The 60,948-nt window shown below is 47.3% G+C and overlaps 1 protein-coding gene and 1 long non-coding RNA gene across 5 annotated transcripts; one reads left to right on the top strand and one right to left on the bottom strand.

Annotated features, from left to right (window-relative positions):
* Positions 1–5,025: 5,025 nt before the first annotated feature.
* Positions 5,026–20,331, bottom strand: LOC148118988 (uncharacterized). Its single transcript, XR_015735568.1, has 3 exons — positions 19,946–20,331; positions 8,959–9,162; positions 5,026–6,260 (listed from the first exon to the last, which is right to left on the bottom strand). It is a non-coding gene; the product is annotated as an uncharacterized LOC148118988 (long non-coding RNA).
* A 2,549-nt stretch (positions 20,332–22,880) lies between these two features.
* A4galt (alpha 1,4-galactosyltransferase (P1PK blood group)) lies at positions 22,881–59,834 on the top strand. Of its 4 annotated transcripts, none has more exons than XM_085678497.2 (4): positions 23,240–23,291; positions 47,514–47,613; positions 56,157–56,295; positions 57,999–59,834. In XM_085678497.2, the coding sequence occupies exon 4, from the start codon at positions 58,044–58,046 to the stop codon at positions 59,091–59,093; it is 1,050 nt and encodes a 349-aa protein (XP_085534623.1). In that variant the 5' UTR covers positions 23,240–23,291; positions 47,514–47,613; positions 56,157–56,295; positions 57,999–58,043; the 3' UTR covers positions 59,094–59,834. The 4 variants fall into 4 exon arrangements, with proteins under 4 accessions (XP_048300961.1, XP_085534623.1, XP_085534625.1 ...); XM_085678498.2 differs by lacking the exon at positions 23,240–23,291 and adding an exon at positions 44,918–45,031; XM_048445004.3 differs by lacking the exon at positions 47,514–47,613 and having other exon boundaries at positions 22,881–23,291.
* Positions 59,835–60,948: the final 1,114 nt, after the last annotated feature.

Raw genomic sequence — 60,948 nt, 5'->3', positions numbered from 1 at the left:
CCAGGGGAGGGGCTTTGACACCCAGCCAAACATTCCAGACTCCTTGTATATATGGATGCCAGGGAGCTGGGGTGATGCTTCCAACCAAACAGTCCTACCTGTGACCTTAACTACAAATGGTTCTGTTCTGCCTATCCCAGGAATGACTACCTTGTTATAAGGAATACCCTGACCACTTTGCGACCATGTCTTTGTTTCAAGAGGTCATTAGGACTAACTTGTTGGTCCTGTTCCTGTAACCCTGCCTATTTTGTCTGCAAACCCCCCATTAGGAAACCCCCCAACCCCTGAACTATAAAAGCCGCCTCTTCTTCATATCCAATGCTGACCTCAAACCCCACCTTAGTGGGGGGCAGCCGGTGTTCACGGATAAAACAGCTTGCCTTACTTAATTGCTTGCTTTAATTTGACTGTGATGATTTGAGTCGGTGGTCTTTCTCCCATCTTTGGGAATAGCACTAGGACCACCTGAGCTGGACATATCCTCGCTTCCCATACCCATCTCACTTCCAGCAGAAGCTCATTTGAAGTTAGACAAGCACCTTTTCTCTTGGAAACCAGAGAGAGGTGGAAACTGCCTACAAGCGCGCGGGGGGTGGGGGTGGAGTACCGGCAAGCTGTTTCTGAAAACTCATTCATTCACTCAGCCATTCATTCATGGGTTTTTTTTTTCTTTTTGAGAAAGGGATTCATTATGATTGTGTGGTCTTGGCTAGCCTGGAACTTGCTTTTCTGTTTTGAAACAGTCCAAACTTGTTTTCAATAATGAAGAGTCTTTTCAGGTTCAATAGCGAAACACTGAGATCAAATTTCAGGTGAAATACCCTTTAGTTACCCAGGCCACCTGCAGAGGAGAACTGAACTATAGTTCTGGGTGGCAAAACTCACCTTGAAGGAATTTCCTCCCTTGTAGTCAGAGGGGAATGGCAGAGATAAGGCTTAGCAGTAATTGAGGAACATGCCCAAGGGCTTCCTTCTGCCAGCTACTTTCTAGCTCTCAAAGGTACTACATAGGCTGTAGGGCAGTAAATCAGGTAGTTTGGAACCCGGCAGGGCAGCCACAGCAGCAGATCTGGTTTTCCTGACCTCCCTGTGATAAGGTCTCAGCAGGAAACCTGATTGCTGCAAGGGTGAGGGGAGGGGCACGAAGCAGCCAGGGGGCGTGACTAAACCTAAGGTCTAGCCAGTGCTTCTGAACTCACAGCTCCCTAGTTCAGGTTGGTCTCCAGCTAAAGGCAATCCTCCTGGCTCAGCTTCCTGAGTGCTGGGATTACAAGCATGAACCACCACACTCAGATTCAGCCTCCAGAACTTTGGTTTTGTTTTCAAGACTCGGTTTCTCTGTGTATCCCTGGTTGTCCTGGAATTCCCTCTGTAGATCAGGCTGGCAGGGATTTCTGATTCTCTGGAAACAGAATACACCTTTCTTTCCCTAACCACAGTGGAGCCAGGTTTTCTATTTCCCTAAGACTTCCATCTTTGAATCATTTTTTCTTTTTAAAAAATATTTTTGATTATTTATTTATTAAAGAGAGTCTATGTAACTCTGCCTGGCCTGGAATTCACAATGTGGACCAGCCTGACCTCAAATTCACAGCAATTATTATTCCTTAAAAAATGCTGGCGTGCCCCCGAGCGGCCTGCCCAAGATCCCCGGGCTGCGGGCTCGCAGAGCAGCATCAAGCCAGGCAGAGACGGCTGCCAGAGCGGTGCAGATTCCCTGCAGTGAGCGGCAGAGCGGTGCTCATTCCGGACAGGCTGGTGCTGCCATGCGGCCGGGAGAGTCACCCAAGCGGGCGGGTGAGCAGGCGGCGGATAAAAAGCTTACAAGACATAGTAAATAGACATAAAGCTGAACATAAAGCTAAACATTTATTACTTAAAGGAGAGAGAGACAGAGACAGAGAGAAAGGGAGAGAGAAAAAAGAAACACGTGTGCACACGCCAAGAGAGAGAACAGAAAGAGGCCAAGATGATGACGAGAGGTCAGAAGTCACTGGGAGTGGGCGTGACTTGTCCCTTAAAGGGTCCAGAGACCAAAAGGAATAACATTCCCGAATCCTTTTTATAATAAAAAGCAGGAGATTAGACACCACAGTTTGAAGGAATTGGGGCGGCGAATTCTCAAGACTGCTTCCGGCTGATTTGTGGGCGTCGTCTTTGGGAGGGGAACCCGAGAGAAGGCTGGGTGCTGGTCACATCCTGGCATAGTTGGTCTCTGCTCCCGACAGGTGTCTGTGGCATGGAAATGTCTGGTGTTTCTTGTACCTGGTTAGGGTATTGGCAGAACAGAGGACAAAGTTAAATTAAGGAAAAACATTTTTTAGGACTAGGGAATTGAGGGGGATGTATCTGACCTGTTAAAGGTGGGTTCTTTAATTTGGCTCCTTGGAACTCACAAGAACCCCTTGGGTTTGTAAAAACAGAAGTTTTAGATATATACATTGTATAATGACTGTGACATTTTTGTCACAATATTTTTGTACAATGAAAGGTATTTTTTATTTGGTGGGGCAACCTGGCAAAACCTCTCAGCTATCAAACTTTCAGAGATCTTTGAGAAGGATAAGATTTTACTTGAGTTACTGATTAAAAAATGACAGAGAACTTACTTGGTTGGCACCCAGAGCTACTCTTTTGGGTCCTCCATGGCCGCTGAAGGTTGCACTTGACCTTTGCTGTTTAGTGCAGGGCCTGTCAAGCTCCAGAAGACCCTGTGGGCTAAGAAATCTGTAGGAAGACAGGCCTACCTTGACCTAGGCAGCTAGGCTGTCGATTCCAGTGATTCTCTCCACGTCTGGAGGTCTTCAGTTTAGCTGAAAGGCAGTTTTGCCCAATGGTCAGCGTTTGGCAGTCGAAGCGAACTGCAGATGGACGCTGGTCTGTGACCGTTTGTCTTCTGTCCTCTTGGAGGAAACAGTGCTGCTGCTAAGAGCCAACCTGTCTCCTTTCGTTATGAAAAGTTTTTTAAATAATTAAATACTTAAATATCACATTCTCCAGATCTCTGAGCAGTTGAGGCTGTTTCTTAGGTATAGCTGCAGTATGGAATCTATCTGGAAGGTTGGGTCTAAGCTTGACTATACTGGCTCTTAACAGGTAAGATTCATATTCGTAAAAAGATAGAAAGAAAGAAAGAAAGAAAGAAAGAAAGAAAGAAAGAAAGAAAGAAAACTGTTTGTAATATAAGATTAGTGGCAGAACTGACAATGGTAGAGAACAGCTTAATATTAAATATAAGAGAGTTAAAAGTACATACCAGTTTAAAATATAAGACTTATGATTTTGTAGTCTGAAATGAGATGTAGTGAACAATTATTATACATAGAAAGAATGAACAAGAATTGGGCAACGTGCATGCTTTTGATGGGCCCTATCAAAAGCATATCACTGTGCAAAACACCTGTAACAGAGTTAGTGTTAACAAGAGGATTTCAGTGAACACCGGGGAGGGGAGAAAGGCAGGGCATACATAAGAATGGGAGAGCTTGGTCATGTGACCTAGCTCTCAGCCACGATGGCGAAAAAGTCACCTGACCCCAGTGAACATGGCAGCGACCACGTGTTGTGGGGGAAAAGTTACAATTTTTGAGCTGTAAGGATTTTAAGCTTAAGGAAGAGTGATCTGAAGGCGTGATCTGCCCTGTTGCTGAGCCGCCATGCCGTACCACAAGCCACAGAGGGGAGCACAAGGCTGGAACCGAAAAAACTGCACCATGCCACGGCTGGAATGGAAAAGTCGGCAAGAATTCTAAAAGCCGGGGGCCGCCAGAGCCTGAATTGTGAAAACCTGCGCAAACAGACAACTTCCCCCTAAGTTATATTGAGGCCATTTTTTGAAGAAAGATGGATAAGTGTGGAGGATTTTAAGTAAGGCATCAAAGCATGAGGCTGTATTTAGGTTGGAATGGCTTGCTTCCCATGGTCAAGGCTGTGAAAAACCCACAAAAACCGTGGCACCTCAAGCCTACAGAGAGAACGGCTCCCCGTGTAGGTGAGATGTAGATGAAATGAATACCCAGGGCAAGGTGGCCGGGCATCCACAATCCACATGGGTGCTATGGCCCTACCTGGTTCTGGGCAGATTGCTCAGAAAACAGCAGCTGGGATGCACCATAGCAGCCAACCGTGAGAACGACAAGAAGGAAGGAAAGGAATGAAAAAAGAGAAAGAGAAAGAACTGGGGACCCTGGGCCCCCAGGTGCGGGTATGCTGGGGGCTGGCCATGGTCAAGCCATCCCAGGCACGGGCTTAACAGAGGATGCAAGCTGTAATTGAATGTCAGCGAAGGGAGCAACCACAGCCTCAAAGACCCGCGTTTGGGGGTAGTCCCCCCAACCCTACCTCAGCGGTCAATTCCCAGGTCAAAAGGGGCAGTTAAGCTGGCCAAAATGGGGACACTCACGATTAGAGGCTGGTGTTGTTTGTAGGAGCCTGCCCAGGCAGATGGAACACGTGGGTTATTGTAGAGGAGGTCCTTGGTTCTGATTGTGCCCCAGGAGGGAGGTCGGAGCCCCGGGCGGCGCCTGAAGCCAGAGCTCCACCCCCGGGTGGAAATCTGGGGTGGGCAAATATCTGAGTCGCAGCACCAAATAATATCCCTTAAAAAATGCTGGCGTGCCCCCGAGCGGCCTGCCCAAGATCCCCGGGAAGTGGGCTGCAGAGCAGCCGCGAATCAGGTAGAGATGGCTGCCAGAGCGGTGCAGATTCCCTGCAGTGAACGGGAGAGCAGTGGCTCATCCCAGACAGGCTGGTGCTGCCATGCGGACGGGAGAGTCACCCAAGCGGGTGGGTGAGCAGACAGCGGATAAAAAGCTTACAAGACATAGTAAATAGACATAAAGCTGAACATAAAGCTAAACATTTATTACTTAAAGGAGAGAGAGACAGAAAGACAGAGACATGTAACACCGATTCTGTGTTACCCTCTCTGTACGGTTCACGCACAACTGTACCTCACGCGAGTTTGGGCAAAGGCCTGGAGATTGAAAGAAACACACACACACAAGAGACCTAGGTCATTCGAAAGAGAACAGCCGAATGCCACTTTATTCAGCTTTTTCCCAAACTAATATACTCCGGCCCCAGTAAAGGAATTCCCTCCCAGCCAGGCGGGAACCTGGCGCCGTGTGGGGATTCCTTCCCAGGCAGGGGGTTGGGGGCGGAGAGCAACGGCAGCAGTGGAGAAAGAACCTGGCGCCATAAGAACTTCTCCCGGGCAGGTGGAAATTACCATACCAAAGATGAAGCAAAGCCCTACAGCTAAATCACCAGGCTATGGCAGAGTGAGCACAGGGACAGCAGGAAGCTTTAGCTGGCAGACTAAACTGTCCTCGAGACACACCCCAGGGAGTAAGGGGAGACCGGGGCCCTACAGGTCCCCCTTTTATATAAATTATATGACTATGCCTCTCTTGGGTAGCAATGGATGTCAGGCAAAGCCCCTTACCTGCATTCAGGTCAAAACACATTTCCTGTCTTAGGTTGGGGCAGCCCCCCAAAAACCTTACCCGTCATTGGCTCACTAGTCACCCATCACCAAGTTCAGCCAGATTTATGCCGAAAAATACTCCGGGGCAATAGCTAAAAGGTCTTGCCACATGGCAACATTGACCTGAGCTTGCCTTCGGCTCTGGCACCATGAAATCATGAGGATGATGCCCTAGCACATATAAGCACTCCAAAAGGAGACAGTGCCTGCTCAATCCTTAATTAATCTGCCCAAAATGGAGCCCTTTAAGTAAGGTCTCAGCACTGGTGGAAGGAACCCTGGTATAGCTAACTAGAATAATAAATAATAGCCAATTAGTAAATCTTGTACTCCAGGGTCCATGAAAAACAGCAAAAAGCCTTTTCTGTGACCTAGCAGAGGTAAAAAACCACAACCAACAGCAAAATTAACTGCAATATTCAATTGTAAATTTAGCTCAATTTGAACGGCCACGGCATTTGCAACCTACCCTGAGAGGGTATCCATAGCGCTAGCAGAAGCAACTAACTGAATAAGGGAAAAATCCAGCAGCATTAGCCGCCCTGGCAGCCACAGCAATAGCTGTCAATATCATGGGAAGGGTAGATGGGTAAAGGAAGTCCTTGGCACTCGGACCACCACAGCCAGCTTCTCAGGAACCCAGCAGCTCTTCAGTTGGCAGGTTGGTGTCTGCTGGATCTCTTGGTTTTGTCCTGTCTTCAGGATTCTGGACAGGAAAATCCACAGCACGCACCAGACGCTCAGGTACCCAAATTGGATTGGCAGCATCCTGCAGGAAGACACAGACAGCTCCCCTGCCCCAGATTAGTACAGGATCTGAACCATACCAGGTGCCATCTGCTAGATTCTTCCATTTAACATGAGGCATCCCAGAAGAATTTGGCTGCCAATGTCGCTCAGCAGCGGTCTGGGAATGAGCATCAACAGTCAAAAAATTTAAAATGTATAAAATAAAAAACAAATGGTTCCTGGGGGTGGAACTATAATCCCCCTTTTTTGTTTTATGCAAGTAAGCTTTGAGTGTGCGATGCACTTGTTCTACTATAGTTTGTCCTTGGGGATTATAGGGTATACCCGATTTATGAGAAATAGAAAACTCAGAGCAAAATTTAGCAAAGCCAGCGCTGGTGTAGGCTGGTCCATATGAGCCCGCAAATGCCCTACATACATGGGAACAGATTGGGCCCAAAGCAAAGTTTGAATAGCCAATAACTGCATCTGGACTTGAGATACAGAAGCAATATAAGCTGCAGTTTTCAAAGGCGCAAGAATTTTGCTTATATACTGACTGTTAGTAAAAAGGTTAAATGGAATGTTAGCATATTTCTCTAAGGCCATTTGTACAGTGATCAATTTAGTCACCTGAGCAGATTTAGTATCAATGGGCTGAATGTCAAAATCAGGAGGGGAGACCACCACAGCTCTCCTGGTGGAGGAACTGTCAGTAAATACATTTTTTGTCTCTGCCAGAGGCTGCAAAGAAATAACTTTAGGGAAACACACCGGATGATTTTTGAAAAAGGTGACCAATTTATCAGAAGGATAATGATTATCAAACTTGTAGGGATTAGTGCATAAAAACAAAAACCAATCTATAGCAAAATTTTGCAGCCAAGTTATTTTTGCCTGGGTATATGGTGTAATGACCTTATCAGGTACCCATAGGATGGTTCCTTTTTGCCAAAATACTCCAGTAGGACTATGCTGAGAGGGAAAAATTATCAACTCACAAAAGGAAGTTGGATCTGGCCATCGTTAGCTGTGCGCTTTGCCAGTGTGCGCCTATTTTGTCCCTTAGGTAGCGATGTGGGCGTGACCCTGCTTGGTGCTCATGGCCCCCGGTGAGGAGCGTACCATCGTCCCCCGAAACGCGGGGGGGGGGGGGGGGGGGGCGGGGGAGGAGCCGACCGCCCTGTTGCCCGTTCCTTGGCAGCCCCGCAGGGCTGAGGCGATGCTGCACCCGGCAGCCTGAGTGCACAGCCGGCCTTGACCCAGAGCCCCGAACCGCCGGCGGCCCCACACATCCGGGCCTTTTCTTAATAATAAAGATAGGAGTATTCCAGAGAGAAGTGGATGTCACTATGCATCCTGCCTCTAACTGTTTCAGGAACTTAATCTGTAGGCCAGGCTGGCCTTGAACTCACAGAGATCTGTAGGTCTCTGCCTCCAAAGAGCTGGGATTGAAGGCACGTGCCACTATAATTGGCTTTTTCCCTGGGCTGATTAACTGCCCCTTTACCTGTAGGGCAGTTCCTTTAGAAGTGTCCTGACCTTCCACAATGAAAACAATTCCTAGATCTAGCTCCGCCTTGACCTTCCCTAAGGGCAGAAACAATAACCTGACCCTGAGTGCCAGCAAGGTTCCTGCACACCGGATAAAATCATTTAAATTGACATTTTCATGGGGGCATATAGCCTCCCAACAAAATCTGTTAGCGTTTTTATAGGCTAATTGCTGTTATGACCGGCATAGCTGAGTCCACATCCCCAAGGAGCAACACGGCGGGCATGGCTCGCTGGCCAGCCGCTTGGTACAGCAGCACCGCCAGGGTCGCCTGGGCCAAGCTGGCCAGCAGCAGCAGCGCGCCCAGGGTGCAGCCGGCCCAGCGCTGTGGCTGTGCGGGTTCCAGACACCGCGCCGCCACGCGCTCCGCCTCCGAGCCTCTCTCGCGCAGCACCTGCACCTCAGCCGGTGCCAGCACCAGCACGCTAAGCTGCAGGCCGTGTGCCACGGCCACTATCTGAGCACAAATGCTAAGCCAGCATACTGTCCTTTACCAGTTAACATGTCAAGGTTATGCTGGGGGAAACCCGCGATGGCATTATTTCATGTGGTCTTTTTGCAATTTTTCTACATATTACCTCTCCATAACAAATAATCCTCCCATGAAAGACAGACGCTGCAAAGCTGCCTTTCTTTTTTTTTACTAACTTCTTTTTTATTAGTAGTAATCTCCTTTTTTAGAATTTTTTCTTCCTCTTTTATATCCCCAACTCTCTTAACGTTTTGCTCCTCAAAACTCTTAATAGAATTCACAGATTCTGCTTTTTGAATCTCCTCAAGGGTTTTGTTTAAAATCTCTAGTTGCTCTTTTACTTTTACATCATCACTGAGAAGAGCATCTCTGACTAAGTGCCATAGCAAAAATATTGCTATGGGGAAAAACTTATGGCCCTTGCTCTTTCAGTGAATTTTGAAGGTCAGCCTTTACCTGCTCCCAAACAGTAATATTAAAGCCCCCTGTGTGTAGAAACCAGGGACTAAACTCTCTCAAAAAAAATTAGGCAATTAACTACCTTACACAAAAGAAAACTGTCTTAAGGAACTCTTGTGTTGTCTTATTTTAATACCGGTGCCTTACTTGCCTTGCTTCTCTAAAAGCACTATCAATTGGCCCTTTAACCGGCCCCTTAACATTGGAACAGAATTACTTACACCCATAAGCCAATACACGCTCCCCACTTACCGGCTGGCCAGCCTCCCGAGGGCGATCTCTCAGGGATCCCTATTTCCCAAATCTCGCAGATGCGTCTCCGCAGACGAGTAGCTGTAGCTCCAACTGTAGCTGCTGCTGATCCCAGCGGTGCCTCCAATTGTAACACCCGATTCTGTGTTACCCTCTCAGTACGGTTTGCGCGCAACCGTACCTCACGCGAGTTTGGGCAAAGGCCTGGAGATTGAAAGAAACACACACACAAGAGACCTAGGTCATTTGAAAGAGAACAGCCGAATGCCACTTTATTCAGCTTTTTTCCAAACTAATATACTCTGGCCCCAGTAAAGGAATTCCCTCCCAGCCAGGCGGGAACCTGGCGCCGTGTGGGGATTCCTTCCCAGGCAGGGGGTTGGGGGAGATCAACAGCAGCAGTGGAGAAAGAACCTGGTGCAGTAGGAACTTCTCCCGGGCAGGTGGGAATTACCATACCAAAGATGAAGCAAAGCCCTACAGCTAAATCACCAGGCTATGGCAGAGTGAGCACAGGGACAGCAGGAAGCTTTAGCTGGCAGACCAAACTGTCCTCGAGATGCACCCCAGGGAGTAAGGGGAGACCGGGGCCCTACAGAGACAGAGAGAAAGGGAGAGAGAAAAATGAAACGTGTGCACACGCCAAGAGAGAGAACAGAAAGAGACCAAGATGGCAACACGAGGTCAGAAGTCACTGGGAGTGGGCGTGGCTTGTCTCTTAAAGGAACCAGAAACCAAAAGGAATAACATTAATCCTCCTGGCTCTGCCTCCTAAGTACTGGGATATCCCAACATGCCTGGTCTGATTACTCCAATTGTTATTTTTTTTTATTTACGTGTATGCACGCACACATGTGTGCTCATGGAGGTCTATGTAAGAATAAGTGTGTTAAAATCTGGTAATATGACTATCACGTGGGACGACTTAGAAGCAAGCACTTTCACCCCGAAACCATCTTGCCACCCCTTGATTCGTCTTGATTTATTTTTATTTATGTGTGCTTGTGTATCTGTGTGAGAATATACCGAGTGTGTGGTATCCACGGGAGTCAATAGAGGGAATGGGATTCCCTGGAGCTAGAGTTACAGGTGGTGTGAGTAGCCTAACTTAGGCACTGGGGACAGAACTTGGGGCCTCTGGAGGCAGCTCGTAAGGGCCCGACGAAGGTCTCTCTACCAGTAACTGCCAGTAAGGTTAAGGCTATCCCTAGATATTTAACCAACAATACTCATGTGGTTATGGCATCTCTTCACAGCAATAGAAACCCTAAGACACAGCCCAACACCACGGATGCTGCCGCTACTCCCTAGCATGAGGAAAATTTTAATTAATGACAGAGAATGACTGATATCAACTCTGGCCAATTGCCAAACCACTGGGGAAGCCATTGACTACTTCCCTTAGCCTGGAGAACTAGAGACAGAGAAGATGTCTCTAGTCTAACGTACAGAATCAAACCAAACCAGCATCATGGAAAGTCTCACCTGAAAGGTGGCCTTTATTTAAGCAGAGGCCAGGCAAGGCTGCCACCCAGAGCCAACCCTCCATTCTGTCAGAAAATCAGGGATATAAGACCATTTGGAAGAGGAGATCAGATATTAATAAGACAGCCCCAAGGACGATTCAGAAACAGATAGCTAGGCAGACCAAAGAGTGGATGCAATCAACAACTCTGGAATCAAAAAAGAACCCCAGACACTTCCTATAGATCCCAGCAGAGATCACGGGAATGGTTCAAGAATGAAGTGGCTGACTGACAGACACAAGGAGTTGGGTGAGAACTTGCAGCCTCTGCCCACCCCTGCCAAACCACTACACTGAGGTTAGGATTGAGGGAGTAGCAAGAAAACCATTCAAAGCAATAACAGAATCTATCGAATTATTAGTCTATAACTTACCTCTAAATATTGTCACAACATTTATACCAGCATCTAATCGTGTACTGAGGATGGATGTCTCCTCAAATTATTTCCCCAATGGCATCACATTAAAAATCTTAAACCAGGCCAGGCAATGGTGGTGCACGCCTTTAATCCCAACACTCATGAGGCAGAGACAGATGGATCTCTGTGAGTTCGAGGCTAGCCTGGTCTACAGAGCAAGTTCCAAGAGAGCCAGGGCTGCAAAGAAACCCTGTCTCAAAAATACCAAAAGAATAATAAACAAATAAATAAATAAATAATAAATAAGGACTGTACTGCTTTTCCAGAGATCCTGAGTTCAATTCCCAGCACCCATATCAGGTGAACCACAACCACCTGTAACTCCAACTCCAGGGAATATGACACTTCTTGCTTCCTTAAGCACCTGTACCCATGTGCATAGCGTCCAGCACATACATACACATATACACAAAATTGAAAAGTCAATACATAAATATTTTTAAATAAATAAATAAACCCTTGGACTATATATCACCCAAGTCTAAATCCCCTCTTATAAAACTCTCCAAAATTAAGGGATCATTTACCAAGCAAAAGCCCCTCCATGGAGGTGATAAAACCATCAAAGACATTGCAATTCAATTATCGAGGGAAGATATTATTGAACCCACATTATCTTTTGACTTCAGTAGTTCTGTCTGACCAGCAAAGAAGCCAAAATAGTCAGTGAAGTAATTAACTTTCTCTACAAATACCAGAAAGTTTACCTGATGTGGAAGACACATTATTTTGCTGTGTTTTGTTTTTGTTTTTCAAGATAGGATTTCTCTGTGTAGCCCTGGCTGTCCTGGAACTTACTGAGTAGACCAGGCTGGCCTTGAACTCACAGAGATCCACCCATCTCTGCCTCCCTCCCGAGTGCTGGGAATGCACCACCACTGCTTGGCAGATGATATTTGCTTAAAGATTAGGAATTACAACCCAAAATCCTTTGGCACCATAGGCTATCAGACATGTTCTTTAGCATACCAGTCCATGTGGACTCCAGAGACAGTACTACCTTCACCTGGAGTGGTAAACAACACAGATTCAAGAGCTCTCAAGGCTATGTGAAGAACCCGATCATTGCCCATGTGACACTAAGACAGTCTCTGGAGAAGCTACCTATATTGGACTATCTATTCTTTTTTTGTTTGTTTGTTTGTTTTCAAGACAAGGTTTCACTGTGTCATAGCCCTGGCTGTCCTGGAACTTGGTTTGTAGACCAGGCTGGCCTTGAACTCACAGAGATCTGCCTGCCTCTGCCTCCTGAGTGCTGGGATCAAAGGCGTGAGCCACCACCATCAGGCTGGACTGCCTACTCTTAAACTATATAGATAATATTTTGATTGCATGATACAATAAGGATAATGTTCAAAACCAAATGGAGACAGTGCTTGATACTCCAGTACATGATAGCTGGACCATTAATAAAGGCAGGGAGAAAGGGACAGATGAGAAATTTCTAGGTGTGTTATGGACATCTGAAGGACCGCAGGTCCTAGATACCATATTGCACAAGATTTTAAATATCTCTGCACCCAGGGACAAAACTCAGGTGCAACACCTGATTGGTACGTTTGCAAACTGGAGGGACCACATACCATATTTACAGATTATCATAAAACCCCTCTACAGGGCTATTAGAAAGGCAACTGGTTTCCAACGGAGAGAGGAATAAAGAGAAGCGTTTGAGACAGCCTGTAAGCTCCTCTCTGAGCACTCTGAGCATGCAGCCTGACCAATATTGAACCAGAAGATACTCTAATTATGGATATCATGTTTATTAGGGACTATGAAAACATGACTCTTCATAAAGCAAAATGGAGTTCATCAGCATCTGCCTGTTGGCTTCTGTTGCAAGTGTTTCCCATATGTGCAGAATAGATACTCGTTCTTTGAGAAACAAATCTGGACGTTTTATGAGGCATGCAGAATCCTACACCCAGTCATTGCCAACCACCCTATCTATGGCCATAAGGGAGTCTATTCTAATGAAGGATTGGATCCGTTTAAAGGCAGAGCATCCTTCAAAGGCTCAGCCATAGAAGGAAAGGTATTACAGTGGAACTGGTACCTGTCTGAATTCCTTTGGGACCAGGATGTGTAGCAAAGGCATCTGTGACTTCCTGCACTGAAGAAATAGCTCAATTGCCTATAATTCCCAGACCCCAAACCACTCATCCCTCTCTGAAAAGAGATACCTATTGGACTGCGGGGACCAATGAAATGGTCACAACATTTGGCTAACACGTGGTTCACTGATGGCTCATCAACAGCCAATGGGACCAAAACTAACCGGAAAGCGGCAGCCTGCAGACTGGGAGATGGAATGGCTATTAATGAGGAAGGAACCACTAAATCAGCTCAGCACACTGAAGTAGTAACAGCATTACTGGCTATTAGACAGCTAAGGAAGGCAAAAGGAAAATCTCTATCTTCTCCAGTTCATAGTGTGTGTGCAATGGTACAGCTATGTGCTGGCAAAACTTAGCAAAGCCATCAAAATTTATGTAGCCTATGTAGATGCCCACACAGGCAAGACAGGCAAGACGTCCAAACATAACGGACTGGCAGACAAATTGGCATCGTGTTCACGTAAGACTGGAATATTACAACTTGTTAGGGAACACACTCAGTACGAACCAGAAAGGACGGTAGATCACTTAGTTGGTAAACTTGAAAGTTTACCCTAACACTAAAAACTAGGGAAATGGAGAACCAAACTGAATCAGGACAACCCTATGAGAATAATTATTAAAAGGTACCCTGACTGGGAAATTCAGAAACCTGGGAGCAGTAGTATAACCAGTAAGGAAGAAATCCTAGGGTTAAGACATTGGGACATGTAGGGACACACACTCTGTGCCAACGGTTTCATAAAAAGAGCCCCAATGTACCTGGAAACAGGTCATTAGAGACTGCCACCATTGCCCAGCACTTAAAACCAGATCCATACATCAAGTCCCAGCTGTAACATGGTCTCCTAGACAATTTAATTATAAACTACAAATAGATTTAATTGGATTCTTGAATACTCACAGGGGCCCTATATGCCTGCACCCTTGTAGATGTAAGCACAGAGCTTAAACTAGCCCAAGAAAGTCATAAACCAGACCAGTCGGCAACATTATATACCCTCTGGTGTTGGACAGCCAGATACAGCTGCCCAATAATTATTGAGTCAGCTCAAGGAACAAATGTTACCAGATCTGAAGTTTAGAAGTAGCCCTAGACTCTGGACATACAATGAGACTCCCATCTAGCACGTAACACCTACAGCTGGTAATATAGCATGATGGAATGGATTGCTCAAAATCAAGTTATTCAAACTCAACGACACCAGTTAAGGAAGGCTATTGAAATTGCTTGCTACGAGTTAAATCCTAGACCAAGATTGAATAGAGCTTCTCCCTTAGAAGAGGCTATTAAATTAGACTTAGAGCAACCACCGGATATTTCCAGACCACACAGAATAACTCCCCATAAATGTGTTTACAGGGACAGAAATAATCAAGACTTAAAGGAGACAGAAGCCCTGGAGCCTGGAACAGACAATGCAATCTGGACCACAGACAAGAAAGAAGATCTGAATCTTAGAGAGTTAGATGATCTACAAGCATAATGTGCCTAGGACCACACCGAATACACTGGGCTTGCCCTTTCATAAGGGAAGTAGTGGTCTTAGGAAGGATTTAATCAGCACTGGCACTAACACTGGTGCCTGGACAGAGAGGGAAGGAGCACTTGGCAAGGCAGGGCCATAGAAACTTGAACAGGAAATAAACCAGAACGCATGATGGAGCAACACCATGGCATCGATATGCTGCGCCATGGCACCCAGGACACTGTTCCTGGGACTCATCCTGTTGAATTCTATAAGCTTTACCATTACCCAACGAGTCAAGCTCAAGCTCCTATTGTCCAGTTCGCCATCACCAACGCCAACACCACTGAGCTCATCAGAATCAGGGACATTATCAACAACCACGTCTACAGCAACAGGGACAATAAAAGAAGCTATAGTGGAGGCGACCATATCAACAGTTATAAAACAAGTAGACCAAGACTCAAGCATGATATTGGTGACTTACCCTACTATACCTTGACGGAGTCCAACTGGAAAACTGGGATCATGAACAGTTCTTTCTAACTGTCACATACACCAAGAAAGCATTCGATGCTCAATATGCTCATTGTGAAGCTATTGGGATACAGTTTGGTATAGCCATTGTGACGAACAGAGGAAGGTTAACGCCTGCTTCGATTTTGAGAGCCACAGTCACCAGTGACCAAGAGGAAGCAGAAAACACCAATTTTGAGGAAAGAAATTCATTGAAGCTGAAACACAGAGTTGGAGAAATAGCCATCTACAACTCCCACTGGAGAGAAATAGCTCTTAAATCATCCTGCCACCTTACAGTGAAGAACAAGGAGAGAAAAAGACAAGATACTAGACATGGCAGACTCCATGTTTGACTGTGAAATAGCCAACACCAAATTTCTCTAAGCATTTTGTGCCCCATATACATGGGAAATGAACCCCATTTGGCTACCAATACAATGAAACTACAGGGATCAAACATGAAAATGTATATGATTACATCAACATGAGTGGGTATGATACAATTTGCATCCCGAGGATGCCCTAGGTCCTATCATTCCTTTGTGCCATGGTATCACATTAAAAAACAAAAAAGGCAGACAACAGAACCTTACAATGGTGGAAAACTGCAGGCAAGGATCTTTCCAAACTGGAACCCTGGAAACAGACACACCTAGGACGTCCCTATTATTTCTACATGATGCTCCCAGTACCACAACTCAAGGAATGTGGCATTGGAGACGTTTTGTGGTCCATAAGCCCATACTCAATAATATCACATGCAGGAACACTGCACAGGGTCTCAATTCAATGAGGTATATGTCTTCCCCATAATGCAGAAATCCAATGGAACCAAAGAAGGCAGCCTAACATCCTGCATCATTGATCGAGGAGAACTGGATGAGAGCAGCAAATTCTTCACAGCCCACTACAAGCCAGCATTTGTCAACCCTCCTACCTCCCCACCAATGGTTACTGGCAAGCCCATGATAATGACTGACCTCAGCCTGCCTGCAAGATTTAAATTACACCTAGGACCCAGAAGATCTCATTTACCTTCAATCTCAAAGCATGGCTCCCACCCAAGGAACTCTGCTCTGAGCCTGATTTTAGGAGCATAGCAGTCTTCCCTACTCCTCAGGAACAGGTTTGCGGGAAGAACACCCTGACAAGTGATGCTGCTGGACTGTGTCAGTTGGCTTTTCACACAGAGCTGGCTAACACCTTCTGTCCTTTCGGACATCAATGTAGATATAGCAGAAATCATACCAACCCATAAACATTGACTAATAATGCCTTGTCCGATGGACTAGCTACTACTCACAAACCGATTTATAGGCCTTCATCTGGAACTAAATTTATTAAACCAACTTTGGCAGATACTCATAAATATACAGCTGGATATTTGAAGAGACTAGCTGTAGTCAACCAGATCTCTCAAAATTATCTGCTACAACTTACTCAGAGGAACAGACAAGAAGAAGAAGATCTCCACGCAAGACTCACTTTTCAAGGAGTAAAGACAGACTTGTCTCAGCTCTTTCCTACAGGATCTGGAACAGAAACGGCAGTCTACAAGACTCTACCAGAACCAAGGCAAACCTCTTGGTATGAGCATGCATTCTACAGAATACATTTACTCTTAGTCTATCCAGACAATGCGGCCCCAGGTTATTACACATACCCATTGCCTAAGAAACTTGGGGACAGATTGCTATACCCACTGATTCTTTCCTATGGACTAGTTGGACTAATACAGAGGATTCTGCTACCTGGAGGAATATACCATCTGACTCAAGATCAGTACCTTTCTGGCCACCCACCCTCTGTCTAAATAGTGCAAATATCAGAACTGATCCCTTCTGACCAACTCACAGACTGTGGCAATGGAGTCCTCAAGATATCTGTAACATCACCATGGACATCTTGGCCTCCCCTTCTTGTTCTGTAGAACCTGACTGTGGGGCTATATATAATGCTATAGAATCATAGCACATCTCCCAGGACAGGCAAACATGTCCAGGATATTTACCCTAATCTGTGAACAGGACATGCTTTTGACTTAGGTATGTTATACAACTATAACTATAACTATATATATATATGTCACTATATATGCATATCAATGAGCACAAAGATGACTCACTAGGAAAGGCCAGGAAAGCCATTAATGACATTTCCATTGTTCTCGCCTTTAACATGTGATAATTACAGTCAATGGAGATTACTAGGGATAGACCCTGGGAGGACAGATAAAGTCCGACATTTATCAGCTGCACTCAAAACAGAGTGCTTATTGCTTATGTTCATAAAGTTAGCAAGCTCAGGAAATGCTCTTTATCTGATGTCATGCGGTTGGTAGGCTGCCTCGATTTGACTATTCTTGCTTTCCAATGTGGAACTTATTCTACTGGATAAACAAGAGCTTTTGGCTTTTCATATACATTATATTGAACCATTGAGCATGTAAATTCTTTTTTTAAAATAATTTTTATGGTTTATTTAACTTTATTTTATGTGCATTGGTGTGAAGGTGTCAGATCCCCTGCAACTGGATCTTCAGACAGTTGTGAGCTGCCACGTGGGTGCTGGGAATTGAACCTGGGTCCTCTGCAAGAGCAGTCAGTGCTCTTAACCACTGAGCCATCTCTCCAGCCCCTGAGCATGTGAATTCTTTATGATTATTTTGGGCTTGTTTAATAAACTTCACTTTGGAAGGGCTATGACAGCGGGCTCCAGAGACTGTCTGGAGGAGCAAACCAGCCATGCACGATTCCAGCAGACACATCTGTGCAGACTGTGATTGAAGAAACTTCTTCAGAAGATGTTTCGTCTCCTTGGCGACACCAGGAGAGTTGTAGTCTAGATTCTTGCTTCTACCCCACCAAATAAATGCCATTTTTTTCCAGAAGAGGTGATCTGTATAGCCTGGTCTCAGACCCAAGACGGGCACCTCTGGAGACTCGCCAGACTTGCTGGTACTCTATACCCACCTCTTGATTTTCCATAAGATTAGCAAACACAAAGCTGAAAACAGCACTGGAAGCGAATTACAAACTCACTGGACTCGTAGGTGCTCTTTTCATTAATAAAAAGGAGAAATACCTGGCCCACGGCCCTGACCCACGTGCTTGATTCTGATTAGGTCAGGATGATGCTCGGCTCAGTGGCTCATCTCGGAGCCCTACAGCTCCCACACCTGCTGGGTACCCAGCCCCTGAATTTCCTGTAAACAACCTGTTACACTTGTAGCTGCTCTTAGCAAAACAACTTGTTTTTTCCTGTTTGTAGCTACTCTGAGCATGAGACCCTCAGGAGTTCCTGATGGTGGGGGAGTGGTTTCTGGTGGGTTTGGCTGGGGCGTGGCTATCAGTTAAGGATCCATAAATAAGTGGCTCTGGTACACAATAAAGGAGCATTCTTGTTTCAAGGATGACCCATCCCTCTGTGTGTTTTGTGCGTTTAAATCTCCAGGCCCTTGCCCGGCTCACGAATGGTCCTGTAGTGCAGGCTCCGCACTACAGGCGTAGTACCGTAGTACACGTAGTAGTACGGATGGTACAGGTACCATTTACTCCACAACATTTTTGTTTGAAAGTGATTGCATTACCTTTTATTTCTGAATGGGGTTTTCCGCCTGGCACATACCACACCCCGAGGAAGTACATACAAATTTGGGAAAATACGCGTGTGCTGTAGAGATCACTGCAGTGTCCTGTGATGTGACATCAGACACTTGTGTCACCGTGTTTTGCTCAACCCTGTGTGTTCCATTGGCTGAGAGTTCTCTCCTTCCATTTGTCTCGCTGTATGCTTTCTCCTTTGCCTGCTTTGGCCTAAATTTGCAGTTTGCCGTGGAACTATGATGTTAAGCATTCTTATGTGTGGTCCTCATTGACACTTTTTATGCCACAAGGACCATAATGGACATAGTAAAAAAAGGCCTTTTAGACATGTAAAAATAGCTTAGTTAGGCTCCCCAGTACATCCAAGGCTGCACCTGATAACTGGAACCCAGGGACTTCACTTACTCAAGATAATGAGAACCAAGACTGGATGCCCATGACACCCACTGGACAGTATACAAAAGCAGAGGCCAAGAGCAATGCTCTGCAGCACACCTGGAGAGATGCCACCTTGATTTGCCCTGCGGGTGGAGAGGATCCCCAGGCCCTCGGATCAGAGACTTCTGCTAGAGACTGGACCTAACCTTGGAGACGGGTGAGCAGCCATGGAGAGACAGGCTTGGGAGCGTAGTTAGGAATTTAGAGTGTGGAGACCCTCGGCATGATAAAAATATAGCTTTTGTTGTACCAACTACACATATCTGCCCCTTTGCTTGCAACATTTAGCAAATGCTCTTAACCACTGAGCTGTGTCTCCAGCTCTGGTTTGTTTTTCTGAGAGAGGGGCTTATCTACTCCAGGCTGGACTGGAATCCACTAGGAAGCCTAGGATGACCTTTAACTTCTGATTCTCTGGTCTTCGTTCCTCATGCGCTGAGTTTAAAGGCGTGCACCACCGCGGGATGATAGTGGTGCGCACCTCTTCATCCCAGCACGTGGGAGGCAGAAGCAGACGGGTCTCTGGGAGTTCAAGGCCAGCCTGGTCTACAGTGCCAGTTCCAGGACAGCTAGGGCTGTTTCAAGAAACCCTGTCTCTAAAAACCAAAACCAAACCGAACTAGAACAGAAAAACAAAAAATTGTGTACCTCCATACCTGTTTTATATAGGCTGGGGATTGGACTCAGGACTCAAACATGCTAGGCATGCACTCTGCCGCTGAGACCCATCCCTATTGCAGGATAAAACATTTTCAAAGTGTTTCCAAATGGCTTGTTTTCCCCTCCCTCCACCTCCTACTCAGGAGCACTTCCTCAGTGGTAAGAGAACTATTTGGCTCTTGTAGATCAGACCCCTGAGCATATGGGGGGGGGGGGGCAGAGCGGGAGACCTTACCTCATTTCCTTTTCTCTTTTGCAGCGCAGGGGCTGGAACTCAGGGCCTTACCTTTGCTCCAGCCTAGGCAAGCTCCACTAGGAAGCTCCGCCCTCAGCCCCTGGATCTTTTCAAAATTGAATCACTTCGTTCTCTGCCTTGGGAAACCCTCCCCAAACCCCCATGTGAGCACACATGGGACTCTAGACCGTTTCCACAGCCAGAGTTTCAGCATCTCTACACCCGTTCTTTCCTGGCACCTCAGCGTCCCTCCTAAAGCGTCCATTCGAGTCCTCTTGTTCACCCTGGAGAAACTTAGGCAGGCGGGTGCAACACCTGCCCTCAGCCCCGCATGCTTCCAGGCTTGCTAAGATGGTATCACCTCGAGGCCTTCCCAGGGCTCCCAAAACCTGTTCATTGCAGAGGGTCTGGGTAAACTTTAACCATTTACCCTCTGGGTGTTAGGTTACAGACCCTGTGCACAGCCGCTCCCCCGCCCAGCCCCCCTTCCACCCCACCCCCCCTCCCCCGCAGCTCTCTGGTGGAGGAGAAAATTGATAAGCCAGTCTAGTCTGGCCTTGCAGTCTGTTTCCCAACCCTTCCCCACCTTCAACCCAGGCCCACGACGATCTCAAATTATAAGTTGACTTTAGCTAGTGCCTTGCCACCTGGTGATTCCAGGCATTATAACAGGCATAGCAGGGATGAAACCTTTCTAAAGGGACACTTTGGCAATCAGACTATTGAAGCAATGAACCCTAAAAAACACCTACTTCCTTCCAGGAAATTTGTGCTGGGAGAGAAGAAGGTCATGAACTAGGGTCAGCCCCGGGAAAACTTTTCTCTCAGAAAGAGTCACCATGCTGGCTGACAAGTGGTGATTCACCACACAGGAGAGACAAGGATGGTCCGCAGTAGGCGGGACCACACTTTGACTGACAGCTGCTGAGATAGGGATGACTCTGGCTTTTACTTAAACCTCAACTTAACTTGAGGAGCCTGAAGATGGATAACTGTTAAATCTTTAAATTAATAAAAATTAAAACCTCCTCTCCCTCTCTTTTTTTCCTTTCTTATTTTATTTTTAGGTTTTTTTTGTTTTTTTTTGTTTTTTTGTTTTGTTGTTGTTGTTGTTGTTTGAGACAGGGTTTCTCTGGGTAACAGCCCTAGCTGTCCTGGAACTTGCTCTGTAGATGAGACTGGCCTCGAACTCACAGTGATCCACCTGCCTCTGCTCACTAGTTATGTCACTTGCTATTCTTACAGAGAACCTGGGCTCAGTTTCCAGCGCCCACATGGTGGCTCACAACCATCTATAATTCTGGTACCAAGGGATCTGATGTCCTCTTTTGGTCTCTGTGGGAACGAGGCATTCACACAGTGCACAGACACGCACGCATACAGGCAAGAAGCACTCACACACACATAAAATAAAAATTAACCTTAAAAAGAAAGAAAGAAACCCTTATTCTCTGGGATTGAAGGCGTCCTTCCTTCAAGACCCTGTCATGGCTTCCGAACCTCTGCTAATGTAGTTTATCTGAAGGGCAGTATGTCTCAGCACCAGTCTACAACAAACCAACAGTCTTCTTAAGATTTTTTAAAATTCGTATGTGTGTGTGTGTGTGTGTGTGTGTGTGCATGTGTGGGTGCAGGTGCTCTCAGAATCCAGAAGAGGGCGCCAGATTCCCTGTAGCTAGAGGTACAGGCTGTTGTAAACCACCTGATGTGGGTTCTAGGAATAAACTTGGCTCCTCGTGAAGAACAGCAAACACTTAACTGCTGAGGGTATCTTCAACCCTTAACCCTTCTCCCTCTGGGCCCCCCCGACTCTGTAGCCCTAGTTTGGCCTGGAACTCATAGAGATCTGTCCGCCTCTGCCTTCTGAGTGCTGGGATGACAATAACGTTAATTTTTGAGACAGAATGTCACTGAACCAAGAGTTAGATGTCTCTGAGTTAGACAACTGTCTTCCCAAATATGGAGATTACAGTTGCACCCTGCGGGGACTTTTTTTTTTTTTTAACATGGATGGAAGGACTCAAACTCAATCTCATGCTTGTCTAATAAACACTTTCTCCAAGCTAGTCATCTTCCCAGACCCTTGTCTGAGGGTCTGTTTGTGTATGTAGTCGTTTTGGGACAGGGTCTCACTGTGTAACTCTGGTGGTCTTGGAGCTCACTACGTAGACCAAGTTGCCTTGAACTCATGGAGACCTGCCAACCTCTGCCTCCCGAGTTTAAAGGTGTGTAGTGTTATGCATGGCATTATTTGGGTTTTCAGGTGGGAAAAACCTGTCTTCCCAGCATTTGTGAGGCAGAGGCAAGTCACTAGTTTAATCACGATGGTTTATACATATATCCATTACCAAGAAATTTGTGGGCTAAAATGAGACCCAGTCTGAAAAATCCAAAACAAAATAAAAACCCTGGAGTAAGGAGCACTAATGGGAATGAGAGGGGCAGGCTGGCCAGATGGCTGTCAGCTGGAGGCTGAGGATCTCCTGGAAAAGAAGGGGTGGGCACACCCAAGAGCTGGGTAATGTCAGAACCGGGTTTGGGGGATGAGAGTTGTCTACAGATTCACTTATTCAAAACCTCTTTACCCAGACTGTTCTGAGAGTCGGGATAGGGTGTTTCCATTTTCTCAGAGTCCTGGACGCCGATTTGTGTGGTGAGAGTGACGAATGGGGGCGGACATCCAGCAGGGGAGGAGAGCTGGCTGGGAAACTGCCTCTAAGGGACAGCTTGCAGTGGGCCCAGCCCTTTCCTGGATCACAGCAGGCCAGGGAGTGGAGAGTGTTTTCAATAGACGCTGGGAAGTGGCCTCAGGCCGACTCAAGATCAGACTCGTTCCTTCTCAACTGCAGAACATTCAAGTAACTACCCAAACCGCTTTGAGCCTGAATTTTTGTTTTTGATTTTTTTTTCTTCATCTGTTAAAATGAGAAAACGGAACCACGGGTTGGGGACTCACTCCTGTCTTCCCAGCGCTTGGGAGGCTGAGGCCGGAGGACTGCTAGGAGTTCGAGCGCAGCATGGATTAGAGAGAGAACCCGAGGGTCTCAGAATAGGATTGCGTGCCGTGTAGCGTGGGTGGCTCGGAGGCTCAGAAAGCGGTTCACACCTGTTGGTTACCGGCTAGCGATGACTCAGGTCGTGGTCCCCGATCAGTCAACACCCCCCGCCCCACCCCCTCCGAGCTCCCGACACTGACGACAAGCTTCAAGCGAAAGGTTGTACAGGGACCCGCGGGGCAGGGCGAACTGACCCCGCCCAGGCCTGGAGGGGCGGCGCTCCTGTCCGCTGTGCTCACGCCACCGCCCTCCAGGGCCGCAGTAGCTGCCCGCCGCCGCGGGAGCCAGAGGTACTTGGGGTTCGGGGTCAAGGCAGCGGGCGGGAGTACTCGTTGGGATCCAGGGCTCCCCTGATCTAAGCATGGCGGGGAGGTAAGCCTCGAGGCCCCAGAGACCCGGGTCCCCGCCCGGCCACCTGTTCCACAGGTGACAATTGTCCGCGCATCAGTTCCGCGCTGTGGTCCCTCCATCACCGCCTGTACCCGAGCTGCGCCCCGAAGTTGAGCCCTGCACGGGCTAGTCTGGGCCGGCTAGGGTTCCGAGAGTCACCCCGCTGCCCCGTCGGATCTTGGTGGGTGAGGTCCACCGGGGAGGGGATCGACTGGGGATCCGAAGCCCGTTGCCAAAGTGCTGCTCGGCGACCTTGGGCGCGCAGGATATCTGGGAGGCCGCGGCGGGGCGAGTCCTGGAGAGAACTGGACCATCGCGCGCTTGCGGGCCAGGAGTCGGCGCTGGCTTTCCGGATGCTCCGGCCTCGGACCCGCCGCACGGGGAAGGGTCTTCAGGTGGAAGGGATAGGCTGGGAAAGAGCTGGATAGCAAGGAAAGCCGGCATGGAGCCGTTGATCCCAGCGCTCGGTCCGGGGATCAGCGCGCTCTCGCCTCTTCTCCAGATGAGAACAATTGAGGTGGGATTGGAAGCCTGATGGGATTGGAAGAGGCTGCGGCTGGGAGATCTACGTAGATCCTATCTACGCTTCTTCAGTTAGGGCGAGCCCCCTAACCTCAGTTTCCTTGCATGGGGCTAGAAGTTCTCATCTGCTTGTCATTCTGCTGAACCTCTCGTTTGCTGGAGATTAAAAGTCTCCTCGTGGACCCTCTAATCTCTCACGTCCAGGGCAATCTAGCTGCTGCAACCCCACCCGGTTCCGAAGTGCCTACCTCTCCCCCAACACCGCTCTGACCTTCCTGCTTTCTGCTAAAGAATGAGGAATCCGATGTAGTAGGGCTGCCCCAGCCCCTCAACTGCACACGCAATCACCCCAGCCTCTGATCTTGTGTGGGTTCCTAAAGCCACCTACGCGCTTCTTAAGCGGAAATCCCACAAAGGAAAGTCCTCAAATCAAAGGCCTAAATACACTGGAGCTGGGTGGAGGGAGTCCCGGCCTCCTGGGTTTTTTTGTTATTTTGTTTTTGAAAACGTTTTTCCAGCGGCTCATGTGTTGGTCCCTGCCTGAACCGCTCAGTATGAGGGCTCCTACCTGGAAATTCTCTTGGGTTTACTTTGTTTCTTTGCGTCAGTTATGGCCCTGCAGCTGTCTAGGTTGGCAGGATTAGTCCCAGAGAGAGGTTGTGATTCAGTGGGAGGCGTGATGAATGGCCCAGGGTAGGCAGGGTCAGGTAGGTGGCTGTAACTTACGGCATCAGCCCAAATCAGCCTGGTCTTGGTGGGGATGGAAATCCTAGTCCATACCATCAGTGACCCAAAGTAACACCTTTGTTGACCGAGCCACCTCAATTGCTCTGGTTATTGTTTTCTAATGCATTTGTTTCTTTTAGCTACTGGTACCTTTTGTTTTGAGACAGGGTCTCACTGTGTAGCCCTGCCTGCCCTGGAAGTCTATGGAGACCAGACTGACCTCCAACTCAGAGATCTGCCTGCCTCTGCCTCCCGAGTGCTGGGATTAAAGGCCCTCCCCCCGCCCCTCCATGCTGTGCCCACCTAGATACTGTTACATTCTAATAAATGCATACATGTATACATTGCTGGATTTTCCCCGGAAAAGAATTAACTGGTCAATGTGTGAGAATAAGAATGTCTCCCAGCTGGCTCCGCTGAAGCCCTGAGCCTTGGCACACTTCCTCAGGCTGTGGGTGTATCTCTGTTTTCCCTAGAAATGAAAAGGAGGAACCAAGGGTTTGTGCGATGTTTCCAGCGGTGCCAGCTCTTCAGTGATGGCTTTGCCCCTTGTCCTGCCTTCCACAAACGGTTCCTTCTCTGTTGTAGTTTAGCTTTCTGCTCCTGCTGCTACGTGGGCATGTCTGAAGAGCTGGGGTTTTTGCCGTGGTGGTTTGCTTTGAGATTTATTTATTTTCTTTCTGTGTCTGAGCATTTTGCTTGTATGTATGTGAACCCCACTGGTGCCTGCTGTCCTTGGAAGTCAAAAAGGGTATCCACTCCTCTTAAACTGGGACTTGAGAGTCGTCACCGTGTGGTTCCTGGGAATCAATCCTGGGTTCTCTGTAAGAGCAACAAGTGCTCTTAACTGCTAAGCTGTCCCCAGCTCCAGGAGCTGAGTTCTATGGGTTTGTTTGTTTAGGCTTTTTTTTTTTTTTTTTTTTGGTTTGTTTTGAGATAGAGTCTCAGGCAGCACATACAGGCTTCTAACGCACTATGTAGTGTTAAGGTGGTCCTTAAGCTTCCAATTCTCCTGTCTCCCAGAATGATGGGACCGCAGTGTCCAGGTTTTTGGAGTGCTGAGCATCAAATTTGGGGCTTCATGCAATTTAGCAGTCTAGCAATTAGGCTCCGCCCCACCCCCCACAAGGAGCAGATTCTTTAATTTAATTTTCCTTTGTGTGTGTGGGTGTATGTAGATGGATATTTACTGAGAGACTTGGCTACATTTAGAAGCTGATTGTGAATAGGCAGAAAGGGCTCTGCAGAGGCTTGGGTGGAAGAAGGGAGCCAGTCAATAGACTGAGGCCCCAGGGGACCCAGGAAGTAGGAGGAAGTCAACCTGTATCTGGGAGAAGTAAGGGCAAGAATTGGGAGAAAGGGGCTGAGAGGGCCCTCTTTGAACTGGCATTGAGTACCTTTGGGGGAAATGAGACTCCTCAGCAGGGACAGGACTTCTGCGCCCCAACTGAAGGATATCCGAGGTTCCCTTGATGCCAGCTGCTAGGGTTGGACTGGCTGAGTCTCTGACCTCTGGAGTCCTCAGGTGTTGACATCCCCCACTGATAACACTCCAGGGATGGGGAAATACTTCACGTCGTTGTTTCCCTTTGGGGGCTTTGAGTCTGAATAGATTTTAAGAAGTGGAGCCCAGCAGTCCCAATGAGACTGAGTGTCCCTTGCTCTCTTCCTGGGGACCTTCATTTCCTTCTGGGCTGGGAGAATGGCCTTTCTTTCCAGTTCAGAGCTGCCCCTCCCACTTCGGCCCAGGTTCTCCTACAGGCTCCCTCCATCTGAAAATACAGCCTCTGGGGCCACGCCTGTTAGTGTAAGCTGGTAAACGGGGATCTTGGGCCACCGTGCCCGACAAGTGTGGAAACTGTCAAGTGGACCAAATCCAGTGAGTTACTAACAGTGGAAACTTCTCGACCCGCCCCACCCCCTACCCTCACTCTCTAGCCCAGAGGCGGGACTTTGCTTCCCTTCCTCCAGTTTCTCATTGGTTCTCTTCTCTTGGTCCTCAACTTCTCTCTTAGTCTGCTTGGCCTCTCTCCCCGCTCGCTCTTCTTTTCTATTATGGCCCAACCCAGTTCAGTCTGGACTCTTCCCAGATCCTTCTGTCTGTACTTTCTCAGATCTACAATAAAAACCTCCTCAACCATACCTAGGAGTAGTCATGTCCTCATTTTCATTCATGGAGGCAACGAATATACTCTGCTGCCAAGCTAACCCATCCTTCCTTGTGTGTGTGTGTGTGTGTGTGTGTGTGTGTGTGTGTGTGTGTGTGTACATATATTGGGGTGGGGTTTTTTTTGCTTGTTTGTTTGGTTTTTAGTTTTGTTTTTTTGAGACAGGATTCTCTGTGTAACCTTGGTTGTCCTGGAACTTACTCTGTAGACCAGACTGGCCTTGAACGCAGAGATTCGCCTGAAGATATGTACCACCATATGTACCACCACCACTTGGCTATATTTTTAAAAAATGACTGTTGCATGTGTGTGTCTATGATGTGTGTAGGCATTCGTGTGTGGAGATCAGAGGACAATGTTGGTTCTTCCTCTATGGGCATCAAGGACTGAACTCAGGTTTCAAGGCTTTCCCAGCAAGTACTTTTTCCTGATGAGCCATTTTCCTGCTCTGCTGCCTATTATTAATAATTTTATTTTAATTATGCATGAGCTAGGCAAAGAAGCACTCTACGCTTTTAGGTGTATTTTAATTCAATTGAGTGTGTGAGATGGGGAGATTGAAACAGCCTTGCTATGTGGTCCAGTTTGATTCAAACTTGGGTCAATCCTCCTGTCTCAGTCTCTCAAATGCTATGATTACAGGTGTGTGTTACCATGTGTCTAGCTTAATATTTTCTAACCTTAAAAGAATTGTATGTGTATGAGTGTTTTGCCTGCATATATGTATGTTCACCGCATGTGTGCCTGTTGTCTTCAGTAGGTAGAGGGGAACAGACAGCCTCCATGTGGGTGCAGGAAATCAAATTGAATTCCTCTGCAAGAGCAGCCTGTGCTCTTAACTACTGAGTCATCTCTCCAGCCCCAACCATTTTAATCTTACTATTTTTTATTTCATTTCTGAGGTGGGCTCTCACATAGTCCAGGCTGGCCTTAAACTCACCTGAAGATTACCTTGAGTTTTTGATCTTCCTGCCCCTGCCTCCCAAATGCTGGAATATGGCGTGATCCACCATGTTCGCTGTCTACAGTGTTGTGGATAGGACCTAGGGTTTAGGTAAATAGATGTGGAACTTTTGTCCTGACCACTGGGTCTCAAATAATCACACAAAGGCTTATATTAATTACAGAATGTTTGGCCTATAGCTCAGGTTTATTACTAACTAGCTCTTACAACTTAAATTACCCATTTCTGTCCATCTATATTTTGCAGTGTAGCTTTGTGGCTTTACCTGTTTTCTAACATCTTGCTTCTCCAGCGGCTGGCTCTGCCCTTCTCCTCTCTGTATTTTCAGTTTGGCTTTCCTGCCTGGCCTTGATATAAGTCAAGGTAGTTTCTTTATTAATCAATGAGAGGAGTATATATTCACTGTGTACAGAAGGTTTATCTCACAGCAGGTTTATCCTTGCTAGGCAACCACTACCCACTGAGCAGGATCTGGGGCCATGGTTTTCTTTTATTTCTTTGTTTGTTTGTTTGTTTTGTTTTGTTTTGTTTGTTTTTGAGGTCAGATCTCTTTTTGTAGTCCCAGTTCTCCTGGAAACTCCCAGTGTAGACCAGGCTAGCCTGGAACTCAGAGAGATCTACCTGCCTCTGCCTCCCGAGTACTGGGATTAAAGGTGTGCACCACCATTCTGGGCAAGTGTAGAAACTTTCAGGTGGACCAAATCCAGTGCATTTCTGACTCAGGTGGAAACTTCTCGCTGCCCTTTGGAGGGTTATTGTAGTTGCCAGCCCTGGTTTTATATGAAAAAGACTTGCTGGCCAATTACCCAGCTAGTAACCAGGACAGAAAAGCCGTCTGCACAGTCACCTGGGTGTAAAGATTTATTTATTGTTTATGTATACAACGTTCTGCCTCCATGTATGCCCACACACCAGAAGAGAGCACCAGATCTCATTACAAATGGTTGTGAGCCACCATGTGGTTGCTGGGAATTGAACTCAGGACCTCTGGAAGAGCAGTCAGTGCTCTTAACCACTGAGCCATCTCACCAGCCCCTCAGAAACAGTTTTTGTCTTTGGATGGGGGTCAGTAATTTATAAGCAGCATTCCCCCGGATTAGTTACTGCATTTGACCCTGAAGAAAAGTCGGAGGTAATCCACTTGTATTCAGAGACCGTGTGGGTGTGCACTGCCTGGACGCTTAGGGAGTGACTGTGTCCTGATTCAGTTCCTTTAAGAAGGACCTTGGGGTTTCCTAATCTTTCTGATTGCAAACAAATCTGTGACCTATGATTGCACAGATGTCACCTTTCTGTAGGACAAATCCCCGGAGCACGTTAGCTGCTACAGGGATTTGTGTGTGTTCGTGTGTGTGACTGAGGTCACCCTCTGGTGTGTCCTCGGTTCTCCCCCTTGGTTTTTTTGTTGTTGTTGAGACAAGCCCTGACCTGGAGGCACCAAGTAGGTCAGACTAGTTGGCAAGGTAGCCCAGGGATCCACCTGCCTCTGTCTCCCCAGCTCTGCGATTATAAACACACCCTACCACACTTAGCTCCTTTGTGTGGGTTCTGAGGATCGAACTCAGGTCCTGGTGCTTAGGCAAACACTTACTACTTGAGCCTTCTCCCCAGTCCATGCCTTGGAGGTTTGCTTTGGAGGTTTGTTGTTGTTGTTTTAATTGCTAATTTGTTTTTATTTTATTTTATTTTATTTTATTTTATTTTATGTGCATTGCTTTGGCTTGTATGTCTGTGTGAGGAGGTAGGATCCTTTGCCACTGGAGGTACAGACAGTTATGAGCTATCATGTGGGTGCTGGGCGTTGAACCCCGGTCTTCTAGAAGAGTAGTCAGTGTTCTTAACCTGCTGAGCCATCCCTCCAGCCCTTGTCTTGGAGTTCTGATAACTGAATGCTTAATGCTGTCTGCTGCTGAGCAGCCCTGTTTGGGATGCATGCCATATAAAATATCTACTTAATCTACACCTTTCTAGAAGCCAGTATTTGGGGTTTTGCCAATCTGATTAGGTGAGATGTTATCTGTGTGGTTCAGTTTGCATTTCTTCTCCATTGGAAAGTATCCTTGGGGTCCGAGGATTTGGCCCGGGTGATGGGTTGCTTGCTTAGCATACATGGAGCCCTGGGTTTGATGGTACACATGTGTGATCTCAACAGTCAGGAGGTGGAGATAGAAGGATCTGGAGTTCAAGGCCTTGCCCAACTACACTGTGAGTTTGAGGCCAACAGGGCACCTTGAGATACTGTCTCAAAAACAGCAACAAAATAACTCTCCTGATCTTGCATAATTATTAAAGGGTCATAGTTTGCTTGTGTTCAAATGTTCTTGTCCATTTTCTTTTGGGGTGATCTTTTTGTAATTCTGGGATCTCTTTATATTATAGGAAAAACAGACCTTAGTGATTTGTTAGCCTTAGCCCTGTATTATTAGGTTTTGGTTTTGTTGTTGTTGTTGTTGTTGTTGTTTTGGTTTTTTCGAGACAGGGTTTCTCTGTGGCTTTTGAGCCTGTCCTGGAACTAGCTCTTGTAGACCAGGCTGGTCTCGAACTCACAAAGATCCACCTGTCTCTGCCTCCCGAGTGCTGGGATTAAAGTCGTGCACCACCACCACCTGGCAAGACAGAGTGTTTGCTGGAGCTCCGGACCGGGGATTCGAACACAGATCCCTGCGGTGGAATGCGCAGTGCTTAACCGCTCAGCCACGCGGGCTGTGGCTGTTGTTGTTTTTTTGGTGTTTTGTTTTGTTTTGGGACAATGGTGTGGGAGGTCCTTCTGTCTATGTGCTGCTTTTATTGGTTAATGACTAAAGAAACTGCCTTAGCCTGTTGATAGGGTAGAACTTAGGTAGGCAGGAAAAACTGGACTGAATGCTGGGAGAAGGAAGGTGGAGCGGCTACTACCTGAGATGGATGTGCTGAAACTTTGCTGGTAGGCCACGACCTCGTGGTGATATACAGGTTAATAGATATGGGTTAAATTAATATGCAAGAGTTAGCCAATAAAAAGCTAGAGATAATGAGCCAAGCAGTGATTTAATTAATACAGTTTCTGTGTGATTATTTCGGGGCTGAACAGCCGGGAACGGACAAGCGACCTCACTCCCTCCAACAGGACAAGGACAAGGCTTTGTTGTTGTTGTTGTTTTAAATGTTTTATTATTATTATTATTATTATTATGTGTTTTTTTTTTTATCAAGACAGGTTTCCCTGGCTCCCCTAGAACTCACTCTGTAGACCAGGCTGTCCTTGCAATCACAGAGGTCCACCTGTGTCTGCCTCCTGAGTGCTAGAATTAATGGCATGGACCACCACTGCCCAGCTAATTTCTTTCTTTCTGCTTTCATGGGTACAGTGGGTACAGTAGTGAGCAGCAGTGACTGGGCTGGCAGCTATATTAATCTATTCTTGAATTATCTCTCCCTTTCTCTCTCTCTGCACCCCTGTTCTTCCAGATGATCTTGAATTCCTGATCCTTTTGCTGCCCCTTCCTGAGTACTGGGATTATAGTCTGAGCTGCCACTGGCAATTTTCTTTCTTTGTATTTTTTCTGATACTTTCTTTACAGCCACTTAAATTATTTGGTCTTATACGCTTTGTTACTGATAGTAAAGATCTTCTGATCATTCTTGTAACTATATCTGTCGTTGTCCTATGCTTTCCACATGCTTGCCATAGTGCACATACCTCCACACACACCACACACACACACACAAAACAAGTAAATAAATAATGTAACTTTTAATTAAAATATTTTTCTTCTTAAAGATATGTGAGTTCAAATATAAATTTGGGGCTAAACTGTTTAAAAGAGAGCTAAGTGACTACATCCGGTACTCGTGAGACAGATGTCTCCAGTCTTCCCTGCCGTGTGATGGGGCGGAAAAATTCTTTAACTATCCTGGGAGGAATTTTGCTTTTTAAAAACTGTGGTCCTAGCTGGGTGATGGTGGCACACGCCTTTAATTCCAGCACTCAGGAGGCAGAGGCAGGCAAATCTCTGAGTTCAAGACCAACCTGGTCTACAAGAGCTAATTCCAGTACAGGCTCCAAAGCTACAGAGAAATCCTGCCTTGAAAAACCAAAAACCAAAACAAAAAGCCCTGTGGTCCTAGAGTCCTGAGTCATCCTGAGAGATGACTCAGTTGTTAAGAGCGCTGGCTATTCTCGAAGAGGACTGGGTTTACAGGTCTAGCACCAACATGGCTCACAAACATCTGTGACTCCATTTCCAGGGGCTCTGATGCCCTCTTTGGGTATGAGGCAGGCACATGGTGCAACTTCAGACATGTAAAGTAAAAATAAATAAACCTGGGACTGGAGAGATGACTCAGCCATCAGGAGCTCTGGCTGCTTTTCCAGAAGACCCAGGTTCGATTTCCAGTTCCCACGTGGCAGCTCACATATAGCTCTGTCTATAACTCCAGTTCCTGAGGATCCAAAACCTTCACAGACATAAATGCAGGAAAAATACCCATGCACATGAAATAGAAATAAACTCAAAATTCAAAATTAATAAACCTGAAAAATATCAAAACTGTCAGTGCCAAGCCTGGAGACACAGGAGGGAGGTAGGAGCGGGTGGGTCTCTGTGAGTTCCACGCCAGCCTGGTCTACATAGTGAGCTGCAGTTAAGCAAAGATAATGTAGTGAAGCCCTGACTCAGAGAATAAAATCAAGCCAAACCAAACTGTTCTAAGCCAGCAAAATGCCTTAGATTTGTGATTCTTAACCTGTGGGTCATGACTTTCTAGGGGTCCCAGATCAGATATTTACATTATAATTCATAACAGTAGCAAAATTATAGTTATGAAGTGACAGTGAGATGTTATGGCTGGGGGGTCACCGCAACACAAGGAACTGTATTTAAAGGGTCGCAGCATTAGGAAAGTTGAGGACCACTGCCTTAGTGGGTAGAGGCACCTGACTCGTGATCTGATAACCTGAGTCCAGGTTCCCAAACCCATGTAAAGTTGTTCTCTGATGTAATCCGATTACACCCCATCTCACACATACACACACCAAAAACAAATGTCTTAGGGTTTCTATTGCTGTGATAAAAAGCATGACCAAAAGCAGCTTGGGAAGGAAAGGGTTAATCTCATCTTTCAGTTTTGTAGTTCATTGTTTAGGAAAGTTGAGCTGGTGATGCAGAGGCCTTGGAGGGGTGCTGCTTACTGCTTTGCTAGCAAAACCTTGCTCAGCCTGCTTTCTTACAGAACCCAGCTCCTGCCCAGGGTTGGCGCCACCAGCAATGGACTGGGCCTTCCCCAGTCTGGTCTTGATGCTGTTGGACTCTAGTGTCCAAACCGAGAAGAAGTCACCCCCAGAGACCACCTCATATACCACAGCCGATGCAAAAGCATGAGGATTTTATTAATTCTGTCATGACAGGGTCCCTCAGCAGTCGGGAAGCCGAGAGCCCCCGACTAGCTGGTACAGTCTACTTTTAAAGGAGAAGGCCCCATAGAAACAAGAGGGCTCGTTCCTTGACCATTATGATTGACTTATTCGAGAAGGGCTAATACCAATAATTGACTGGAGAACTATTGTCAGATCAGATGAGGTAAGAGGTCATTTTGACCCCGTTTCCCAGGGGACTGAGTCAAAACATACGTGTATGGTTAATTGTTCGGGAACTGAGTACGTGCATGTGTAGCTGTTAGGTCCTTGGTTCCCAGGGGAGGAGGGGAAGCACTAAGGCATGGAGGCTGAGACGGTTTGGAATTGTCCGAAATGGCTTCAGAATTGTCTAAAATCTTACAATGCCCTACAGGCTTGCCTACAGCCTGATCTTATGGAGACATTTTCTTAATTGAGGCTCCCTCCTCTCTGTTAGCTTGTATCAAATTGACATAAAACTAGCCAATACACATAACAAAAACTCCGTGACTCCATGGTCCTGATTTAGGAAGGATTTTCCCCCCTTCTTTGTCTTAGTGGTTGTTCTTCTCTCTTTCTCTTGTCTAAATCTCTGATTTTATTTTTTAATTTTAAAAGATTACTTTATGTATATAAGTGTTTTTCCTAAAGTGCGTGTGTGTACCACGTGCATGCCTGTTTCCGAGGAGTCAGAAGGAAGCATCAGATGTCCTAGGACTGGAGTTAGAGATGGTTGTGAGCTACTGGGTGGGTGCTGGGCATCAAACCTAGGTCCTCTGCAAGGGCAGCGAGCTCTCTTAGTCAAGCAGAATCACCTCTCTGGCCCCTCTCTTTGATTTCTATAGAGAGTCTTACCCTGTAGTCCAGATTGAACTTGAACTCCAGACTCCCCTGCTCCATCTCCAAAGTCCTGGGACCGAGGGGCACATAGCCTGCCCTGGCTGGCCTGCGTGTGGACATAAAGGTAAAATACTCTAGCCCCACCTTTGAGTAGCATTTATCATTTCATCTCTTTGAACAAAGAGATGTCATTTGTCTGTCCTCCTCACCTTCTTCATGGCTCTGCCCCATTTTCGCTGATATTGTGAGCAGTTCTAGGGAGATTCCTAGAAGTTCTGCCATCTTTCAGAGAAGTTGAGGCATGTAACATGAATTCGAATTATGAATGAAACCCGGAGCCAGATACTAGGGGGTGAAAACTGAAGGATTGGAAAAGCAGAGCAGACAGCTTCTAGAGATACCTTTCACCTCTATCAATGTTCAGACCGAAGGGGCAATTCTGTCCTCAGACTGCCGTGAGCTCCTGTCTCCTCCCGCCTTACATTGCTTTCTCCTCCCAGCCATATCACTCCTGTCTCCACCTCCCTAATGCTGGGATCACCTTTGTGTGAGCTCTGTTTCTCTTTAAAACAGATTCAGTCTTGTGTAGCCCAGGGTGGTCTTGAACTAACAGAGATCCTTTTTGCCTCTGTCTCCCTAGTCCGGCGATTAAAGGTGTGTACCACCCCTCCCTGGCCTCTAGTGGCTTAGCTGTGCACTCTGACCTTCAGTCAAGCCTTATTTGTTAAAACCAATCTCACTACAGAGGCACACAGCACATTCGTGAAGATCAGAGGATAATGTTCCTTTTACCGTGGGTTCTGGGGCTCCAACTCAGGTCATCAGATTTCCACAGCAATGGCTTTTCATCTGCTGAGCCGTCTTCTTGGCCCAGTGACTCTAGTTCTTAGGGTAAAAGCCAGGGCTCTAGTCATAGCAGCCCCGTTAAACTCAGGAAGGCCGCCTGTCCCAGACGCAGTTGAGAGGGGTAATAGCGAAACCCAGGTTCACTTGACCGCATGGGAAAAGGAATAAAGAATTCCAGTAACTCCCAATTTAGGTTTAAATGGTAGAAAATGAGGGAAGGGGCAAGGGGCATACCTAATGAAACCGTCCTGGTTGAGCTGTGATCTGGCTGGTCATCAACCATATCCTGGTTGAGCAATGTGGTCCTAAACCCTAGCTGTCACTGCTCAAGTGTTCCTCCAAGATGACCTCTGTCCAAGGGTATAATCTCTGCTTGTCTCCTCTTCATAGATAATTCTTTTCAATTGGGCATTGGTTTCTAGGTAGGAGTGTGTGTGTGTGTGTGTGCGTGCGTGAGAGAGAGAAAGAGAGAGAGAGAGAGAGAGAGAGAGAGAGAGAGAGAGAGACTCAGTCCTTCCTCTTCAGCCTCCCATGTGTTGGGACTTTAGACCTGTGTCACTGACCCCTTCCTCCCTCTCTCCTCCCTCCTTTTATTTCATTTTGGTTTTTGTTTGTTTGTTTGTTTTGGTTTTTTTTTTAGTTTTTTCTGCTTCTTTGTTTTTTGGTTTGTTTGGTTTTGTTTTTTGTTAGTTTGTTTTGACAGGGTTTTTCTGTGGAGTCCTGTCTGTCTCAGAGCTCCCTCGCTGACCAGGCTGACCTTAAAACTCAGAGATCTGCCTGCCCTTGTGTCCTGAGTGCTGGGATTTAAAGCCATGTACACCATGCTCATTGAATTTTTTTCTTATTTATGTGTGTGTAAGTATGTGTGACATGTGTGGGGGTGCCCATGGAGGTCAGAAGAGGAAGTTGGATTCCCCTGAAGCTGGAACCCATGCCTCACATGGGTTCTGGGAAATGAACTTGGTAATAGATTTTCTGTACCCTGATAATAGATTTCTCAGCCGATGCAATAAACCAGATCAAGCCAAATTGAAAAAGCACGTTGTTTATTTGAGCAAAGCAACTCCCGGAGGAGTTCTGCAGCCCCAGAAATTGAGGCAGGAGAAGTCACAAGCCTGAACTAAAGCAGGGAGCTTATATAGGTTGTAGGCGAGGGTTGATGCGTCTGCCACAGGCTGGGTTTGTGTCCAAGTGTGGTCAAAAGCTGGAATGCTTGGGCGGGGACTTGGGCTGCTGTAGCCTCCAAGAATGCAGAACTGGGTATTTGATGCCTTCCCTTTGTTGGTGATTCTCTGAGAGGGCACAGTTTGGAGACGGGGGTGGGGGGGATCTGGATCAGGCAGGGAAGTTACTGCTGTTGGCTGGAGGTTCCAACTGAACATCCCCACCTTTTGGGGTATATGAGTGCCAGTTCAAACTGTTGGACCCTAGCGTCCAATCACTGAGGAGGAAGAGTCGCCCCAAGAGACCATCTCTCACATCACAGCTAATGTAAAAGCATGAGGATTTTATTAATTCTGTCATGACAGGGTCCTCCAGCAGTCGGGAGGCTAGAAGACCCTGAATGGGTGGTACAGGCTATTTTTAAAGGGAAAAACCACAGAAGGAAGAGGTGTCTGGGGGTTTTTCTTTTTTTTTAATTTTATTTATTTATTATGTATACAATATTCTGTCTGTGTGTATGTCTGTAGACCAGAAGAGGGCACCAGACCTCATTACAGATGGTTGTGAGCCACCATGTGGTTGCCGGGAATTGAACTCAAGACCTTTGAAAGAGCAGGCAGTGCTCTTAACCACTGAGCCATCTCTCCAGCCCTGGGGGGTTGTTCTTTAACTATTGTGATTGGCTTATTCAAAAGGGCTATTACCAATAATTGGCTGGAGAGTGGTTGCCAGATGAGATGAGGTAAAGGGACACTTCTGAGGGTCACTTTGCCCCTTCCCAGGGACTAAGTCAAAATATCAGTAACTGAGTCAACAACACCTAAGGGTTATCTCGCCCCTATTCAGGGAGATGGAAAGTTTCCAACATCTCAGTACGTGCATGTGTAGCTGTTATGTCCTTGGTTCCCAGGGGAGAAGGGGAAGTACTGAGAGTTGTCAGAAATGGCTTCAGAATTGTCTTAAAGTTCTACAAAACCTGACTACTATCTGTGGGCGTGGAACAACGTGGGGAGTCAGGAGATGGACTTGTGCTCAGTGGAAGAAGCATTTGGTTAACCACCACCCTGGAGACCTCGGGAGTCGTCTCTCTGGGAGGAAGCAGAAAATGCAAGTTGCTCGGAGAGAAAAGTAGATTATTACCACCGGCTCTCTGAATGGGACCGGCCATGGGAAGAGTGAAGACTGCCAGAAAGAATGGGATAGGGGTGTTATGCCCAGGTCATAGAGTCCCCCAAAAATCAACTAGGAAACCGAGTCCTGTATGTAAAAGCAAAGAGCCTTTCTCCAAGCTTCAGCTTGTATTCTGTCTGCCCAACACACCGTTGAGAGCAGAGGGGGCCAAGCCCAGTCAGGATAGGGCTTTTATCATAGTAGAAGTTGGGGTGAGGGGATTTCCAGGGTTCAGGACCCTGATTGATATTTGTCTAGGGGTCTTGACAAAGGAATAGGTGAGGCCTAGGCTCAGGGATTTCTGGTTATCATACCTAATGATTGAAATGCCAGGTCCTTCCCTTTAGATGTCGGCCCTCCCTGGGTGGTGTCAGCTTAAGGCTGGAACCCAGTGCTGCCTGCCATGGCAGCTGTGTGGCCTGGGCCCCATGTGTGGCCAGGCTGCCCTGGGCCCCACATGGCCTGGGCCCCACAGGAGGTGTGCCCTGGTTTTGTTAGCAAAGTTCTTCAGACAGCTTCTGGAGGGACTGGATATTAGTTTCCACCACACCAGATTCATTGATTCTGTAGCAGCGCTTTCCCCCAGGAACATGCAGGTGTCTGGAAAACAGCTGGGACAGATTTACACCTTGGTGTCATAGCAACGGCTGTGGTTTTGGGTTAAAAGGCTTGAACACTTTTGCTATGTCCAGAGAGCCTGCTTTTAGCCTGATGAGACACTCCTTTAAGCCTATACTTAGAAGACAACCAGGGGAAGTGTACAATCTTGAGCTGGTGGCTGAATAGTCAACACTATATCAGTTTATCAGAACTCCATGTGTCAGTGCTAAACCGCTGACCCTCTGACATTCCAGTGTGACAATAGCATAGGAAGGGGCAGAAGCCCAAACATCTTTACATGCCTTACACCATTTAGTTAGACCTTTACAACTTAAATCATTTCCTGTGTTCCTTTAGTGGAAAGTTGTATATCCTGAAACCTGTTTATCCTTTACTATGAAGTCTTTGAACAAGGCAAACCTCTCTGTTTTTATTTTCCCCGAGGCAGGGTTTCTCTTTGTAACCATGGCTGTCCTGGAACTAGCTCTGTAGACCAGGCTGGCCTCGAACTCACAGAGATCCACCTGCCTCTGCCTCTCAAGTGCTGGGACTAAAGGCGTGCACCACCACCCAACTCCTATTTGTGTTTTTTAACAAGAAACTTAACTAAGGAACTAACTAAAAAACCACCAAAGTGGCTGGTAGCTTTGGAGTGCCCGGACTGTAAACTGGCAAAGCTATTAGGAGCCTAATCATCAAACACCATCAGATCTGGGAAGGATGCAGTTCACCTGAGTAAGCAGAACTGCAGACCAAGTAGCTTCCAAATCTATTAAAAATGACAGCTACCTAGATAGCTACCCCAGGTTCCGCCCTGGTCATTGGGGACAGGGGGTCCCCAGATAGCTTCAGTCTTTAGCGCCAGGCACAGAAGATCTGACAGACTTTCCTGTGGAGTAGGAACTTGGGGGCCTGGCCGATCTTGTCTAATCAAAGTAGGACAATCAGTTCCCCGGTGTCCTGCTTGTCCACAGTCTGAACAAGATCTTGGCAGTAGTTGAGGTGAAAGGAAGTTTTTACCGCTCCTTGACTAGATTGACTACTTTTAAAGCAAGCCCCAGTGGAAGTTCTGTGCCCGTCCATCTTTGGAGGACAAAGGGTACTGCCAGGAGTTGGCATGTCTCTATCAGGAAAAGCCTTTTTATTAAACATTTTAAATGCCGTATTCTCTGATCTCTGAAGCATTTGAGGATCATTATCAGTTAAGTATATCTAAACTAGACAAAAGCAGTTTCTAGTTACTTGTTCAAGGCTTAAACTTGGAAAACATCTGAGAAGCTAAATCTTAACAAATCAAAGGATTTGATCCTTTATGAAGTGACTATTAACTTATATAAGTTATATAATGTATAATTTATAAGTCTTATATGATTAGGGTTTTATAGCTTTATCCCTGTTCAGGCTAGCCTTAAAAACTAACAATTTCTGAATGGAAGTTCTTTTAACATTAAGACTTTTAACTCATAAACACAGTCCACAGAGAGATTGGTATCTTTCCTGATCCTTTTACAGTGCACCATTATAGAACACAACAGTTTTCTTTCTGACTTAGTTTACCAAACTGCTACAGCTTAACGATGTTAGTGTTATGGTAAAAGTAAAATGCTGTGGTTCCCTGAGGGGTGGCGGCAGTGGGTAGCAGGTCCCAAGACCACTGCAGGCCACGAAGGCAGCCAGTCCCGGGGTGGGAGCCCCTGAGTGGCCCACAGGGCCGTGAGTCCTAGACAGGGAGCCGCATGGTGGGTGAGAGATCAGGATGGATAACTACCATGCAGAGGTTATGGAAGGGAAAGGGGAAAAGGGGAGAAAAGAGAAGAGCAGAGAGAGAGAAACAGAGAAACGGGAGGAGGGGAAAAGTGGGGAGAAGGGAGAGAGGTAGAAGCTGCCTCTTTGAGAGAGAGACAGAAAGGAAGAGCTCAGGCTGCAGGCAGGAAGGAAGATCTGCCTGCCTGGTGATGAATGGGGGAGGGAGTAGGCGGGGCTTGTTTCTTAAAGGGACAGGACAGACCATTACATTCCCATCTCTTTTTTATGATAAAAAAGCAGAAGGTTAGGCATGACAGGTTAAAGGAATTGGGGTGGCGGATTCTCAAGACTGCTTCCTGCTTGGGCATCATCTTGGGAGAGGAATCTGAGAAAGCTGGGTGCTGGTCACATCCTGGGGTAGCTGGTCTCTTTGCTTCTCTCCAGTGTTTGTGTTGTGGAAATGTCTGGTGTCTCTTACACCTATTTAAGGTATTGACAGAACAGAGGACAAAGTTAAGTTTAGGAAAAAAAATTTTAGGACCAGAGAATTAAGAGGGGGTGTATCTGACCTATTTCAGGTGGAACCATCAATTCAGCTCCCTGGAACTCACAAGAATTCTTTGGGTTTGTGAAAATTTAAACAGCAGCATATTTATATCAGAATGGCTGTGACAGATGTTTTTTGCATAATGAAAAGTGTCTTTAAACTATGGAAGGCAGCATTAGAGAGAAATTTCATGATGTGTATTTGTTCTCACTTCTTTATATCTTGTAGGTATACACCTTAATAACTTGTATTTTGCTGAAATTTGTTTGGTGAGGCTGTCCTTTTAAACTGGCAAAACCTCTCAGCTGTCACACTGCATCAGAGATCTTTGAAAAGGATAAAATTTTACTTGAGTTACGGATTAAAATAACTACAGAGAACTTCTTGGTTGGCACCTAGAGCCCCTCCTCAAGGTCCTCCATGGTCGCTGAGGGTTGTATTTTTCTTTTGGTGTTTAGCGCAGGGTCTGCCAGGCTCTAGAAGATCCTGTGGGCCAAGAAATCTGTAGGAAGACAAGCCTACCTTGACCTGAGCAGCTAGGCTGTTGATTCCAGCGATTCTTTCCACATCTGGAGATCTTTAGTTTAGATGAAAGGCAGTTGAAGCGAATTGTGGATGGATGTTGTTCTGTGCCCATTTGTCTTTTGTCTTCTTTGGAGAAAATAAAGTACTTCTGCTAGGAGCCAACCTGTCTCTTTTTGTTATGAAAAGTTTTTAATAATTTAAATATTTAAATGCCATATTTCCCAGATCTCTGAGCAGTTGAGGGCTGTTTACTGGGTATAGATAAGTTATAATTACAGTATAGAATCTGCCTGGAGAGCTGGGTCCAAGCTTGACTGTACTGGCTCTCAATTTGACAGGTAAAGCAGGGTTGGATTAAATATAAAATATTTTGTAAGAGACTTAAAAGTACATACCAGTTTAAAACATGAGACTTATTGTTTTGTAGTCTGAAATGAGATGTAAGGAATAGACAATTACAACATTTAACAGTAAACATAGGTGTATTTAAGTTACATGTATGAACACACACACACAGAGTGAGCAGGAATTGAGTGAAGTGGAAGCTCTACCAAAGGCATGTCACTGCACAAAACAAACAGGTAACAGAGTCAACACCAGGAAACCAGGCAGGGCATACCTCAGAAATGATGGTAGGACTTGGTCACCTGACCTGGCTCTTAGTTAAGATGGCAGTAAAGTCACCTGACCTCAGTTAAGATGGCAGTAAGATCACCCATGTAACAGAGCTAACACTGGGGAACCAGACAGGGCATACCTCACTAAAGATGGCAGAACCTGGTCACCTGACCTGGTTCTTGGTTAAGATGCGATGAAGTCAAGATGGTGGCAAGGTCACCTAACTTCAGTTAAAATGGCAGCGGCCACATGTTGTATGGAAGAGAGACCTAGAGGTGGGATCTGCCCTGTTACTGAGCCACTGTGCCACAAGCCACGGCAGGGAGAAAGGCTGGAATTGAAAACAGCTGCCTCGTGGATCCGACCACTCTTGTTGGCAGTGGTAGTGGTGGCAGGGACAGTTTGAGAAGTGGAGCCGGTGGGACACTTGGCAGAGCATTCACAGGCAGGTGGCTGATAGTTTGAGGATTTATACCGTAGCTGAAAACATGAAAACCCACAAAATACACCACAGGGCCTATAGAAGAGCATCCTTTCTCTGCAGGCAGGATGTGATCCGGCGGTGAACACCACAGGGCCTGTAGAAGAACGTCCTCTCTCTACAGGTGGGGGGTGTTAAAGCCTGACTGGGTCTGGTCCAGGCAACTTGCTCTCACGGCAGGGACCATTTACGAGTGGTCTAAAAGAAAAGAAAGGAGAAGGAAAAGTCCGAGGGACCCTGGGCCCCCAAATTGAATGCACTGTACAGCGTGGGCAGAGCTAGCATGGGAGGACTGACCCTGGGTCATCCGGTCACATTTTTAGCTAAGGAAAGCAACCAGAGATGAATAGGAGCTAAGCAACCTTAGACATGAAGGCTGTGGTTGGGGGCTGGAAGGGAAAACTCACCACTGAAGCTGCTGGTGTGCTTAGAGGTCGGCGTTTAGGTAGATACAATGCAGGGCTGTTGTAAAGAAACCTGGTTCCAGAGCCCAGGGTTCCACATTTCCTCAGCCGGCAAACCATGTGCTGTTTCCCAGAACAGTTCTGATTTGGAGTTACAAGTTTTATTAACTTTTGCTACAGACTTTTAACCATATCTAATTCCCTTAGCTGTTTTTTTCTTTTCTTTTTTTAGTTGTTTTGTTTTGTTTTGTTTTGTTTTGTTTCGAGACAGGGTTTCTTTTCATAACAATCCCAGCTGTTCAGGAACTAGCTCTTGTAGACCAGGCTGGCCTCGAACTCAGAGATCCACCTGCCTCTGCCTCCCAAGTACTGGGATTAAAGGCATGTGCCGTCACCACCACCCGGCGTTAGCTGTTTTTTCAATAAGGTAGAACAGCATAAGATAACCTTAATATTATTTATGCCCAAATGACCTAGGAATCTCTGTTATTATATCATATTTGGTGGCCAGAAATCCCAGAGACAAATTCTGAGCCCAGGCAGCTGTTTCCACAGTAACAGTTGAGCTACCACCAAGACACAGGGAGCACAGGAAACTCTTGCACCCAAGACCAGTCAGAAACAAAGCATGCAGTGGCCACATACATTTATACATCTCACTGAGCCTGATGCAAGTTTGTGTGGCTGCTGTGTCCACAGGGAAACATACAGACCTAGATCCATACATACATACAAAATAGGCACAACTTTTCCAATAGCAAGACGGGCAAATCTTTCCATGGGAAACAGACTTTGTTACAAATTATATAGATTTTAAACCATGCCAGATGATCAGTTTACAAATCCTGAGATTAGAGTTTATAGTATAATCTTAAGATACAGAGTAGCATGCAAGAAACCAGAGGAGTAAAAGATTTTTAGGAGTGAGGAAGCAGAGCCTAAGAGGTAAGGGACAGAGCGAGTCTAGGGATGCAGTCAGGTATAAAGTATTTGGACATCGTTTGTCTGTGGTAGCAGATGGTAACAATCTGTGAGAATATGGAGATCAAGTTCGTCGATTTGGGCCATTGATTTGTATTGAGGCCAAACTGATAAAAGAAAATCTGAATCTCTGGAGGAAGAAAGAGAGGGTGTTGTTATGCCCAGAGCTGAGACAAGCCCCCAGATGTTATGCCCAGATCCTCCAAGCCCCCCAAAAACCAACAAGGAGGCCGAGTCCCGTATGTAAAAGCAAAGAACCTTTATTCTATACAAGTTTGCAAGCTCGGTCTCTCTGTGTGCCCAACGTCTTGGAATAATCAAAGAGCCCCAAGCTCAGTTAGAGGGAGAAAGGGGAAGACAGGAGAAAACCACTGTGTGCTGGCTTCTCTTCCCTGATTCACGGCCAACAAGAGACATCAAGAACTCCACCGTGCCTTCCCAGTCATGGTGGGCACCACCTTCTCACAGTGTAACCGAAACAAGCCCATGATCTACTTTTTATGAGGTATTTGGTGACTTAAAAAAAAAAAAAGACTAATACAGTCACTAATGTCTGTTTTTAAGTTATCACAGAGAAGGCATTGCTTGGATGCATGTGTGGTCGTGTCTAGTTTTCTTTGCTTGAGGGTCGTAGTCACGGGCAGGGGACACAGCTCGGTTTTACATTGTTTGTCTCACGCGCGAAAGCCAAGGTTCCATCCTGCGCACCGTATAAACCAGGCGTGGTGGTGCGTGCCTACAGTCCCGGTGCTTTGGTGACTTAAAAATAGAGGTAGAAACAGAAGGTTTGGGAGTTCAAAGTCATCCTCAGGTACATAGACTTCAAAGCTAGACAAGGCCATGAGGGACCCTGATTTAAAAAAAAAAAAAAAAAAACTCCTCCCATGCCCACCTGTTGTCCTCTCGCCTCCGTAAACACAAATTGTAGATTATTCACATCCGAATGAGCGTGCATACATGTGCACACAATTGAACCAGAGGATGCTCCTAGATAAATCATAAGCTTATAAAAGGCTAGTTTTCTAGAATTCTCCCCAAGGCCACCAAGATCTTAGCATTTTCCACAGTTCCCTATGTTACAATAGAAGCGTCCGGGTACCAACACCTCTATCTCTGTGTGGCTTAAGTCACAAAATTGCAGAATTCAAGCTCCCCTGCCACAGCAGCCTTTGCTCAAATACTTCCCCTGAGCCCACAACCCCAAAGACAGACGGCAGACTCTCAGTTCCCTGGAGTTCCAGACTAGCTCCAGACAAGCAAACAAACAAAAAACCCTCGGAACTGACGAGGAAAATGGAGGGCCAGGGCTGCTGTGCTCCTGGTAGGGTGGTGCTCACCGGGTGTCCGAGTCCAGGACCCGTGGAGTCGAAACATTCGTCTCTGCTGCTCTGGCTAGTGGTGGAAGCAACTGACAGGCCAAGGTGGAGACAGGAAGAAAATCCCTGCGAGAGACTCCAGCCTCCCTGTGGACTGTTCCATCTTTCCTCTCTTTCCAGGGTTAACTCACTTTGAGTGACTGACCCCAGAAGGTGATTTTCACCTGGTTCTGTCTGCCAAAGTCGTAACTGGTGTGTTTAGGGTGAAAAGCCCGGACACCCATCCCAGCCTGCTAATTAAGGGTAGTAGCGGGAAATGACAGGTGAGACTTGATCAATGTTGCCACATTGGGAAAAAGAACAAAACAGGGTTTAGTGACACCCCGAGTCCCTCTCTGAGGTACTGGCATGCACTTCTGTTGGGGCAAAGGAGAGGTTCCACAAAAGGGCAGCCCTGGTCAAGGTGTGGTCTGACTGGTGTTTCTTTTATTGTTGTTGTTGTTTTGCTTTTTGCTTTTCAAGACAGGGTTTCTCTGTGTAATAGTCCTGGCTGTCCTGGAATTTACTCTGTGGATTAGGCTGGACTGGCCTCGAACTCATGGAGATCTGCTTACCTCCACCTCTGGAGTGCTGACTCTGGGATCAAAGGTGTGTGCCTCCAGGCCTGACTCTGGCTGGTGTTTCAATCTCTGTAAGATAATTGGGAAAAGCTCTTCTCTCCCTTGCTCTGCTCTTGGGGTGGAGGGGAGGAGTGATTCTGTCCTGCCTGGTTTTATTCCAAATTGAATAGGACTAGGTTAGAGACTACCTTCAACCACGGTAAGGGAGATGGGCATCCAATGAAGGAAGAGACACCAGACATTCATCTTGCTTGTAACTCAACCTAATGAGCCCGTGCAAGGAGCCTATGCTTTTGGTAAAAGCAACTTCCTAGTCATATGGGAGTACTGGCAGATTTTTGAGAACCATGGGTTCCTTTCTGGGGAACTAGGGTCCCGGGAACTTGAATACTGCCAAATCTGGCCCAAGCCAGTGGATTTTGAGTTCTTGTCTTGGGGAGTTTGAAGAATAAAACTGATGGACCACGGAGCGTGATTTTTAAGAGGGAGGGAGGGAGCGAGCCATTCCTTTTGAGTTAGGAATGGAGTTCAGCCTTGAGTCATATAAACAGCCACATGGCACAAGGGTGGGGGAGGGGGAGAGGCTTCAGACACTAAGAAACCCAGCCTGCCTGCAGAACATTCTTAGGCCCTGACCAACCCTGGGAAAGTTAGCCATTCTGAGTCAGGACTTCAGAACTCCCAGTGACCCAACAGAGCCTCATGGTGGGTAGGGAGGACTTGACTTAGGGGCAGGAATTCTGGGAAGGAAAAGTACATTATCTCAATAAAGGGGTAATCATTCTTTAGCCAGGTGATAAATACGTCCAACCAGATTAATTCTTTCACCTTTTGGGTAGCTTGGAATGCTGCCTTCTCTCCACCTCCAGGCCAGAGAAATCGCTTTCCCCAGTGGGCCACCACAGAGTCCTAATCAAAACTACTAAATATTTAAGCCTGTTTCAATGACTCGGAAACCAGGAGAGGTATTGGTGGCTTGAAGAATTCTTGAGGCCAAAGTGAAGTCATGCCCTCTCCTGCAGTAGAGGACACAGAGGCGAACACACTGAGGCATCAGGCCTGACAGCTGGGAACTAATGAGCAGGGGCACAGCCTATGCTTAGCAGGAGTAAGGCCTGGGGTCCATTCCCAGCATTGAAGGAAGAGAGAGGGAGGGTCACTCCTTTCAAAATAAACATTCTGCATGACAAAACAAAGTAATTTGGTACCATTTTATTTCCTGGCGGCCCATGACTTTAATAGTACAACTTTTGAACAAGGCCAATTAGATCAGTGTCAATAAAAATAGCGCCGGCTCCCCTGTCATGGTGGCTATCTCTGTCATTTATGAGCACACTGAATTCTATCTGTTTGGTTCTTAGCTTTTACCCCTCGCAGGGGAAGATGGTGCAGTCAATGTAAGGGGTCCACTCCCACTTTCTTCCGGCTCTCTTGCTAGGTTTTCAGGGTGTTTTGCTTTGGTTGGGTTTCGGTTTGGGCTTTGCTGGGGTTTGAATCTCGCACCTGAACAGCTCTAGTCAAGAGCTCTAGCAATAAGTGGTGTCCCACCCTCCCTGCTGGTTTTGTTGTGGTTTGAGATAGGGTCTCATGAACTTGCAGAGGTCCACCTGCCTCCTGAGTTTCTGGGACCCTGGACGCTGATATGTAACCACAGGTGTATGACGGCTCCTTCCGCAGGTTCCTGAGGAATGCTGACTCTAGGCTTTGGTCTGTCCACCAGTAATCCTTCAGAATTTCACCTGAGCTTTGGGGTTGGGACCTAACAACTAGATCGCCATATTTTCATGGTCAATTTCTTCTTTCTTCTTTCTTCTTCTTCGTCTTTCTTCTTTCTTCTTCTTTCTTCTTCTTCTTCTTCTTCTTCTTCTTCTTCTTCTTCTTCTTCTTCCTTCTTCTTCTTCTTCTTCTTCTTCTTTCTTCTTTCTTCTTCTCCTCCTTCTCCTCCTTCTCCTCCTCCTCTTCCTCCTCCTCCTCATCCTCATTTTAATTTGCAGGAAATCAGAGGGCAACCTTCTGGAGCTGTTCTCTCCTTCCCTCTCCTCCACCAAGTGGGTTCTGGGGACTAAGTTCAGGTCAGCAGGCTTAGCTGCAAGCTCTTTTCCAGAATCTTCTCTCTGGACCTCAGTCGGTCCTTTCAGTTTTTTGAGGGGACAATTTCATTAGAGTTTAGAAGAAAAACAACCCCAGGATAGGCATGGGTAGATTTTTAGCCACTGCCCAGAGAAACACCCCAGGATAGGTGAGGGTAGATCTTAGCCACTGCCCAGAATACCAGAAAGAACATACTTAGCTTCTGGCCAGCACCTGAGGGAAAAAGAAATAGCTCTGTTGTTCCGAGTGAAGACACAGAAAAGCAGATGAACCCAGCCAAACCTCAAGACTCCTCGGCTGGTATAAGACTGCCTGGAATTTCCTTTGTATCTACCAAAGCAATGGTGCTTGCCCTTACCCCCATATTCAATTTAGTAAAAATTTCCCGGGTCAGCAGTTAACAGGTTTGTTTGTTTTAGAAAGGGTCTTGCTATGTAACCTTGACCAGACTGGAACTTGCTGTGAAGACAAGGCTGGTTTTGAACTCAGAGATCTGCTGTGTCTGCTCCCAAATTAAAGGTATGCACCACCGCACCCACACTGACATTGGGTTAGAGGCCTGGGCTCTAGGTCTCTATTGAAGGGTTTTCTCCTCCTCTGCTGTCATTTACCTGCCCTGTGGTTGATGGCTCTTCATCCTCTCAGAGGGTACCCTGGTTTGAGGGGGTCAGCTGTGTCATGGTGTCCAAGAGGAGCCGACACTGAGATATTGCAAGGAAAACTATCTTCACAGCCAGGCCAAATTTACAGTTCCCCTCAGGAGTAGGGGAATGTAAGCGATCTTCAGCAGCAGGAGGGATCTTTATAGGTCCTTATGACTGTTGTAAGCAAACAAAGCTTCAACAAAAGTCGAAGTTTTTTGCTGCTAGCATTTGACGCATTGTTTTTGACATCATTGTGATTGGCCAGTTTCAGAAAGCCTCGTTTTTCAAGTCAAGTCGACCTGGGTTTTCAGAAGGTCTTTGTGGTCTGTTGGTTTGAGAAACAGTCTACACAATAGGAGCATGAATCTTGTCTCGCCTAAGAAAACCAGGTGCAAACATCAGGATTCTGGGAACGTGTCTGGGAGCTGAAGAATAGGAGGAATGGAGGCTCTGTTATTTTTTAGCAGATGAAGTAATTTGTGTAGCCCATATTAAGTCAGTACTGAAAGCAGAAGTGGGGGAGTCAGCCTCTACCAAGCTGTTTATAGGTGGAAGCCCTCTCTCAAAATCGAAGGAAACTCCATTTCCCCAAATTCTGGCAGTTAGACAAAAGCATTTCCTAGAACTTGAGAGGCCAGTTCCTCTCTACAGAAGGGAGCCATTTCCCTTATGGCTGGCAGAAGGAAGTTGTGGCTACCTGTGGTGTCTGCTAACATTACCAAAGCCCATGCTGGCCTCTCTGGGCTTCCTCAGTTTCAAAGTCCCTGATGACTCTTGGCACTTCTCAGCTTTTCTCTCCTACTCTTCCCTAAGCCTCTCCAGCCTCCCTCTCACCGCCCCTCATTCTCCTTACAACCCTGCTATTTCGGCTACGCGCTCTCTCTTGCCCTCTTTCTTTCCCATACTCTGTTTCTCTCTCTTCATTTCTCACTCTCCCCCTTCCCCTGACTCTGCTCCTGCTTCTTGCCTGGCCAGGTCCAGCCTGCTGACCATGTTCAGTTTACTACTTTCTGCTCTGGACTCTTTCAGATCTGTTCTCTCCCTCAGAGCTACAATAAAAACCTTCCCCAGCCTGGTGGTGGTGGCACACACCTTTAATTCCAGCACGCAGGAGGCAGAGACAGAGGATCTCTATGAGTTTGAGGCCAGCCAGGTCTACAGTGTGAGTTCCAGGACAGCCAGGGCTACACATACAGAAAAAGGGCTGCCTCCAAACAAAATAAAAAGCCAAACAAAGCAATAAACAATCCAAACCTTCCCCTTAACCAAATCATGGAGCAGCCATGTCATTAGCTTATAAACCCCTCTGAGCTGTGTAGGTCACAGCTTCTGCTTCCTCCCATCTCCCACTTAGAAGTGAAGCCTGGGACCAACACAATCACTGGAGTTTTCTGAGGTCCTTGTTTCTGGGTCCCTGTGCATCTCCATTCCGTTCACTGCTCTGTGTGTCAGTCGAAGGTTCTTTGGACCACACTTACATGTGGGTATAAAGTTTGTGTTTTCTCTGTACTCCAGATTCTCTAAAGATGTAACTTGTTTATTTTTCTGTGCCACGTTTGATTCCATAGAAGAAGGATCAGAACCAAGCTGTCCTTTTACTCCCATTGGGCCTTCTCTCCTCTCCACTGCTTTGCTGTAAGTGAGGGCACAGTAAAGAAACCACCAGTGGGCACTAGCATTGTCATTGGCAGCTCTTCCAGAGGTCCTGAGTTCAATTCCCAGCAACCACATGGTGGCTCACAACCGGCTGTAATGAGATATGGCACCCTCTGCTGGCCGGCAGTAATACATGCAGGCAGAACACTGCATACATAATAAAAAAAATTTTAAAAAACCACCAATGGCAGTGGTGGCATATGCCTTTAATCCCAGCACTCAGGAGGCAGAAGCAGGTGGATCTCTGTGAGTTCAAAGCCAGCCTGGTTTACAAAGCAAGTTTCAGGATAGCCAGAGATGTTACACAGAGAAACCCTATCGAAGAAAGGAAGGAAGGAAGGAACGAAAGAGCCAGGATGCTAACACGCTTTGGGGTGTTTAACAAGTACACATAAACAGGGCTGGAAGCTCCTGGAGGCCAGCATGGGCTTTGATAATCTGATTAGTGCCTTAGGTGTCAATAGAAGCAAGGGAAATGATGCCTTTTGGTGGTCAAGGTCCTGAAGAATGCTGGCTCTTCTAACTGCCAGAAGCCCTTCTGGAGCTGCGTTCTCAACCTTGCTAACTAAGACTATGATCCTTTAGTACAGTTCCTCGTGTTGTAATAAACCCCAGCCATAAAAAAAATAAAAAATAAAAAAATAAAAAAAAATAAACCCCAGCCATAAGATTATTTTCGTTGTTATTTTATTTTATTTTTTTAAATATTTATTTATTTATTATGTATACAACATTCTGTCTGTGTATATGCCTGCAGGCCAGAAGAGGGCACCAGACCTCATTATAGATGGTTGTGAGCCACCATGTGGTTGCTGGGAATTGAACTCAGGACCTTTGGAAGAGCAGGCAATGCTCTTAACCTCTGAGCCATCTTTCTAGCCCCTCGTTGTTATTTTATAGCTGTACTTTTGCTACCATTATGAATTGTAATGTAAATATCTGATGTGATGGATGATCTTAGGCAACCCTGTGGAAGGGTCATTCAACCTCCAAAGGGGTCGCCACCCACAGGTTGAGAGCCGCTGTCTATAGTCCAGCTTGAGCTAAGCCCAGACTCAATTTTGGACCAAGTCAATAACAATGGGCATGCCCTTTTGGGAGGAAATGGGGTATTGTTTGGTTCTGACACATTCCTTCCTTCAAGAGGAGAAATGTAAGTACAATATGTTCTAATAAAACTTATCTCAAATTTGTATCAGTATACAAAATTTGTATAATATATAAAAGTTCAATCCAATATAAAACATTTATAACTAGTAGTTGCTTTTTAAAAGTAGATTCAATAATCTATCTTTTTATCTTATCATATCTGTATCCTCCCTTTTTTCTTTTCAGAGTAGATTCAATAATCTACCCTTTTTCTGTTTTTCAAGTCAGGATTTCTCTGTAGCTTGGAGCCTGTCCTGGAAACTAGCTCTTATAGACCATGCTGGCCTCAAACTCTCAGAGATCCACCTGCCTCTGCCTCCCGAGTACTGGGATTAAAGGCATGCGCCATCAATAATCTACCCTTTATCTTATCATCGCTATATCCCCTTTTTTCAAAACAAGAAACCTGAATCTAATCACACTCATTTAGCTTTTTTCCTATTATCCATAACACCTTGTAACCAACACTCTAAACAAAGACAAACATCCGTAATCCATTTTTTGGGAATGTGGCCAGAGTTTTCTAGGCTACTTCCTGCTGATTGGGGACACTGATAATTAATGGGGACCTAAAGAAAATTTAGGATTATGGTCAAATCCTAATGGGAGTACTCTGTGAGGCTGGACCATCTCAGTCAGCAGTCTTGAAGCTGTTCTGGATATAGAACTCAGAGGATACTGCAAGAGAGGTGCTCTAAAACATTGAATCATCTGGATCATCCACTTCTATCAGAGATTTTTTTCAGGAGTCCTTCCTTGATTAAACCTTATTTTTCTTAATCCAGAATGAATCCATTGCCTGCCTGCCTGCCTTCCTTTTTTAATTTTTATTTATTTATTTGTTTGTTTGTTTGTTTATTTATTTTTAGACAGAGTCTCATATCCCAGGTCAGTCAAAGAGGACACTGAATTTCTCATCTTCCTGCCTCTAACTCCCAAGTGCTAGAATTACAGGCATGTGCCACCATGCCTGGTTTGTGTGATTCTTGGGATGAAATTCTGAATTTCACGATTGCTAAGCCAACACTCTGCCAGCTGAACTTCTCCAGCCCAGTCCCCTGTGTGGGACTTCTTACTGCCTCTCCAGCCACAGAACACCGGCTGTAGTGTCCCTGGTAGCCCAGGAAGCATAATGGAATAGGATCCTTCTTTCCCTTGCCTTGGGTGAGCCCCCTGCCCTAGGCCTCCTACTGTTACAGGGAACCTGGGTGCTGCAAGGGACCCAAGGCTCAGGGAGATGACTTGTCCTGTGGCACGTGTCCTATACATAGTCCTGCTGGGAAGGGACGCTGGAGTGGACTGGGAACTCTGCAACACTTTAGTCCCTGTAGACAGACACTAGAGTAGGAAGGGAAGCTGGCTTCACTTCACCAGAAGCAAGTGTGATCATAGGATGGGGATTGTGTGCTCTGACTGTTTGCTCTTGATAGCTGGGTGACAGTAATAAAAAAGAAGGCCAGTCCTGGCCAAAGGCTGCTTCCTGCCCATGCACAGCGGTACTGCTGCACTTGGAGATGAGAGCCAAAGGGCCGCTGTGTCCTCCATGCCCTTAGAGATTATCCCACTTGGATGAAAAGAAGGAATAAAGAAGGGCAGACAAGCCTGCTCCTAGGTATGGTGGAGGAGGTTTACTGTAGATACAAGGGAGAGCATAGCATAGTCTAGAGTGGACATGGTTAGACTGAGCTGGGCCATGTGAGGAGAGAGCTGGAAGGGGAGAGGAACCGCTGACCAATAGGGGCAGCCTGGGCTAAGAAACTAGTCAAGAGAGAAAAGAATAGATCAAAAGGGCAGATAACCAAAATGGCTGGATTATATGGGGCAGCCTAACCCCTGGGCTGGGGAAGTTTAGGGTGGGAGGGGGTATGCCAGCCAGGTAGAAACTGAGGGATGCTGGGAGAACCTGGCAGCCAGGTCCACTTTGATAATGCTAAATAGATACCTCAGACTTAGGGACCTACCACCAATGTCCCTTCTTTCCCAGGCCCTTCACAGATACCTGACAAAAAAAAAAAACACCTGTCACTCAGGCAGGACCCTAGACGCACACTGTGCTCTCTAAGGCCAAATGGGTTTTATTTTAAGTTTGATCTACAGAGCAAGTTCAAAGTTAGGACAGCAAAGCTCCACAGAGAGACCCTGTCTTTTAAAACAAAACAAAACAAAACAAAAAGCATGAAATGAAGGCTCAGCAAGGCTGAGTCTCCAGCTAACCTGGGATCTTGCCATTCCAGGGCCACATGCCATAGGTCAGGGGTTCTCCCCATCCCAGCCTGACTCGTCTGGTGACCTGGAAACCCCAGTAGACTTATCCATAGACACTGATAGGGCCATCCCTTTGCCCCTCCCCCATCCCACCTTGCAGCGACCTCCTGGGACTCCTACTACACAGTCCCAGCTTGGCTCCTCAGGCTCCATGCCCTCATTCTTCTAAGTGTGTCACCAAGAGACCCTACTTGGTTGTTGAACGGAGTCTCTTGTGTTTCCTTGAATCTTATGAGGACCCCAAGATAGGGTGTGAGTTCTATCTGCAGAGGCCCGGGGAGGGGAGCTGGTACCTCATATAGCAAGCCTGGGTGGGGACCTTGCCTGAGTCACCATCAGAACGCCTGACCCTCCATTGGCTCAGCCCTGGTTTTCTGTGAACCTTTCTATTGGCAATCTTCCCAGAGGTAGGATCTGTGGAGTTCAGTGTGGGCTGCTTCTGATTGTCCCCATGACACTGTCCTGGCTCATGGTCAGCCAGGGAGACAGATGGAGAGGTACAGCCATTAAGGGTGCACCACTCAGGTTGGAAAATAGTGCATGGAACTGGTGCCAGGCTCTGCTTCTGCCAGTCTGTATTTCTGCTCAGTCTCATTGGCTGCAGTGAATCGTGGAAGGTCCTGATAATAGGGAGCCATGGAAGGGCTTGGAGCAGCAGCGTGACCAGTTAACACACTACCTGGAAATAGCTTCCTGCCCTAGGGAAGGAAGCCTGGGGATGGGGGAGGTAACGGAGACATGCCAGGCTCCTCTGACAAGGGCCAGGGCTTGGGGTGCAGCCACAAGTCCCACTTAGGGGGGCTGGGAGCGTGCTGAGTCTGAGGTCACGTGGGTATTGAGCTGTGGCCAACTTGGCCCGGGATATAACTTCTATTCCTGGGTCTTCAGCTCAGACACCAAATATGGTATGGCCTGTGTCTAGCACCTCCAGTTGTGGTCAAGCACACTCTTCCCCCACCTCAAGCCTGGGCTCTACCCTATATCATGGCACAGTTAGGGCCTCCTAGGACTTGGGGTCCCAAATACTCAGAGGTGCACTCTGCTGATGCCTGCTGATCCACATTCAGCTGAATTCTGTCTGTCTCCCACTGAGCTAAAAATGCTTATGCCAAAGGGGGCGGTGGCGCACACTTTTAATCTGGGCACTCGGGAGGCAGAGACAGGCTGATCTCTTAGTTCAAGGCCAGTCTGGTCTACAGAGCAAGTTTCAGGACAGCCAGAGCTGCACAGAGAAACCCTGTCTGGAAAAAAATTTTAAAAAAAAGTACTTATAACCAAAACAGCCTCACTTGCCAAAGGAGGACAAAGCTGCTGCTATTCTGGGGTCTGTAGCAACTCCCTCATAAGCATGACCCTGGCTGGGGTCCCAAGCCACTCACTGGTCTCGGCTCCAGCTAGGCTCACTCACTGGTGCCCTTGGGTATCCAGCAGCTGCTCCTCTGATCAATTGTTCATCTGTCGGCTCACTGATTCCCTCCCCTGCTCATTTGTTGACTGCACCTATCAAGAGCTGGACAGGGTTCCAGATGCTGAACAAATACAAACTCAAAGTATACTTTTCCAGCTGGGCGGTTGGTGGCACATGCTTTTATTCCCTGCGCTCTGGAGGCAGAAGCAGGTGGCTCTCTGAGTTTGAGGTCAGCCTGGTCTACAGAGTAGTGAGTTCCAGGACAATTGGGGCTATACAGAGAAACCCTGTCTCCAAAAAACAAGTGTGTGTGTGTGTGTGTGTGTGTGTGTGTGTGTGTGTGTGTGTGTGTGTGTGTACTTTTCCTTGAATGTTGTATCACATGCTTCTAATCACAGTAGGAGGAGAGGAGGTGGAGGTTGGGAGCAGGATCATGAGCTCAAGGCTAGCCTGAGCTGCTTAAGACCCTGGCTCAGAAACAAAAACATAAGGCTATGCTGTAACTCAGTTGGTAGTGTTTGCTTTGCTTGCATAAAGGCCTGGCCTCCATCCCCAGCAAGGCATAAACCTTGTCTGGTGCTCACCTATAATCCCAGCCGCGTGAGGAAGAAGGCAGGAGGACCCAAAGTTCAGGGTCATCTTTGGGCTATCTCATAAGTTGGAGGCTAGCCTGTTCTACGGGAGTCACTCAGTAAAACACGATATCTGTCTTTGTTTGGCTATTTACAAATAAGTTATCTAAACAAATGAGCACAGTGTGTTACAATAAGAGCTAGGCAGGGTAAAGGGGAACAGAAGGCAGGGAACGCTGGAGTCTTCGGGGTTTGAGTTATGAGTGGAGAAAGAGCCATCCCACACAGAGAGCAGAGACCGTGGCAGGTGTCCCGGTCCTGAGGCAACATCTTGAGTTCTGAGAGGCAGCAGCGGCAGATGTGGTTTAGACTAGGAACCGGAGGAAGTGGTGTCAAATCAGGGGTGTAAGGCATAGACAAGGCCTTAGAGACCTGAGTCTCTCATATTACTTAGGGTCTGTGCAAGCCTCTGATGTGATGTGGCTTGGGTCTTTGCTCCTATTGCTGCTGTTATGGATAGAATCTCATGTAGCTCAAGATGGCTTTGAACTCACTATATAGCCAAGGATACCCTTGAGCCTCTTGTCTCATCTCCCTGGTGATGAAACGGTTTTTTGTTTGTTTATTTGTTTTTGTTTTGTTCGATTTGGTTTGGTTTTTCGAGACAGAGTTTCTCTGTGTAACCATGGCTGTCCTGGAACTCATCACTGTGTAGACCAGGTTGGCCTCGAACTCAGAGATGGGCCTGCCTCTGCCTCGTGAGTGCTGGGGTTAAAGATATACGCCATCACTGCCACCTGACTGTTTGTATTTAAATAGCATCTGACTGTGTTGCCTAATCTGGTCCTAACCTAGTGAATGAACTCAAGGGCCCCCCAGTTCTGCAACCCAGTCACCGTATCCAGCTATGACTTTATTTTATCTTGTTATTGCTCTTGGCTTTTGAGACAAGGTCTCACTATGTAGCCCAAGCTGGCCTGGAACTTGTGACTCTCCGGCCTCTGCCTCTCCAGTGCTGGAGGTCAGCCTTTGACTGTCACTTGCTGAGAAGGAGCTGGCCGGTTTCCTTCTTGCTTTCCACAGTCCCTTAGAGCCTGTAGTGCTGATGAGATGCAGACTTCTCACGGGCCAACACCTCCTCCATTTAACTGACCCTTCCTTCCTTTCTGTGGTGCCCAGGCCAAGTGCAACTCCACCCAGGCAGTTCTAGTCGATTGTATTGTCCCTCTGTCTCCAGATGGTGCTTCCACAGGGCTGAACACAGGCTAATGTACTCAGTTTAGCACAGGACTGCACTCTAAAAGCCAGCGTGATGAGCTGCTGGTGGCCTACAGCCTGCTCACGCTTTCTGCCTTCCGTCTTTTGCAGGTGGGCTGGCAGGCCTGCACATCAGAGGACAGACCATGTTCCTGTTGGCATAGAAGATGGGCTCCTAACCCAGTGCACGTACCCAGGATGCCTGCAGGCGGCTAGGACTCCACCTCCTCGTCATGGACTGCCCAGGCTGGTCAGTAGCCCTTTACCCTGGAAAGAGTCCATTCGGGTGGCTCAGACCCCAGCTCTTCCCTGTGGGATGACCATTCCAAGAGTCCTGGAAGGGACTCAACTCTCAGGTTCCCGTAATTCCTGCCTGACTGTGTCCACTCAAGTGTCCTGGTTCCTAATGTCAGAATGATGGAACTGTCCCCTGGAGTGGCCAAGAGTCTGAGGGGGTGTGAACACAACCTGGAAGATACAACTATGGTGTGACCCAGGGCCAGGGCTGCTGTTAATCTTCTGAGTATAGGACTGAGTTCCTCCAGTGAACCAGGCACCCTTTCGGCCACTCCTTTCCCAGACCAGCTGACTCCCCAGGATGAGGTAATGTGGTAAAAGTATAGGACAGGTTCCAGGACAGCCAGCAATATACAAAGAAACCCTCTCTCAAGCCGTTCCCCTTAAAAAGGTCTGAGGGGCACAGAAAGATGGCTCAGCAGTTAAGAGCTCTTGCTGCCCTTATAGAAGACTTGAGTTTGGTCTCTAAGACCCATGTTGAATGGCTCACAGCTGCCCGTAACTCTAACTCCAGGTGACCCCACACCCTCTTTTGCTCTCCGCAGACATCTGCACTTGTATACAATGTGCCCCCCACACACAGAAATTAAAAATGAAATAACTTGAGGCTAGAGAGCTGGCTCAGTGGTTAGGAGCACCGGGCTCTCTCAGAAGACCCAAGGTTGATGCCTGCCCAGCACCCACATGAAACCAGGTTACAACCTCCTGTTTCCAGTCCCAGGGGATCCAGTGCTCTCTTCTGGTATCTGAGGGCACTTTGTGCGTGCGATACACAGACACATGCACAGGAAGAACACCCATGCACATGAAATAAATAATACACAATAAATAAATTCTTAGATCAAAGACCGCTTGCCCCAAGTGTCACTCTGTCTCTACCTCCCCGGCCTTGGGGCTACACACATGCACTGCTGTTCTGTCTTCTGTGGGTTCCCAGGATCCAAACTCAGGTTCTCGTGCTTGCTTGTGCATTTTGCCCACTGAGATATTTCTGCAGTCCTCAGCCCATGTCTTCATGCCAAATGTGTTTGAGACATTGAGCAGCCTGTCTTTTTAAAAAAATATTTATTTATTTATTATGTATAAAATATTCTGTCTGTGTATACGCCTGCAGGCCAGAAGAGGGCATCAGACCCCATTACAGATGGTTGTGAGCCACCATGTGGTCGCTGGAAATTGAACTCAGGACCTTTGGACGAACAGGCAGTGCTCTTGACCTCTGAGCTATCTCTCCAGCCCCTTGAGCAGCCTTTCTTTGAGTGAGCCAAAGCATGTTCATGGAGCTGAGGGGGGTCAGAGGACAGGCTACCACCCCAGTAGACCAACAGAGACAGATTTTGTCAGGGTTAGGGTTCTGTGAGGCAAAGTTTTTCCTTCTGGCTGTCCTTGTATCTGCTAGACTCTGGCTGCTCACTGTGAGAAACACTGGTTCTGGTCTCCAGCCAGTCACAAGTTTACTACACAAGGGAAAAAGGACCTTGTCCAGGTTTTGGTCCAGTCTTCTTTTACAGGGGAGCAGCCAGCTGGCCAGGGTACAGCTCGTGCCTCTTGGGTCCCAGAGACCCCAAGCCTTAAAAGCTGGCAGTATCCGTGTTTTTTGAGGGTCAGGGAACCCTGCAGTCAGCAGGCCTGAATGCTGGTGTTCGTTTCTTACAGACCATCACTCCTTGTGGGCATCTCCCGCTGTGATCTGGGGAGACCATGTTCAAGCCTCCCGACTGCCTGCTGCGGATGCTCCGGGGCACCCCCAGACAACGGGTCTTCACTCTCTTCCTTATCAGCTTCAAGTTCACATTCCTCGTCTCCGTCATGATCTACTGGCACACTGTGGGTGCACCCAAGGACCAAGGACGACAAAATAGCCTGCCAGTGGACTTCCCCTGCCCCCAGCTGGCCTTTCGTGGCATCCTTGCCCCAGGCAACATCTTCTTCCTAGAGACCTCGGACAGGACCAAACCTAGCTTTCTGTTTATGTGTTCTGTGGAGTCGGCCGCCAGGGCACACCCAGAGTCCCAGATAGTGGTGCTTATGAAAGGGCTGCATGGGTACGAGTCAGGCCTGCCTCGGAACCTTGGCATCTCTCTCCTGAGGTGCTTCCGCAATGTCCAGATACAACCTCTGGACCTGAAGGAGCTGTTTCAGGGCACACCATTGGCAGCCTGGTACTTGGAGGCGCAGAACAGCTGGGAGCCCTACCTGCTGCCGGTACTGTCTGACGCCTCTAGGATTGCGCTCCTCTGGAAGTTCGGTGGCATCTACCTGGACACAGATTTCATCGTCCTCAAGAACTTGAGGAACCTGACCAACACGCTGGGCTTCCAATCCCAATACGTCCTCAACGGAGCCTTCCTAGCCTTTGAGCGCCACCATGACTTCTTGGCACTGTGCATACGTGACTTTGTGGACCACTACAATGGTTGGATTTGGGGTCACCAGGGCCCCCAACTGCTCACCCGAGTCTTCAAGAAATGGTGCTCCATCCGCAGCCTGAAGGAAAGCCACGCTTGCCGAGGAGTCACTGCCCTGCCCGCTGAGGCCTTCTACCCCATCCCCTGGCAGAACTGGAAGAAATACTTTGAAGACATCAGCCCTGAGGAGCTGGCCCGGCTGCTCAATGCCACCTATGCTGTTCACGTGTGGAACAAGAAAAGTCAGGGTACACACCTCGAGGCCACGTCCAGGGCTCTGCTGGCCCAGCTCCATGCCCGCTACTGCCCCACAACACACGAAGCCATGAAGATGTACTTGTGAGGGTCCCCCAGACTGCCTTCGTTTTACCTCAGCACGGTTACTGCCTTTCCTAGGGGAAGCAAGACGAGCGGGAAGCAAACAGGGTTCTGCCCTGCTGCTGCTGACTTTGGAGGAGACCAAGGCTGACCCGGGGAGCATGTGCCACCTCTGCGCTCCTGCCCCTCCAGGCCAGAGTGATCTGGGCTGGCAAGTGGTTCTAGAATTAGCAGCATCTGGGGCTTTAATGAGCTAGATCAGCAAGCCTGGAATACTGGAGAGCATTCTAAGGTCGCCGGAAGAGAGGTGGGGCCAGGAGCAATGGGGCCAGGAGCAGAGCTCAGAGCAGCCTGGGTGGAAGAGCTGCGGAAGGTGGGGCTCTCCCAGCTGAGTGAGCCCAACGGGAGGGGCAGAGCTCCCTTGGGGCACAGCTCTGCAGATCTGCCGCAGCCCATCCCAGTGATCAGAGGATGTGGAAATTACTTTGGTGTGGGAAAAGTGGGTTGGTTTTTTTTTTAGGAGGGGTTGTTTTGGTTTGTTTTTTGGTTTTTCAAGTCAGGGTTTCTCTTGGCTATCCTGGAATTCACTCTGTAGACCAGGCTGGCCTCGAACTCACAGGGATCTGCCTGCTTCTGCCTCCCGAATGCTCCCGAATGCTGGGATTAAAGGCGTGTGACACCACCACCTGTCTGGGAAAAGTGTTTTAAATGCCCTCCCTGTTGTCGACACTGGAGGCTTTAATAAAAGTGACTTACCAACATCTAATGCCTCGTGGTCACATAGCACATTTGTGAACACGGACTTCGGCACACCCACCCTGTTCTACAGATGGGAGAGGAGCTGGAGGGTGGCCTTTTCATGGGTCACAAAACTTGGAGAGGCCGGGCTCAGAACTGGGTGGCTGATAAGGCATGAGAGGAGCCTGTGGTCCCACCCCACTTCTCAAGGCTCACAAATGGCCGAAGTGGAGTCCCAGCCTATTCACACCCTTTTATAAGCCTAGGCCTGTTTTAGCCTACATGGGACTCAATACAAACACCAAAGTGTGAGGCGAGGGGCTAACCACAGCAAACGGTGGGGACTCTGGCTTCTGAGAACTCCTGGAAGTGCCCTGCTATGTAGTCCCAGGGCTGAGCCACAGGGACATCTATGCAGGCACAGATGTTCTGTGACTCATCCGGCTGGGCATTCCTGCTGGTGATGGGAGGTCAAGAGGCTGCCAGGAGCCCTGGAGTGCTCTCTAGCAGGCCAAGCAGGGAGCCGTACCAGCCAGTAGGCTCTGCCCGCACACATCTCGGACAGCCCAGTAAGGGGCTGAGCTGCCTGGCTCCAAAGGTATTCAAGAGCAGATGAGGTTTTGGATGAAGACTAAGAATTGTAAGCCAGTTGTTTCTCCAGTCAATCACAGAATCATTTGAAGAAGTCTTAACTGTGGGGGCTGGAGAGATGGCTCATCTGTTAAGAGCACTTGCTACTCTTCCCAGAGGACCCCAATGTGGTTGCAAGCACCCTGTGGGGCAGTGCTCAGATCCGTGTGACTCTAGCTCCAGGGGATCTCCACTAGCTCCCGTACTCACAGGGGCACACACACACTTGCACATCCGAAAACAATAACAACAAAAATCTCTACTGTCACAGCTGACTGGTGTGAAATTCACAGCAATTCTCCTGCTTCAGTTTCCCAAGTAGGACTATAGGCAGGAGCCACCAATCTTTCTCATTTCTTTCTGTCTTAGAATTACAGGCTTTAACAACACAAACACTATATGGAGCTGTACATATTGGAACAAGTGAAATGTCTCTTAGGGTAGGGGGGTGTTTAGCCTCATGATCATCATACGGTGAGACCCTAACATGCTAGCACACAGACACGAAATAC

Source organism: Myodes glareolus, chromosome 19 (genome assembly GCF_982192425.1).
Source record: "Myodes glareolus chromosome 19, mMyoGla1.1, whole genome shotgun sequence".
In the NCBI taxonomy this organism is placed as follows: domain Eukaryota; kingdom Metazoa; phylum Chordata; class Mammalia; order Rodentia; family Cricetidae; genus Myodes; species Myodes glareolus.
Note: the sequence above shows the minus strand (reverse complement) of the source record. Positions and strands in the feature narration are given on the sequence as shown.

Excerpts from the sequence above, each read along its gene's own strand:
- A4galt (XM_048445004.3), top strand. The coding sequence starts at position 58,044 with ATGTTCAAGCCTCCCGACTGCCTGCTGCGGATGCTCCGGGGCACCCCC.